The sequence below is a fragment of the Macrosteles quadrilineatus genome, unplaced genomic scaffold, assembly GCF_028750875.1.
Source record: "Macrosteles quadrilineatus isolate MER2022 unplaced genomic scaffold, UCM_ALF_1.0 Scaffold_20__1_contigs__length_2534061, whole genome shotgun sequence".
Lineage (NCBI taxonomy): Eukaryota > Metazoa > Arthropoda > Insecta > Hemiptera > Cicadellidae > Macrosteles > Macrosteles quadrilineatus.
The window spans coordinates 1,888,919-1,961,007 of NW_026542613.1; the positions used below are offsets into that span (position 1 = coordinate 1,888,919).

General features: G+C 33.8%; 1 protein-coding gene across 1 annotated transcript; it reads left to right on the forward strand.

Moving 5' to 3' along the window:
- Nucleotides 1-11,079: 11,079 nt before the first annotated feature.
- LOC129005389 (mucin-2-like) lies at nucleotides 11,080-50,382 on the forward strand. Its single transcript, XM_054434259.1, has 6 exons — nucleotides 11,080-11,093; nucleotides 11,584-12,030; nucleotides 12,112-13,182; nucleotides 13,312-14,143; nucleotides 48,625-49,535; nucleotides 49,569-50,382. Exons 1-6 carry the CDS (start codon nucleotides 11,080-11,082, stop codon nucleotides 50,380-50,382), a joined length of 4,089 nt encoding a protein of 1,362 aa, XP_054290234.1.
- Nucleotides 50,383-72,089: the final 21,707 nt, after the last annotated feature.

The window sequence follows — 72,089 nt, forward strand, 5'->3', positions numbered from 1 at the left end:
AAATTCTATATTTTTTACTTAAGTTACTTGGACTGTAGATTGTGTCAAGTATTAAAAAACAACCATTAAAACATGTATATCTATACAATAAAATCTTGTGTAATCTATAAAACATAAAAAAATTAAAACTTGTTTGGTTAAAGGGTTTTATTTGTAATATGAATGCAGTGACATATAGAATGTATGAAGTATCTTCTAAAATTTTTCTTAAATCCTTTTATTTTTAGAGATAAACTATTTGACATTATCCATTCTACAACATCGTTATATTTGGTAGTATGACTGCATTTTACTCTAAATATAGCCATCAGCAACGACCCCAAAATATCAACTCAAGATACCTGCAAAAAGAAATTGTGTTGTATTAGAAATCAACACAAAACAAACAAAATGTTGCTATACCCTCCCTCATAAGGAACGTTTTTCATTTCCATTGAAGAAAATAACCTTCACCTTGTTTTTGTAACTTTTAATTACATATACTGTACAAAAAAACATGTACAATGTGCAGTACGAATATCTTAGACGTAGATTAAACACAAGGCATTGTTACCTCAGAAATTATTCACTGTGATGTCAGAATAGATTATGTGTTGATGACTCTTGTTACGATTCTCTCTATTCCACGAAATACACCTTTGTAATATTCAATTCTAATGGAAGTAAAGTATATTGGTCGTTCTTAGAAATCTCGATAATATTGACTTGAAACTTGAATGTAGGCTGTAATTCCTCTTCAATCTTCCTTATTGTTGAGCAAATCGTAAATTAATTGAATGCAGCCTTAATTGCAAAAATATTTTATATGGAATTGCCCATAATGTAAACTTTTTAAATTAACATAATTTGTTTTAAAATTAAACTTCCATTTTTTAATTAATGAAAACACTAGTAAAATGGTCAAATTAGCATATTCGGGTGGCAAGAATAATTTAAATAAGAAAACATCCAACATCATAATTCTACAAATATTTGACAATTCGAGGTAACATATATATTAAAGGATTCGTTAAAATATTTCTGGTTACCAAATCAATTAAAAAGTAAACGAAACAGGAATTTGACGATCTTATTACTCATTTTGGTAACCAACAGCTAAGGGTGAAGTTTATTACTTTTGATAATCACCAACTTCTTGGAGCTAGATCCAGCGATAACAATCTGTAACTTATAGCGAGAACTTTTCAAAGTTTCAGAGAATGGAACACAGAGAGTTGTGGTATCCGTCTAAAAAAAAAAAAAAATAGGTTATAATAATAAAATATGTACTTTTTCAAAGGATTGTAAGAAAAAAAAACAACACCCTGTGTACTACTGAATTTTGTCTTCTTAAATTAGTTTATTTTTATAATTACAGAAATTAAATTACTATTGAGTTTAACTTTATAGAAAATAGACATATTGAAAAACAGTTAGTTATATTTTATACTATTTTATGCTCTCAAATTGGAATATTTTTGTGCGTTTTTCTATAATAATTATTCAATATGGACATTGGGAATATTTCCAATACCTCGCTACGATTTAACTTAATGCCAACCAAAAAAAAAAAATATCAGTAGGGCCTATACGTAAGGCTGTCTATGTGTCAATGAATATTAAAACTATTTTAACGTTGTTTGGAACTATTTAACCTATAATACAAATTATTTTTACAATTTTAAATGTATTATTGCAACATATATAAATAAAAAAATATTTAATACAATTTAATTTTATTCCAATAGTTACATTTCTATTCTATCGGAATTCCTTGTTGTATCCTCACAACATGATAGAATATAATTTTGAATACACGTGCTTAAGTAATATGTCAATAGTTGAGTTTAATGGATTAAATAAATTAAATTGAAACGTTATAAAAGATATTCTCAATATAATGCTCCTCCTTCAATATTTTAATCTTGTAATCTTGCAAAAAATATTTCGGGAATTTTGATCATCAAAGAATACATGTAAAAGCGAGCTCATATTTTGAAGGAGGAAATATTTGATAGCGATCTTTTGAAACTTCTTTAAGAATAAGGAATAAGAGATTCGTCGGGGAATTATCTGCTTAAAACGTGTAATATTGTATTTAAAAACTCTTTAAAACCTCTTGGAGAAGCTCTCAAGTATTTTAGTTTTACTATACATTGTATCATTATAAAATAACTCTTTACTATGCATTCACAATTTATCTACACATTACATTTTAGTCCTTACTTATTTTTTAAATATAGTATTACAAAAAATAATTCTTCATTATGACTTTTATGCTAATGTAATATTTTGTATGTGTGTATTTAAAAATTTCTAAACACAAAATTCGAGTTTTAGAAATAGCACAGCGCTTGTGATTGTGTTGATTCTGAAACTTATACAATCAGTGATATAAGAGTTGTTGTCAGTGAATATTTTATGTAATGTTTCATTTTGATATTAAGGTTGAGTAGGATTTAAGGCAAGACGAGGAATCCGTTATCCTCAAACCCACAATGTATGATCGGATTACCAAAACAGTAAAGTAACCATAAAAAATGTATACTTTATTTTTATGGATCGTCACCTGGCGATTTTTTTCCAGAGGAATGAATATTTTTATATAAACAACATTCGTGGAAAAATTTTACTCTTTTAAAAGTAAGATTGAAGACATCAAATGATACTTAATATTTGGTATGATTAGCAATTAAACTTAAGATTTTTGTTCTATTAAAAAAATATAAGGATCTTAAAAGATTTATTTCGAATAAGAAATCCATTTTATAATTCCGAATAGGATTTGGTAGCAATTAGTAGTCGGGACGTTGAGGGCAAAATAACTAAAAGTGGTTGATTTTCAGTCTGAGTGGTTCTCGGTTGGAATAATATTGTCGTGCCTCATTAAAACAAACCGACTGTTCTGAAAAACCGAGACGAGATTGCGAAGGATTTGACTCATGTCCAAATCGCCCAACATCTCTTGTTAGTTTGAAATGTTTAGTTTTATAGGTTAAGTTGGTTGTTTCGTCGTAATTATGCATGATATATCTACATTATATTACATATTATATTATTAGTGACCTTATATTTCAAAACGACTGCTGGATAATTGCGCTATCATTCAAAGTTCAAAATGTTAATTTTCCGAGTACAAAATCTTGACTCAATAATGCTTGCTTTTATGTAATTTTAAAATGTGTATTTTACAAAGGTCAACATGGTGTAGGTATTACAAATTCGTAATACACTCATATTCAAGTAAAAAATCAATATGTTTGGTATGAGAACGAAATGTTAAAAACCTAAATATTTCATAATATTCAATTGATGATATTCCAGATATGATTATGTATTGCTTTATGCCAGATGACATGGTCTATGATAACTAAATCTTTAAGCATTGTTTAAAATTAATTTTAATTATAAAAAACAACTAAAAGTGCATTGAAAGATCAGTAATAAGTAAAATATAAACAAAATATTACATTACATACAAAATTATTGTCTGGCAAAATCAAATAAAAATAAACGGTATCAGCATTCTGACACATACTTTCTCCCATAAGTTTGTCAACAACCTTTATCATGTGTAAGCGGTGAGAGTAAATATACGGAAATGGGATTTGTACAATTTTGTTCAGAATTTAAAGGACTATAACATACATAAAAAAAAATAAATCTGGTACATGAGTGCCCCTATGGAAGTCTAAAATTGCATTTCGGTTAGTGTTGTTTAATGCTATTATATTCATATAAACAACACTTTAACATACGACAAAATATATATTAAATAAATTAAATAAATAATTTGTGGGTTTAGAGTGACTAGTAAAAAGTATTACAACATTTATAATTATTGACGTAATATTCAAAATTATTTACAGAGAAATAATTACGTCGAACATGTGAAACGGAAATAAGAACCAGTTAAATAGAGCCTAATGAGAATTTCCGGTTGAACAGATTTCAACAGCTCGCCGTGGGGAGGTCAAAATCCTCGTTTTGTTAGAAAATTCATTTCAAACTTGACCAATCATGCGAGTGTGTACACAACCATCGTGTTTTGGGAAATGTTTGTAAATAGAAACTTTGCAACTTTTGATTTGTCACTTTTGTATGGTAGTAAAGCATACACAGAAAAACAATCACAGAAAATAGAAATCTACACAACATTGTACTCAACTGACCATAGTTAATGACTTTAGTTTTTTTATAATTAACGGCTTTATGTGATTGCGTAGTTAACTAGCATAGTTATTGACTACAGCTATACGGGCTGGATACTTATTTATTGAGATCAATAATGGGAAATTGTTATTTTACCAGGTATTCATACAAATTACAGAGGTTGTTCAATAAAGGTGGGGACATTTACGAAGTGATACCTTAGGTCAATCAAAAAGGTTACAACATATCCTATCACTTTTCGTTTAGCGTCTGTCTGCATGTATTTTAAAGAAATTACCTTAACGGTTGGTTGCTTCTTAAGATCGGCTTGAGCTACCATGTGATTGTATAGAAATGTTCATCTTATTAACTATCTTTGTGCAAAGTGAGAAAAAGTATCTTCAACTAATACAAAATGTCGACTTTTTTCAACATTTCATGCCAAATTTCGCGAAACACGTCATTAGTACAATGAAACTGCTAGATACACCAAACTTGTACATTTTATGCTCGTTTCAACGATGTCGTATTAGGGTTAGTTTGGATAAAGAACAACCGAAAGATTGATATCTTTCTCGCTACATAAAGTTCTCTCCACAGTTTCAACATGGTTTACAAATTTACAATGTCTCAAAAAATTATATACAATGTTATAGGCTATTCATATTTCAACTTATTAGAAGCGAGATTTCTTTGGTAAACGGTGAAATGTGAGACACAATTAAGAGGGACGAAATTAACAACTGTTGGCCACTTGAGGTTAACTTTGTTTAGAAGTTGTTTTCTCTAAGCGAAAGAACGTTTCTGTTCTTCAGTTCACAAATACGAGGGAAATCCTATTTCATTACAATTAAATTTGTATCGGAACTATATACAATGTTTCTGCTGGTTCAAATTGAGCCACGAGTAATTGCATCCTACTTGCATAACAACTTGCAAATGTAAACACCAACATGCACGAAAGTAAACAAGGCTGACTTGCATGCATTTTTTACTTGGTATCATTTGTTCTGACAAATATTACTTGTGCAAGTAACAACTTTCGCGTAAGTTCCACTTGCCTGTGTAAACACTTGACTTGCCGACCACTCCTACTTGTAAGTGAAGAGAGTGTTTAGTCGTGTGCCGGTGTGTCTGTACATTTGAGTGTAAGGTTAGTTTGTGTATTTGTTATATTTGTAGTGGTTATTGAGTTGTCATTCTTTCCCAAACTTTGTTTTCTTCTCTTTATTTTAAATAGTAATTCGTTTGCTTCTTCAAAAAGCTCATCCCGTAACACACTTACTGCATCTCTCGCTACAGCCCGAACGTCCTCTATAAAATCCTACATTCCGCATCACATTTAGAACTGCACTGACTGGAATTGAGGCAAGCTCCACACTTACGTAGGTGTGGTGCATGCAAGTACAGCTTTCATGACCATAAAACTTGCACAGTGTAAACCCATCTCAAACGGTTCACGAGAGCGACTTATCTAGCTGACTAGGCTGTGACTAGTCACAGGTAAAGTCACTAGGTAGCGGACCACAGGGTGAAATGGAACCGTTCACTCGAGCGACTTATCTAGCTGACTAGGCTGTGACTAGTCACAGGTAAAGTCGCTAGGTAGCGGACCACAGGGTCAAATGGAACCGTTCACTCGAGCGACTTATCTAGCGGACTAGGCTATGACTAGTCACAGGTAAAGTCACTAGGTAGCGGACCACAGGGTCAAATGGAACCGTTCACTCGAGCGACTTATCTAGCTGACTAGGCTGTGACTAGTCACAGGTAAAGTCACTAGGTAGCGGACCACAGGGTCGAATGGAGCTTTTCACTCGAGCGACTTATCTAGCTGACTAGGCTGTGACTAGTCACAGGTAAAGTCACTAGGTAGCGGACCACAGGGTCGAATGGAACCGTTCACTCGAGCGACTTATCTAGCTGACTAGGCTGTGACTAGTCACAGGTAAAGTCACTAGGTAGCGGACCACAGGGTCGAATGGAGCTGTTCACTCGAGCGACTTATCTAGCTGACTAGGCTGTAACTAGTCACAGGTAAAGTCACTAGGTAGCGGACCACAGGATCAAATGGAGCTGTTCACTCGAGCGACTTATCTAGCTGACTAGGCTGTAACTAGTCACAGGTAAAGTCACTAGGTAGCGGACCACAGGGTCGAATGGAGCTGTTCACTCGAGCGACTTATCTAGCTGACTAGGCTGTAACTAGTCACAGGTAAAGTCACTAGGTAGCGGACCACAGGGTCGAATGGAGCTTTTCACTCGAGCGACTTATCTAGCTGACTAGGCTGTGACTAGTCACAGGTAAAGTCACTAGGTAGCGGACCACAGGGTCGAATGGAGCTGTTCACTCGAGCGACTTATCTAGCTGACTAGGCTGTGACTAGTCACAGGTAAAGTCACTAGGTAGCGGACCACAGGGTCGAATGGAGCTGTTCACTCGAGCGACTTATCTAGCTGACTAGGCTGTAACTAGTCACAGGTAAAGTCACTAGGTAGCAGACCACAGGGTAAAATGGAGCCGTTCACAGGAGCGTACGTGGACGTCGATCGAGCTGCGTTCGAGCTTTGAGTCACGAACAATCGCCAGGATTATAATGTCCAAATATAGCTTGTTGTGTACTATCTAAATGTAACTTTCATCCGATTAATTTGAAAAATTCTTAATCCGGAAAATTTTCTGCAAAAATGCCACTAAATATACCAGACTGTCATGGATAAACCATTTAATGAATCTGCGTTGAATATTTTGATCTTATCTACATTTTCCCTGAACTTTAATTTTTTTTTTTCAAACATATAACCTGTTATTTCAAATCCATTAAAGTATATTCTATTTTCAATGAATATGTGAATATTTCAAAGGTTTTTTTACAATGCCAATTTCAAATCGGAACATTATATTTTCTATAATATAAGCTAATTTGAACCAACTAGCAACAAAAAGTTGTGATATACAATGAGACATTTACGTTTTTTTATTGTTTAGGTGTAGTGGTAGAACATTATGGCTATGGTAAATGTGCTATATTATAGAATACCGTAAATTAAAATAACCAAATTATCTTAAACTGTGTCCTCTCCCATTGCAAACGCAAAGCCAAGTACAGTATAACTGCAATAAGCATTTTATACTTATACGCCAACCCCGTACGAAGGACGGGTACTCTGCTAGTTTTCTATAATACAGTACTATAACACTACTTAACAAAAATATTATTCATAACTATGTTATAGCATATTTTGCATTTTAATATCAACTTTGTTACTTATGTTGTTTTTATTTACACATTCTAGATCTGAATAGTTATCAAAACTATGTATTTAACAATTAAATTCAAAACCATTATGTATTTGGTTTTAGGAAACATACTCCCATAGTATCAAAACTTGAATGGTCCTTAGCGAATATTATCTTTTAATCGTTGAATTTAAATTGATTCCTTCCCCTTAGTTCTTAAGCTAACACTAGCTATATTATGCTTAGTTAACAAGAACGTCTGCTATAATGTGAGAACATGCATTTTATTTGGAACTAATGTTTTGGACGTATTCACATTAATGGCTTTGTTCCAGAACATATATGATGAAACATCAGGATAAGCTTCTTACTTAAGAAGCCGACTTATTAACAAGAATTGATAATGTTGGCACATCTACTGTTTCTCAAAGATATGATTATCTGTGTATTTGAATGGTTAGAATGCCTGGCTTTAAATTTTTAGGTGGCTGATTCAATCCTAGGTAGACTTAAATGCATTTATTGTTTGTCTATCGAAATAAAATATGAACGTTAGAATGCACAAGAACAGAGTTTGAACCATCCCTTAACAAAACCTATTGAATTTTAACGGATTTAAAAACTTTCTAATTGTAATATTTTAATTTTGTAGGAATAGGCCTACCTAATTAATTATACATAAGAAACCGTTTCCCTTTGTGCCTTAAATTTTCAAAATTATAAATTCTTATCTTTACTGAGGAGTGGAACCAAATTTATTTCCTAAACTCATTTAAGAATTGGCTGGAAATAAAAAAAATATTTATATCATATTAGCAGGTGTTATGAAAAATAAAAATAGCTAATTACATCACACATCCTCTTTAGTAACCGAAACATAGCTTTAGGCCTACTTTACTTAACTTTACTTATCACCAGAAAATTACTTTATGTTGAGTTCCACAAGCACGTTTAATTACGATGGGTTGACAATAGATTGACTGAGGTACAAGGTAAGACAACAACTATTAGTCTGAAGTAGATGTTGTCTTGATTAGTTGTTGTTCCGCCTTTCTGAATACCAATCTACAACTCACAGTAAATAGAATTACGTTTCAACTTATAGAACACATGTTAAGTGATTAAGTAAATTTTCTCGTAGATTGGGGTTGTTTTTTACGAAATGAATTAAAATCAGTCACTCTGATTAGTTGAAATTAATTTAAACAATCCCCAAATGTATAAATACACAATCTTTATACTAAAAAAATAATCCCTTGGACTGAAGGTATGTAGGTATAACCTTGATTACACGATTGTCCCCTGACTTGAGGAGCCACATCATGAATAAAATATATTTGTTTATTGGCATTATAATATCATTTTGGTAAGTGTCGCTGGCTGGGGGGGGGGGGGGTTAAATACACACGACCTTTGTCCAGGAGGCTCACTAGTTTAATTCCGACCGATCACTTATGACTTAATACTATTTGGTAATACATCGTAGAAGTTCAGAACCACATCTTAAGCTGTATTAGTATACATACTGTATATAAAAATATAAATATATAGATCTCGAAATTATTAAAACGTTTGCTGTATTTGGAAACACCCATTACTAAAATTTAATCGAATTTTATCGTGTCATTCTGATAAACAGGACATCAATGTCTAACAATAATTTTTCTCAACTAATGCAATGTTAATATAAATAGCTCTACATTGCAATCAGTTTACTGTTGATAAATATAATTGATCCAATGGTCTTTTCCTTTTCAAATCTACTTTTTATTCATGAACACGGTCCAATGAAAGACTGAATCCCTAATTTTACTTAACACCGAAAGCAGTTTAAAAGCAATACAATATTTCTAGTTAGGTTAGTTACACAAAGGCAATTTTATGAGCTGCTCGATATGTTTTATGTTTGACCCTATTCGTTTATACACACGATGCGACACTGCCGCGGGTACCAACCTTTCATACTGAAATTTATGGCTTAACGCTTATATTACTTTCATACTTAAGCTACAACGTATAACGCAGTTATGTGATTTAAAGCATGTGAAGTGGTTTTGTAGTAAATAAGCAGATTTGAGTTTATATCTTGGGGTCGAAGGTATGCGTTTTAAACGTTTGTAGACCAAATTATTCCTCACTGCAATTTAAATTAAATTAATCTAATGTATTACATATTGATATCCAGGTTAGAATTTATTACGTAAAATTTTACAATAATCAGTTATTATAAGTTTACAATAATCAACCTCTGGTTTCCCTTTGCAGTGTGTTTTAAACACATTATGTCACTAAAAACAACTGTCCAATACAACAACAAACCTTCAAGGAATATTAGAAAAATCCACGAAAACATTTAGCCCATGACAAATGAAGGTACAGGAAAGTTAAACCAAAGCAAACTGTTAATGTTATAATTACCGGTGACGGTACTTAACATAACATACTTGGTTAATTTTAAAATTACTTCATATATATTTAATAGTTATGATAGAACAATGCAATATAAGTTACTTATAACTGCATTTATAGAAAATAGAACTATTGTATTAACAAAATTATATTTGTATCCATCAATCTACTTAACCAGGAGTTTTGAGTAACGAATTAAATTCTGTCGAGAATAAAGCTTTGTATCAAAGCTAACCTTACAAGGTTTGATTTGATGTTGGATTTTGTTTCTCTGTAACCTTGATGAGTTTAATATGTGCTTGAGAAGTCAGCCTTATGTGTCACACATATAACACATAATATTAATGTTGAACCTTTATTCCACGTGTCACTTTTGAAACTCAAATTTAAATTGAAAGTGGGGTGAAAACAGAATATGAAATTCTGTTACTACGTTAGGAGTCTGTTAGGAATAATTATTAGAAATATTCCTAATAATAGTGGAATAAGTCAATAAGGTTTTCATAAGGAGTGTATCAGATGTTATTCGTGTGAAATTTTGTATTAGGGCCAAAAGTTAAGATTGACCTCTTCTGATTATGATATAAAAGTCTGAAAATCTTATTATTGGCTTTTGACTTAACACTTTCAATCACGTTCCATAGAATGTTTAACTAAGTATAACTTAAAGCTATTCATGAATTTAAAACATTCATTTAAGTTGTATGGCTTTCAGTTGTAATCTTAGGTATAAAAACACCCTGAGGAGTAAACTTTCTAACTACAAAACGTTTTGCAAATAATCTACCAAATTGTTGCGAAAGATAAAATCTCGAAGTGTGGCATTACTTCAGAAGATATACCTGTACTTAAAGCCTTCCTCAAAATGTGAACATCAAAATTAAAACTAAATTATCACTATTTAAATTTTCAATTCTTACAGATTAGGCTTACAAAAGGTAACTATGAAACCGAAGTGGCTTTCATATAATAAAACACCAGAAAAAGACATTAGTGCATTCATATTAAACAAAACGGTTTCTTATTCTGTTAGGAATGCTAAGTGTTCTTTTGACTTCACATTACGTATTCTAAGAGGATCCGTTTCACATTCTGGTTGAGCTGTTTTAATGAATCGACAAAATTTTTCTTACGTTATGTATCTTATATGGCAATTTTAAATAGCCTAACCCTTTTGTCATTATTATTCTGATATTGCATGATTATAAATGTAGGCTATGTCTGAAAAAATTTAGTGAATGAAAACTGTTTGAAACGTATTACTTACACAGGCCTACTATGTAAATACCTTGACCGTTATGGACAATTTAAGGTACGAATAAAATATGTTGATTTATTAGCTTGACAATGCTTAGTTTGCAAAATACTTCAAAAATAAAACCAGCACTTGGCGCAGTTTACGTACATTATTTATTATTGAATAGCAATTCAGAGCGTCTTTAATGATTAATAGTCAGACCTCGTTCATATAAGCATGCAGACTATCAATGTTAAATGTAATATATCACCTGGTATGGATAGAAATTTAATATGGGAAGTAGTGGGTTTCAAAAGTATAACTACCGACTGACGCACACTCCCCCCCCCTCAGCATCCCCCCCAGTACCCTCCCCCTTAGAACCATCACCTCTAAGTACCCTCACCCCCAAGCCTTTTAGTACCCTCCCCCCTTAGTACCCACGCCCTTCAGTACCCTCACCCCTCAGTACCCACGCCCTTCAGTAATCTCACCCCTCAGTACCCTCACCCCTAAGTACAGACGCCCTTCAGTACCCTCGCCCTTCAGTAATCTCACCCCTCAGTACCCACGCCCTTCAGTACCCTAACCCCTCAGTACCCACGCCCTTCAGTAATCTCACCCCTCAGTACCCACGCCCTTCAGTACTCACGCCCTTCAGTACCCTCACCCCTCAGTACCCACGCCCTTCAGTACTCACGCCCTTCAGTACCCTCACCCCTCAGTACCCACGCCCTTCAGTACCCTCACCCCTCAGTACCCACGCCCTTCAGTACCCTCACCCCTCAGTACCCACGCCCTTCAGTACCCTCACCCCTCAGTACCCACGCCCTTCAGTACCCTCACCCCTCAGTACCCTCACCCCTCAGTACCCACGCCCTTCAGTAATCTCACCCCTCAGTACCCACGCCCTTCAGTACCCTCACCCCTCAGTACCCACACCCCTCAGTACCCACGCCCTTCAGTACCCTCACCCCTCAGTACCCACGCCCTTCAGTAATCTCACCCCTCAGTACCCTCACCCCTAAGTACAGACGCCCTTCAGTACCCTCGCCCTTCAGTAATCTCACCACTCAGTACCCACGCCCTTCAGTACCCTCACCCCTCAGTACCCACGCCCTTCAGTAATCTCACCCCTCAGTACCCACGCCCTTCAGTACTCACGCCCTTCAGTACCCTCACCCCTCAGTACCCACGCCCTTCAGTACTCACGCCCTTCAGTACCCTCACCCCTCAGTACCCACGCCCTTCAGTACCCTCACCCCTCAGTACCCACGCCCTTCAGTACCCTCACCCCTCAGTACCCACGCCCTTCAGTACCCTCACCCCTCAGTACCCTCACCCCTCAGTACCCACGCCCTTCAGTACCCTCACCCCTCAGTACCCTCACCCCTCAGTACCCACGCCCTTCAGTAATCTCACCCCTCAGTACCCACGCCCTTCAGTACCCTCACCCCTCAGTAATCTCACCCCTCAGTACCCACGCCCTTCAGTACCCTCACCCCTCAGTACCCACACCCCTCAGTACCCACGCCCTTCAGTACCCTCACCCCTCAGTACCCTCACCCCTCAGTACCCACGCCCTTCAGTACCCTCACCCCTCAGTACCCACGCCCTTCAGTACCCTCACCCCTCAGTACCCTCACCCCTCAGTACCCACGCCCTTCAGTAATCTCACCCCTCAGTACCCACGCCCTTCAGTACCCTCACCCCTCAGTACCCACGCCCTTCAGTACCCTCACCCCTCAGTACCCACGCCCTTCAGTAATCTCACCCCTCAGTACCCACGCCCTTCAGTACCCTCACCCCTCAGTACCCTCACCCCTCAGTACCCACGCCCTTCAGTAATCTCACCCCTCAGTACCCACGCCCTTCAGTACCCTCACCCCTCAGTACCCACGCCCTTCAGTACCCTCACCCCTCAGTACCCACGCCCTTCAGTAATCTCACCCCTCAGTACCCACGCCCTTCAGTACTCACGCCCTTCAGTACCCTCACCCCTCAGTACCCACGCCCTTCAGTACTCACGCCCTTCAGTACCCTCACCCCTCAGTACCCACGCCCTTCAGTACCCTCACCCCTCAGTACCCACGCCCTTCAGTACCCTCACCCCTCAGTACCCTCACCCCTCAGTACCCTCACCCCTCAGTACCCACGCCCTTCAGTAATCTCACCCCTCAGTACCCACGCCCTTCAGTACCCTCACCCCTCAGTACCCACGCCCTTCAGTACCCTCACCCCTCAGTACCCACGCCCTTCAGTAATCTCACCCCTCAGTACCCACGCCCTTCAGTACTCACGCCCTTCAGTACCCTCACCCCTCAGTACCCACGCCCTTCAGTACCCTCACCCCTCAGTACCCTCACCCCTCAGTACCCTCACCCTTCAGTACCCTCACCCTTCAGTACCCACGCCCTTCAGTACCCTCACCCCTCAGTACCCTCACCCTTCAGTACCCTCACCCTTCAGTACCCACGCCCTTCAGTACCCTCACCCCTCAGTACCCTCACCCCTCAGTACCCACGCCCTTCAGTACCCTCACCCTTCAGTACCCTCACCCTTCAGTACCCTCACCCTTCAGTACCCACGCCCTTCAGTACCCTCACCCCTCAGTACCCTCACCCCTCAGTACCCACGCCCTTCAGTACCCTCACCCCTCAGTACCCTCACCCTTCAGTACCCTCACCCTTCAGTACCCACGCCCTTCAGTACCCTCACCCCTCAGTACCCTCACCCCTCAGTACCCACGCCCTTCAGTACCCTCACCCTTCAGTACCCTCACCCTTCAGTACCCCACGCCCTTCAGTACCCTCACCCCTCAGTACCCTCACCCTTCAGTACCCTCACCCTTCAGTACCCACGCCCTTCAGTACCCTCACCCCTCAGTACCCTCACCCCTCAGTACCCACGCCCTTCAGTACCCTCACCCCTCAGTACCCTCACCCCTCAGTACCCTCACCCTTCAGTACCCTCACCCCTCAGTACCCACGCCCTTCAGTACCCTCACCCCTCAGTACCCTCACCCCTCAGTACCCACGCCCTTCAGTAATCTCACCCCTCGGTACCCTCACCCCTCAGTACCCTCACCCTTCAGTACCCACGCCCTTCAGTACCATCACCCCTCAGTACCCACGCCTTTCAGTAATCTCACCCCTCAGTACCCTCACCCTTTTCAGGGTTGTTGTCTGCCTTTTCCCCCACTTTTGTCTATATTTTATCATATTATTCTACAGATCATCATAGGTTCACGAGATTATTGTTATACATGTTTTCAATCATTGGAAAAATCTTGGATCGTGTAATACAATACAAAATTAAACAAGTGTAGAAGGGCACATTGCCCATTTGAGCAGTGTCCATATTTTTCTAAATTAATAGAAGTTTACAGCAACTGGAAAAAACATTTTACAATAATTATGTAGAAATATGTGCATGATTTAGAAAGGCATTAAGCTGTAAAACTGCAATTTACTACAGACTTTTCAGAGAGGTTACTTCGATGTTGTTAATTCAGCTTAGTGAAAACATAATATAGATAAGTATACAAATAAGAATTTGAACTCTTAGAGAGCCCTTGAATGAATGTTATTAGAATAACGAAATGGGTTGTGCATGTTTACTAACGCTACTCAGCAACAAAAAACAAAAACCATTTAATTTATCTCTAAAAATATATTCTTAAAGTGCACTGAGCAGCAGCCTCGAAAATACTAAGTCACTTACCCATATAGTTACAAAATGATCAAACTCACATTGTGTCATTTATAATTCGGCTTATATTTCTCCAGCAGATTATTTATCTGCAGAAGAAGTTTATTGTGCTCTTATCGTGTGTAATAACACCCAAACACAGAAACCTGGCCTAAAAGGTACCTATCTTGACAAATTATTTGAAGTGGTCTATATTACGGACCGTGGCTCACTGGGTTGTTAACGTGATTTAAAATAACACGACATTTTGGCTGTAAAAAAAGGCACAAAGAGTAAATACTATTTAAGCAGCTACTGCCATGACAGAAAGGTCATATTCTTTTTAAACTAGATCACATCATCCTTTATAAGATACGTTGTTTAACAATACATGTAAACGTCAATATTTACGTAACAGCCAATTTACAGTATTTATTGCTTTTTGGAAATGCCGCATTGTTACGTAATTTGAATTATTTGTTGCCAATGAAGCCGCACAACCATATAAACGAGGAGGTCCCTTTAAACAGTAAAAGCCAACTTCACTTCAAGTATATTCCACTACACCTAACTTTCCGTAGATGAAAAATGAGCGTAAGCCTTGCCAGTGACCGTCGATTTCGACGGGTTTCACCTAGTACATATAAATCAAATTAAAGCATAACACATCCATACCAGCAAACATAAGTAAACTACGACAATCGTAGAACTAAAATTAATACTAATGTGGGACTGAATTACACGTTGCACTCAGTAACTCTTCGTTTAAGTAATTGAGATGGAGACTATTCCTTATATAAGAACACTCTTCTAATTGCTTCCATATTCGTTTAAAAACGTTAAAACTGTTAGTAAAACTAGGGAAAAGCACTTAAGATATTACAGTTGAGGATTTAAATGAACGCACTCACTGATTGTTTAACTTAGCGGAGATTCATTTTTATATAGCTCCTACTTCTCTTTAATCCTATAAACTTTAATCAAGCATTACATAATTTTAAATTTTTATTTTATTGTTAAAAATGCCATCATATTTACTTATTGTTTAATGAAAAACAGATTGTAAATAGAACTATGTAAAAAAAAAAATTGTTTCAAGCAGTATTTTAAACTTTAATGTTTTAACAGTTAAACTCTCGTTTGGTTCAATTCAATTTAATTAGATTAATTTATTTATGGCTTAAACTAATTTATACATTTGAGATCTTTCACAGAAATTAAATTATGCATTAATAAATATAAAATTACATTAAGCTTGAGTTTGCTTATAAAAAAATAAACTCTGATAAGAAATAAGGAGTGATTTTAAATTCTCGTCATCTACTACGGGTTTGTTCCAGCTTGAACTGTGAGAGACTAAGCACACAGAATATAAAATGCACGCAAGAAGCCCCAATGGTAAATACTGGCTAAACAATGACCAAACAAATCCCTTTAGAAATGCTTACGCAGTATGAGATTGAGTTTTCTCTCAGGAATCTATAACTGATTAGTTTTCAAAATCAAAGGTGTTACTTGTTTAAAAACGACTAATTATTGCTTTTTACGTCACGTTAAAACTTCCTCCGACTTGATAGACTCGAGTGACTAAATAATAGGTCGAAAAGAACAGCTTGTGTATGATAGAGAGTTTCAGTGTGTTTGTCACCAGTGCTGTTACTCATTTTATCACTATCAATAATATATTGTGCATTATACGTTTAAATCAAGTTATCAAAATCGTTGGAGCATAACTGATTTGATTGTCAACTTAACCTCCTCTTTCATTGCCCTCCTTGAAATATGGGGGTGAACATAGATGCCCTAATCACTCATAACCCTTTTATCCTATAAAGCACATTGTATACACAAACCAAATACAACCTAGAATTTAAACCATAGGGGTTTATATAATCCGTATATAAGCAATTTTCTGCTGTGCTGACCACACTAGGTTAGGTTAGAATAGCAACATTTTAAATGAAAGTGTATTTTTTTAATGCACAAAATAATAAACTAGTATAACCTGGTGTGGTTGATATAACATAAACACGTGGTCGGAATACCAGAAGATTGCCTAGCTAATTGTTAAAATGATATTAGTATGAACGAAAATCAAAACTCCTAACCTAAACAACATTTGGTATCATTGTAGGATTTCAACCCGAAATATATAAGCTGTTTAATAAAATGATTTTCTAGGGTACTGAGCAATATTATGAGGCTAAACCTAGTAAAATAATTAGTCTTAGATAAGTCACAGCATAACTTAAAAAAATTATAAAATTGTCTTAGATTGCAAAACATTAGACTGTTCGTACACGGTAGGTTGGGTTTCCGTTGAACGACCAGGTTTAGGACCCTAGACCGCATCCATTACAAAACCTGGAGAGATATTTGTCACTGGTAAGCCCAGGTAGTTTAACCTACGGTCTCTTACACCTATGCTTCGAACTATCTTCTTTGTATAAAAGTATAAAAAGATACATAAATTTTTGTTAACGAAAATCCTCTTTAATACGTTTGATATTGGTCAATTACATTTTAAATTTTATTAGCAGTGTCTTCTAATGAGTTTTTGATTGTTGAAGAATTTCCTCAATAATTGTCAACGATGCTTTCAACCCTTATATAAAGGAATTACCAGTCTCTGGGGAATGAGATAACTTACAATTGTGTCTCTTGAGGCAAAATAGTGTATACTTCATCCTTACTTATATTTATAAGACTGAAATTATTTTAATTTTACTTTTAAACACATACATGATTTGTAGTTTCCTAACAAAAATTTACACCAGACCTTACTCAATATTAATTTCTAAACTAATAAGTTTTCTTTACCTATATAGATTGACCTGGTAAAATCAATATTAACAATGACAACACTCTTTGCTTTAAATTGATTGAACTTTTTCTCTTAGCTTTTAAAATGTTGTCAAAGATTTTTTAATCAGTTTAAGTGATACTTTTTAGCAAATTTATATAAACATTATTCATTGCAGGTTAGGTTAAACTATCTGAATCTAAATTACAAAACAAATTATAGGCCTAATACAAAATTTTTTATACATCAAAAATCCATGTTGTATTTGAGATAAGTTAAATTTTCAGTTATCATAAGATATGAAGATTCAAGAATGCTTTCTGAATGCTCTCAACAAGAAGCAGTTAAACATTTTGAGATTCCGTTACGCTTAACAAGGAATTTTAATAAAATCCTCATCAAATACTCGTCTTTCTTTTCGTTAGCTTGGAGGCAGCAACATGTTTGGAAGAACACTCTTTTATATAATTGCAAAAAACTCAATCATAGATATTGTAAACAATACACTATTAACTTTAGTACGCAGCTTAAACGTTTAACTTAGTTTAAAATTAATAAATCCATATGATCAGCAAACTCTTTTAAAATAATTTTCACAACATGTTTAAAAAAATATTATTGTTTGAAAATATTTGACATATTATTTTGAAAACTGCAATCCACTTCGATAAAACTACTTACAAATTAGCGTTTGTGATTATGCTTAGTAAAAATGATTTTAAAACTTAGAATATTAAGAAAAAAAGCTACATAAAAACTACAAACAATTATATTCTTTAACATAAAATACCTAATATTAAACAATAGATCCAACATATCACGAAATTATAACTAATTTAAAACGATTGTTCATGCTATAACCTTTTTAATAAAATTATCAAACAACACAGTCCTTTCAGACTCTGTTTTACCTTTAAAAAAAATATATATATAACAAAATGTTATACAACAGAATTGTTATAGGATCCAATCAAAAGAAAGCCTCCGTAATAGTGACTGCCGAGCTCAGGACAGAATATTGGTATTAATGGCCTAAAGCTGAAGCTACATTTGGTCACGTTTGTATTTTGTTTTGGACTTAGGGTCACCAAAATCGTTAATGTTTTTTACGCCTCAGTCTTCATATATAAATAAATGATTACTTAAGATTTAGAACATATGCGTACATAAAACTGTTAATATACAACAATGTACAATGTTAAACATTAAAAACATTGATACTCTCAAAGGAGTGGAAATGTGTTAAGATTCTTGAGAAAACTTAAATAATCTTATAATAATAATCTGTTATGTTAAGTTGGTAAAATCTTAGTATGTTCGCAATGAAACATTAAAATATTTATTGAGTGAATATAAACGCTTCTACATTTACTTAAGAGAGAAATAATCCTTAATAAGTAGTTTTAAGTCATATAAAATGGTCTTCCACTTTGATATTAAGACTCTCTTTAATATCTTAGATTATATAACATGATATTACGTTAAGAACATGATATCTAAAGCAATAAAAGACATTGAATTAGTTTCTACAACGAATGCAATCTTAATAAATCCTCTTCCACAGCATTATTTTATTTTATTTTGTTGACACAACTTTTAAAATGATTATTTCCTATTAACATATTTTATTATAATGAAACTTAACACCTGTATCAAATTAAATATTTTTTAAAGGCAATTTAAATAATACAACTTTCAATCAACTGTTTATTTAAATAGTGCACACAAGTGTAAAAGTAAACTTATTGAAAACTTGAAAGCGATGCTTTTATCCTAATAGATTTCAACACGCAAAACCAAATCTCTTTTAGAATCCACTAATTAATGTTTTTGTGGACAGAATTCATTTTCAGACCACTTAGATGCTCAGATTAAAATGTCATTGTTAGGGGAAACAATCCATTGCAAGCCTTAAAGAAGATTTATTTTTGTATACATTTTCTTAATTCAGAATATACACTTATTTTATTATATATATATATATATATATATATATATATATATATATATTAGTAAATAAGTACAACTGAGCACCCTGAATATTATATTTTATAAAAAGAAGTGACATGTTTCGGACATTCAGGGTGCTCAGTTGTACTTATTTACTAAAATATTTAATATATCAGCAGTCCTATTAGTGAACACATAAATTAAAATATATATATATATATAGTATCATGTGCTAAAGTAAAAAAAATAAGAATATAAAAACTAAATAATATTTATAATGGGAATCGATTAATCAAATCAAAAAGATGGAAGATTACTTAGAATTTTTAAGCGAGATAAAAACCTAATAGTTCATCTCCAAGACCAAAACCTAGTAGGTTATCCTACAAAATAACAATTTAAAAAACAATTATCCTTTTAACAAAGATCAAAACCATACAGTTTTTTCAAAGAGGGGGGGGTTGTATCTGTGTTTGTCAACCTATGTACTTAATATGCACAACGGGAGAAGCTTGACTATAATTTACCTAAAATGGACGGCGTTACATCAAAGCTAAGCTCTGTAATACCGTTGTCTTTGTCGTGCTCTTGCATTTCCATTAGCATTAGGTCAAAGTAAGATGTACCCGGTGTACCTTTAATCCGGAAGCCAGTTAAGATTTAAACATAATATTATTTCAAATATTTATATATTATATATCTCTGTGTTAATTAGGATAAGAATCTTTGTTTGGACATTTATTCAATGTGTTTAGTCTATAAAAACTACAGAAGAATGCTTTTATACCAATAAAACCTGACTTGTCATATTGTAGAGGTACTTGTACAATAATTCACCATTTCAATAAATCCATACATTTATTTGTATTTAAATTGTTTGCATCCATTATTTAAATTGAATTTGGAATTTAATTAGAGTTACTGATTTGTTTACAACTGGTGTGATTATACTTATGAAAAGAAACCTAGATACAAATTCTATATTGGTAACAATTTCAGTGGGTTTATAACTACATTCTTAACATTCGCTTGGTAACATTTATTGAACTATACAAAATTATGGGAGTGTTTAAATTTAGGTTGTTTTACTATAATTAGAGTCACATTAAAGCTCTAAATTAAAGCAAAACATTGTATGTGTATGTTTAAATAATATTTTACTTCATAGTTTCGTATTCACATACTAAAAATATATAAGGGATTAAAAAATAAAGATGCTGTAAATAAATGCAGCTTCAGATAAGAAACAGTGTTAAAGAAGCCTTAAAAATGAAAAAGATCATTGTTCAAGAAACCTTTGTTTCCTGAAATTATATTCCTCTTTTCATAAAATTCCTGGCTATTTTTTTTTTTTTTTTTTTTGCTGGAAAGATAATTTCGAGCTGTTCTTGAGGTATTGCGTTCTGAATCTTTCATTTATTAGTTCACCGCATAAGAAGAGATCCTTAAACTTAATTAATTACTGCGTCTTTAAGACTCACACACTTCCCTTTAGTAGAGGATTTTTTTTTACCAGATATAGAATTTGATATAGAGCTTTTTTTTAGAAGGACACTGAAATAAGCGGTATTTTATAATAAACATAATTAAAAGTAAATGATTGAATTCTTCTATTTAACTTAATATTTTTGTATATGATGGTGATGTTTTGTAATAAATCTACCATAATAGCCTGAAGATGGACGTTTTTATAAACCAATTTACTTTATTGGTATCCAACAACAGCGAACGACATTAACCCAGGAAATGTTTACAAAGAAAACACACTTAAGTAATTGAATGGAATGGAGCTCAGTTGGTAGAACGAGTAGTTATTTTGTTAAAATGTCCCTTTTAAATCAATAAAACTATATTTGTAAATCAATAAATGACCTTTACGACGATCATAGTTTTTATGGTTGAAAATTAATGAATTTACACTGAAAGAATCAATTGATTCTAATTGATTGAATGCTTGTGTGAAGTTTCTGAACTTGATAGTGCAACTTTAACTTTGTAGGTGAACCTTTAATGAGTTTAAGTTATTTTGGCAACTATGTGTAGCATCATCTGTGCTCCTAGTCTCAAGTTATAATGTGTTATTATGTTTTGTGAAAAATACCTGTTACCTTGATTGATTCAATTTTATATGCAGGTGTCTTTAAATTGTATTTTAAAAGAGAATAATGCAAATCTATATTTCCATGCAGTGTATCAGGTTCTATTAAAGAATAATTCAATCTTAAATGTTTTATCTTGAAAATTAGTACGCCTATCAAAAGCCTGACCTTTATAACCTGACCAAATTACACATAAACTATCTTTATATTTAATTGAAAATATTGTAAAGAAATTTATTTAAAACGTAATATGATCGAGGTTAGATTAGGGTGGAGACGTAGATTAATTATATTGGCAATTTTTAGATTAGTATAGTAAATTACTGATTGTACGCACGTTAACCCTTTTCTATTTTACTACCTGCAGTATTATTTTGACGAAGTGGTCATATTTTCAAGGACGGTACATGGTGAGACTATTTACGTTACAGAACATAGAACTACTAATATTTTTATTCTAATATCTCGACCAAGTCAACTTCTATACTGGGGATTGATATATAATTTTTATATTTCTATAAACCTTTCTTGAACTTCCAATTTGAGACAACAATCACATTAAAATATATTTTTTAAATTTTCTAAAATATAATTGTTCAAAAAGAAATATCCGTGATATTTTTTGAAAACGTCTATTGTAATTTAAACGAATAATTACACAACTCTTGAACAATAAATATATAATTAGTCTCATCTCTGATAGCCACAAAATACTTTAAAGACGGGTTATTGCATATGTATTTATACACCGGCTAACTCAATAAAAACGTATGACTATTCAGTGAACTATTGCGCCCCAAAAAATGTTTCTGTGAAAATTGTTTTCTCTATCAGAACATCACTTAGTCGATTGTACCCAAGTGTTATTGTTTACACAAATGCAATACTAACCTCGTCTATCGATTTTAGTATTTTCAGTTGAACAAATATGCACTCTATACGCTCAATAGACAGCGTAATCTGGGAATTTTCCTAGGCAAAATAATGTTTTCCTAGCTTCAGGGAAATTATTCATTCTCTCCGTTGCATGATGTTTACAGTAAATGACAATAACATGAAAAGTTTTTAATAAACTTGCTCTCTTAGAAAAATCGTACTATTCTAATATATTTGTAGTCGTTAGACGAACACTGTAATGTGTATGTATATAGAAAAACAAAATATTTAAAATCTGGCAAAATCATTCATTTACAATAAAATTACTGGTACAGTATTATTCCTAGTGAAATGTACATTAGACCATTTAACGCTGAAACACTTGCCAACGACGCTATAACATTAACGGGTTGCATTAAACTGTTGTAATAGGTACACAGTAGAAGGTGAAGCTATAAATAACACTATTCCAATACCCTAATTTATTGTTACAAGCGTGGGCCTGCATCATAAATTGAGTAAAAGTAAGGCGGTTCAAAAGCCACACTGTAAATTATTATGAACTTACTAAAGGCTTGTGTTTGGCTTGTATTCATTTGAAGCATATGTCTAACTATTGTAGCTGCTAATTATAATTTCATTAAACCTTTTAAAATAAGTAACGATAAAAATTCTCAAGATTGGAGTAGGTTTTATACATGTCAAGCCAACTGTCTTCTCTTCTTGTAGAAATGATAAATATTAACCACAAAATTACGAAAAGTTTATGAATAAGGAGATTATCTAGGTTGTATTTCATTGTTTGACATTTTAACTAGTAATTTACCTAAAAATGAAGAAAGTGTTGATTTTAAGGTAAAGTTTTCAAAAAAGAGGGCGAATCATATGTAACTTTGAGAGGGCACGGAACGATTTCTGTTTCAATCAGTGTCTGAAAGCAAATACCCGAAGTAAACCTTACCTTCTCACACTAACACGTAGGTTACATCACTCTAAACTTTTTTTTTGTAAAAAAAAATTAAATGGTTACTTTATCTTCTAGATTGCTTCTAATTTAAGCGTGTTTATGTTCTAATTTTAACAAGCAAAATCATCGGACGTTAAGTCGATTAGAGGAATTACTTGAAATTACAAATTTCGTTATAAAGCCTAGGCATATATGACATACAAATTAATTGTCTGGGTAGCCGGGTGTTTATAGTGCTCGCCTTCAAATCTGAAGGTCGCTGGTTCGATTCCGAGCTAGATCGTTTTCCAGAACCAGATTCCCTGTGCTATTGGGAAATGAACTTATGATCCTATTTAGAAAAAATGTCCTGTCGACGTTTGGATAGTAACAAGACCAGGATTTGGACCGTTCCCATTCAAAACGTAAAAATGCCATCGGCATATAACCACACAAAATAAAATTATAAACAAATCTGGTAAAAAAAACTCTTGAACACAGAAATCGTTTTGATTTTTGTGTATTTTTTTTCTCATAACATATTAAGCTTTGATACATCAAATGAATAAAAATGACTTCAACTCCGAACATCCCTCAGTACAAAAACACCTTTACAAAGTAACCTACGTCAAATCATAATTTGCTATTGAGAGCCCAATTAATGACACTATCTAACAGATCAACGATACATAATTAGATAATAGGAAAAAGGCTAGGGCACGGACGGTTACGTATGATATCATAAAATAAGTGTTCTACATGCATTGTCATACAAGCTAAGATTAAACTGGGTATGTTTCTATCTTGCATATAAACAAAATACTTGGATATAATAAAGTATGTAAGGTGTAAAGTATTTTGTTCATATAGTGTTATTGAATAACATTTTCTCTATTGAAGCAACAGGTTTTGTATTGAATTTATTATCTTTTTAATAATTCCACCACTTTAATCATTGTAATGTGTTCGAAAAGTCTATGGATACTAAATAATCATTATAAAATGTCTTAAGTGTACACTGATGTATCTGACTTGATGCGAAGTATTGGTTTATTGATCGTATACAAATTGCTTGTTATACATTTGAGAACGAAGCAGATACCTGTAATATAACGGCCGACTTTGAAAAGATCCAATAATATGCATAATACTGTGGAAATCATGAGATATAAGTAATACCCCCGCCGCAGCAAACCTGCCGTCTAAGCGAATTTCCATTTGGCCGAATTGATTTTCAATTGATCTATTTAAATAACATTAGGTTTAACGAGTACCTAGGTTTGCTGCTACAAGGAAACTAATAAAGTAGTGTGTTTTTAGTAAAATATTGATAGCTTACTATAAAATAAATAAATTTGCCAAGTTTGATCAAAATATATCCATAAACAAGCAAACTACAACATTTTACAATATTCTCCATAAGAATAACATGGTAATTTTAAATTTACCATTTTTTAGTTTTCTCCGTAACCAATAACCGTACAAAAACACTTTGATATACTGAATTGTTTGTTTTTTTAAGCTCTTTAAGAAGGTTTAGAGAAAAATTGGGAAATTTTGTGTTTTGAGGGTAAAAAGTGAGAAAAACCAATTTTTACCCCATAAAACCCCCCATAAAACCTTGTTCCCATGGTCCGATCATGTTGGATCGCGAACTCATTCAAGTTTATCCCACCTTACACCTTCAAACCAAATTTCATCAAAATCGGATAAAAATTACTCAAGTTATCGTGTTCACGGACATATATAAAAATTTGAACGAATGGTGTTTTTGGCCTCTGGGGACATTAAAATGAAAAAGTAAATCGGTACCGGGCCTAAGTCTTACCATGAGACCTACGGTAATAGCTACTTCCCTATAGGGAAATTCGCTAAAATTTACCAATTTTCCTAGTAGTCGAGTAGTTAATATTTTTGTGGTACATTAGCTTACACCTCGCCACTTTTATGCACTACTCATCGTTGTTTCTTTTTTATCCGGTTTGTTTAGTCAGAATATACGTTGCAGGAGACTTTGACACTAATACAATGCGGGAATTTATAGCTTGGTGCTTTTATTATTCGATCACCCCTATGACGTTGTGCTCTAATGTAACCCCAAGTGTAATATAGAACGTTATATCCCGGAAATCATTAATAAAAATAAAAATGTTAAAAATATTAATATTTGGCAACGAGAAAATATATTGTCCAAAACTTGGATCTGTTAAAAGTTTCCCACTCGAAGCAAAACATTTAGGAAAAGAAAAAATCAAACAGCTATACAGTAATATACAATTTCGCTTTCCTAAAAGATGCAAAGATAATTTCGTTCAAACCACGGCTTACACTTAAAATCTATTAGTTCTGCTTTAGCCTTGATAACCTTAATATGAGTATTGTTGTATTAGTGGGCTTGTATCACCAAGTTCATAGTCGATTGTCAATGAATCTTTTGTAGGGCTTATGTCGGATAAGGGTGGGTTATGTTGTAGGGGCTTATAAGGATCTTTAAACAGTGTAAAAGCATACGAATCCCGTTTCATCGTTACTGTCTTTAGTCCGTTTCTTATGTAAACTGCAACTTGGTTTGACTATTTAACAATGATCAAAAATAAATTAAAATTCAAAAACTACAAGATAATTAAAGACGTCAGGGTTGTGTTGCTAACTTAGTAATCAACTTTGTGTCTCTGACTTCAGTATGGGAGGGACGGGTTCAATTCCCGGCGAATCCAACAAACTTTAATAGGTTTGGATCGCTTTCCCTTAAAATCGTTTGTTCTCACGTTGAGTTTAATCAAAAATACCATGTGGTGTAGGAAAAAAGGGAAAAATGTGTCGATATAAAATGTTAGCCAACTGTATTTACCTACACTGGTGTTTTGACGATGAAGAAACAATAGTTAAATTATATTTAGCAGCATGGATGCTAATAAAAAGCTCCATCTTTTATTTCAGGGTTTTAAAATTATTACCCACAAAAGTAGTTAAATATAGCGGTAAGACCGGAAGTACCAACAGCGGGATATTAATATCCGTAACAGCTGACTTTCCCTCATACTGTGGGGGTTTTACGGCAAATACATTTTACTACATCGATAAAACTTTTTTTAGAATATTTGGCATTTATATTTTAATATTCAGGAATATTTATTTAATTATTCAAGGGAAATCGTCAGTTCCAAACATTAAATTTATGTTACACCTCGCTCAAACATATTTCATCTTATTCTTTTAAAAGGAATAATCATTTTTCTATGTCACTGTATGCAGATCTGACCAATTTTAAATCTTATAGACCATTAGCCCTTCCAATTGCAGCAAACCTAAGTACTCGTTAAACTAAACAGGGAATAAAAGTCCAACCAGGCAAATGCAAATTCGCTTAGTCTGCAGGTTTGCTACGGCAGAGGTAATTGTTATGTTACATTACGTTATTATTCATTAAAATACCTCTTTAGAATTTAAATCTACAAAACACCGTACACTCGTTTTGTAAGGTTATTAACATCCAGGTTTTGGTTCGACCTCCCAAAGGGAACTCGATGTTACTGTAACAAACAAAACGATGCATCAATATCTAAACTTTGTAGACAACTTAAATCATCAGGCTAGCAGTTGAACGACCTTTAAACATGCAATGTTAAGTATAACGTTTTCTTATAACATTTGAGTTAAGAAATACTAACCATAAAAGCTATTTCTCGCGAATATAACTCCAAAGTCATATTTTTTGGCATTATTTGAAACAATTCTTTTAAATCAATACTCGATTACACTATATTTCACTAGTAATAATAGTCTCCATACCCTAGTTATTATTACTATTATTGTATGGTTAATGCTGTATAGTAATGATGAAAATTATAGTTAAATAAAAAATATATATATATATATAACGATTGTGTATGTTGAATTTGTTTACAAAGGACTCGATATGTGTAAAGTTAGAAGGTTAAAAAAGCAAGTTAAAGTATCTGGGATCTTTGGGGTCTTGCGTTAAAGTTGGAGTTTTTAATTAAATCGTAGACCCAGGAGTTAAGTGTTAAAGTGTTTTCAGAGTTGCCTTTGGGAGAATCCTTGTCGAACTTATCTTGATTATACAAGAATTTACCTGTGATACGAAGTTAAGAATTAAAAAATCTAGACTCAATGTTGTAATCACTGTTTTTGATAGTTATATAAAACTATTAATCATTATAACTTGTAATAATTGTCATCCAATATTCCTTCACTATGAGTAAAATTATTCTAAACATTTTGAAATAACTTAAATGAGCGTAAAATTAATCAACAATATAATATATGGTTTTAGAGGAACATATTATTAAGGAGAAGGAAAATGAGACTTTTCCTCAATCGTGAATCTTATTCAAGATTATCTTGGATTTCTGATCAGATTTAAATCACCTCCATGCATCTACCTTGAGGTTTTTCTTAAAAACTACCCACAATAAACTTTAAGATTGAAAGTATAATGATTGATGAAACGTGTTTTTTTTTTAATCTTTAAAATGTAGAACGCTGTCTTTCAGGAAATTGTCAACGCAAAATGAGCCCCGGATAAGTTCATTTAAACTTTTATCAGAGTACCTAAGATTCAAACCAAGCTTCTAAGAATGTCTTTCTCACTGAACCGATATTTAGAAGGTGGGAGTTCTGCTTGATACGCAAAACGTATTCACTTTGAAGTGTAAATAAAAGTGTCCATAAATTTACGACTTTTTTTAAATATTACTGTATACATTGTAATTGCAAAACAGACTAGGACTACCCCTAGAACCTTACACCAGCCACACTTAAATTTACTAACGAAGTGCTCAGAAGGAGCCGGTGAAACCCAGGGGTCCATACTAAAGCCAGTCTATGGTTTTGACTAATTAATTAACATAATTTAATTGAAGGTTCAGAGCTCTAGAAGCGCTCAGGAAATCCTGAAGACGCTCAGATGGAGCTATATCATCATCACCTTTTTAAAAGTGTTTTGAGAATTTTACATAGCTTTTATAACGACTCCGTAGGTCTGATAACTTTACCCTGGCCAAGTGGGGAAACACTACATTTTCTACAGTTCAAATTATTTAGTGAAAGACTATGAGAAAAGAATGTACGTGCGATCATTTACTGGGAGGAGGGGATATCAAATTGCTACATTCTTTAGGGTCCTGCTTAGGACGTCCGAACGAAGAATTTACCGTGATACGGATAAATTCGTCTATTGGCCTAAGCCATCATGGCCGTAGTCCGTCAAAACATTAGTGTCGGAATTATGTCGGTGTCAGTGTTTAATATTTGTAAATCTGTGTTGATAGTCCAATATAAATATGATCTGAAAAGTTAGGAATGCTAGAAACAATAAAATATCATGTGAATGTGTGTTTATACCTTATTTTATTTGAGTCTGGGCCTAGGTTTCGTTGCACACAGTTGAAACTAACACATAGACCTCAGGTGTAGGCTATTGTAAATGTAAATGGGCAAGTCATGGTGTTTGTTTACTCTTGGGACGTTTTTACCACCCTTGATATCTGTTATCTCAGAAATCTTAAGTTTGTCTACAATTATCTAAGCACAAGAAACATTTTCTTTTTTTTAGAGTAGACCAGTATTCGTGTCTAATTATTCGCTGACTCATCACTAGTCAAAAGATTTTAACAAGCTGAATTTGACCTCTACTACAATTTATTCAATACCTAGATCAATACAAGCTATTCACAAATATGGACAAATACAATGTAAAATCCAATTGCTTTTGACAAACTGAATCTAATATTTACAAAACAACAACCCTCATCTCTGAATCCACAAACGTGTTTGCTTTGCAAAAATGTCATGCATATAGTTGATTAACTACTTATTTTACTATTGACGTGCATTTAAAGAGACATGTCTATCACTCTCAATTAAAACCCATTTGCTATTCTATTGGCCTATAACCATAAGATACATTTTATACAGTTTATAATAATGTATAATAAATATGACAAATATTTTAAATAATATTATATTATATATTCGATTTATGATATTATACAAATAATGAATGTCACATTACTGGAAACACGTCGTGTTTTCGTGTTGTTAATCTTCCTGTTAAGAAAACAACAGGAAACTATTATTGTTTTTAGGAATTGTCGTAAAATTACAAGAAAGTAAAGCAAAACTTCCTCTTGATGTAAAAATGTTACAGGAAATGACAATCCTGGGATACGCTTAGGAATGTAAGAATCCTGGTCTTTGTTGCTTAACTTTGTGACACCACAGAACTGTAATTTTAGTTTAAAATTCTTTTTATTACTAAAAACAAATTTTCAATTCATACATTTTTAGAAACTGCCAAAAAGTAAAACATAAAACTACTACTCATGTGCAGAATACAAAATGTAACTATAAAATCTGTATCATCTTGTTTCCTGTTTTTCATTTTGCATAAGACTTAATTTATTTTATGGAAATCAAACAGATATTACCTTTTTAAGAGTTTTAAACTATTGAATTGTTAACTTTATGTATTCGCAATGGGTATCAATTATCAATTATTTAAGATGGGGACGCCACTCTGTGCGTATTTTAACCCAAATATGAGTGAAGGATGAGTGTAGGATGAGTGAAGGATGAGTGAAGGATAAGTGGCGCGATCTTGTAGTCTTGTTAGTGACTAAGGCCGACATGTTCCTTAGACACAGCTGTTAATTAATAGCCCATACAGCTAATGGCAAATAAGGGACCTACAGTTTATTGTGGAATCCGAACCATTGTTTTTCCTCGTAATTAACGAATTGGTCTAATTATTAGGATAGTTTTGCGGATAGTCATAGTACTCACTCGTGCGGACGTTAATCCACACCAGGGAGCATCGCATCCACAATGCATCCCTATAAATATCCACAATTCGTGACCTCCTAGTAGCTGGATTACAGGACGACGCCACCCATCCCAGTCTTAAAATCACAAGTCGAATCAGTATCAGAACATCATTTGCAAGATCACTCTACTCAATGTGTACAATAAATGGATCATTGTGGAAACCGCAAAGTGTTATTGTCGCTCTTAAACTACCAATGCGAGAAATCATTTATTTCTCGCGTGCTTTACCTAAAGCAGTGAGTCACGGAAAAATCATTTCTCAGTCTTCTTTGTCGATTTATTCTGAATCGGTCTCGAGTTTCTTTATAATCGAAAACATTTATCTTCAACCAACATCAAATTCTATATTTCCTTTTCCAATTCCCATTTGATTATTATCCAATAACTCACAACCTAGGTTAAGTAGGTTTTGACGTGATTGTATTGAAGATATGGTTCAATGGAAGTATGCATGTGTTAAATGTGTAGGTATTTGTTCGTCAAATGTATAAACATGAATTTGAACAGTAGCCTAACGTAATAGTCCGTAAGATTAAGTAAGCGAATAATGGGCTACATAAAGTTCAACTAGAAAAAGGATGTTTTGTATAATTAATAATAGTCAACATTAGGTAAACTTACCAATTGGTAAGTATGCACATATTATTGTACACTTCCCATAATTTGTAATTTACCAAAATGCTGAATTTATATTGAGTGTTAAAGCAGTTATTTATGACTTTTGCAAAGAAATACCAAAAACGCAGATGTATTCGTCAACCCAACCATTAATTAAATACTTCATTACTTCAAGTATGAACTGACTTGTTATGAATATTATTGTCGAGTTTTTAATGAATTATAAAAAAAATGCAATATTGACTAACCAATTCATATCAAATTTGTATTTAATTACCTATAAAGGTCTTGTAAATATGAAACTGTGACGGAATTTAAGACATTTTGCAGGTAGTTTACTATTTAACATTGAATTTCTTAAAGTAGATGATTTTAAAGAATGGACAGAAGAATCGGTCTGATGGAATAAACCCGTTTGCACAATTCTCAAGGTATTGATAATTTTTCTGAGAAAAATTATTATGAAAGGAAGTTTGCGGTACCGGAAAGAGACAACTTTGTGCGTTGAAGACTTCAAGTCTTAAACTTTGATTCTTTGCTTCCTACTTCAACAGATTTTAAGATGCTCAAATATTATATTCACTTCGAAGAGATCATTATTTTCACGAGTAGATATCTTGTTAAATATTGAAAGAAATATATAAAATATTTTTACAGACTAGAAAACCAGTCAATGTTGTTTTAAACATAAAAGTAAACAACTCAGTTATTTAAGTTGGTAAAACAATGGAACTGAAATAAACTTACACAATTCACAAACAAACAAAACAAAACAAACTTTACTTTACTCGTTTGATATCGAAATTAAAAAGATTTATTAACACGTTTTCATCAAAACGTAAATCAATGACGTAATCTGTGTTTGCGAACCAATGAAAATACACGTTATTGTTTTTCACCTGATTTGTTTGTTGTTAAATGATGTTCCAATTTCCCTATTGATTGTAACCAAACAACTGAACTCTAACGTATGGTTTTAATCTTTAGCCTTTTTCACTGTAGATTAGTTAAACATGTTTTATTATTTTTGTCGTTGTACCAATTTTAAATACATTTATTACATTCCTATTTGTTAGATAAATAACAAATACAATAATTGTGTAAGCATTAATTACTATATAAACATACACACCTCACTAATATATTATAATTTCATTAACTCTTGCAAGTAATTTAATTCTTATGGACCTAATTTTATTGGAAATCTATAGTAGTGAAATGATTTCATTCCTGTTTATAGACGATTAGGGATTTTGTATGTTTCTGTTTTTGTCGATGGAAAAACTATAAAAATTTTCACTTAATTATAAACACACAAAAAACTTTTATCAGTACCTAATCCAACTCATTAAACTATCTAACCATCCAACGACTTGAAAAATCCAACTAAACAACCATTAAAATATCTAACCAAGTATCACATCCGTCAATCCTATTTATTCTTTTTTATACTTTTAATTAAGTTACTTATTGTCTGCAGTTCTAGAGAGGAATTTTGAACAGTTACGGTTTTCTTTTAAACTTTCCTACTAATGTAAATTAATTTTAGGAACTACTAACACCATCTACAACACAGTAATTTTACAATACACCTAACTCTAAAGTTGACTACAGGAAAAAAGTAAATCTCTAAATAGGCCTACACCTTCTAAAGACAATTTACAATCTGAACCAAGATAACGAAGTCTTAACTAATTATTGCTCACCATTTCTCTTTGATGAATGTGATTAGGTTTTAAAACTAATTTTTTTTTAATTCAAACGTTTACATTATTTGTTTTTCAACTTGGAATAAATAAGCACAAAGGCTATAGTGGCCCTATGTGGGGAAAAATTAATTTAAGTTTTCCTTCAGTTTCAATTATTGTAAACCGTGGTTATTTATTGAAGATCAAGATTTGTCTATAGAGGTTGTTGTTAATATTCTACCTATAACTAGGTGTACAATGCAGTTGTCTGCTTGCAATATTGAGCGGAGCCAGCATATTCAATATCAATGATTTTTTTGCATTTTAAATAGAATGCCTATTTGCAGAGGTATCCAAAGTCAATCATAAGTCAGGATTAAGTGAATGAATCGTCTACTTGCAGGAACCGTATTCTATGTTTCATCTGGTTCTCATAAATTAAATGTCTACTTGCAGTATCCAATGCCAATGATATATTTGGTTCGCATAAATGGAATGCCTATTTACAGATTCTAAAGTCAATAGTACGTATGGTTCACGTAGACGGATTGTTTACTTGTAGTATCCAAACCCAATGGTACATGTAAATGAATAGTCTACTTGCAGTATCCTCAATAAATCAATGGTCCATTTATTTTGTTCACATAAATAAAATGCCTAATTGCAGTATCCGAAGTCACTGCACGGTAGGCCTAAGCACGGTAGGCTTAGGCCTACTTCTGCTTCACTTATATGGGATGTCTATGTGCAGTATTCAAAGTCAATGATACGTCGGGTTCAAGTCAACGAATTGTGTTATATTTGGTTCACATTAGTGGAATTCCTATTTGTAGACTGCAAATAGGAATTGAACATGTTCCAATCAGATAGATATTCAAAGTCTACATTAATTGCACGTCTTGCTCACATAAAATGCTGTAAGTTATTTACAGATTCCAAACGCAATATGGTGCATCAGCCTAATTCCGGCAACCCTTATTATTGGTTTAAGTCCTGTGGTCCGAATATTACCATTTCAGATTTATACCTCCCCATATGGTTGGTTACATGACTGTGCCAAATTTCCTGCAGATCGCTTAAGCCTGTCAGGTGGAGCCTGACCTGTATTTGTAAAACAAAGGCAGTGAGTGTAGTATAAGAGCTTCGCTTCACTCCGCTCAATAATTTCGATACTGCAAATGAATCATGGTAGGCCTAAGCAATACCTGTATTATTAAAAGGCAATAACGATTATTATTATATTATTATTAACCATTGTATGTAGAATTTGCTTTTCTTTATTTTTTTTCAATGTCTTCTTTCTTCATTATTAAAAAAAGAATCATTTATTTGTACAGAAGACTTATTTGCATTGAACATTCATAAAACTCACCAATTCAATTACCTCAATAACTGTTTACCAGTATTATTGTTGTGAGGGATTGGGGTTAGCCTCACTTAGTATAGGCCTATAACTTAGGTCTAGTTTTATTTTAGCAGTTAAAAGTAAGAAATTGTCGTCAACCACTTTCAAAATTTCCCTATTGTGCAATAAAATTTATCAATACAACTATTTTATTGTCTAAGTTACACCATTTAGTCTTAAACCTTACCTGTAAACCACGTGGTTGTGATTTTATTTCGTTAAACGATTTTGTATTTTTAGCTACAAGAACATTTTTTACAAAGTTTCTTGCAAATCAAGGGCGGTGTGATTTTTGTTGGTATAATTATGTTGTAGTGTTTTTTTAATGACCTCGTTTTATCTTCTCCTTCTCCAAGCAACATAAACTTAGGCCTAATTAGTTAACTATTCATTGTTGTTAAAAAGAACAGAACCATTTTACAATTAAATATAAACGGCATGGAGTTTAATCACTCAATATAGAACTGATTGTTAATCATTTCGTATTACATACAATATACTATAATATGCTCTTTAGTATTATCCAATTTTTTCTTTTGTACTGTATTTATCATGTGGTAGATTTGTTGACTAATGTTGAGGCTCTTGTTTACTTTTTAGTGTTTACTCGCAAATAATGACATGGCAACCAATTAACCCATAAGGCCCATGTTAAATTTCCAAAAGTTTGCATTCATGTAGGGAAAAGTCCTATGGTCCGATTTGTACCGTTTCAGATTTATACCTTCCCATGGTTGGTTACTATGACTGTGTTAAATTTCATGCAGATCGCTTCAGCCGTTCAGGAGGAGTATTTGTAATAAAAAAGCAGGAGTGTAGTATAAGAGCTTCGCTCGCTTCGCTCGCTCCGCTCAATAAATTTACTAAATATTTATATGTTATCACATTTCTGTCATGAATACTAGAGAATACCTAGATACCTTTTAGGGAATTTATATTAGGGAATAAGCTATTACCGTAGGTCTCATGGTAAGTTGTGGACCAAGGACCGATTTATTTTTTCGTTTTGAGGTCCCCAGGAGCAAAAAACACCTTCCATTCAAATTCATATATATATGTGAGTGTGTGTGTCCGTTAGCACGATAACTCAAGCAAAAATAGTCGGATTTTAATGAAATTTGGTAGAAACGTGTAAACTTACATTTATTTGGACGATTTCGCGAACCAGCATGATCCGGCCATGGGAACGGGAGTTTATAGGGGGTTTTTATAGGGTAAAAAAGGGGGTTTCCCATTTTTTGACCCTAAAAATATAAAAATTTGATTTTTCTTTCAAAATATTTTTGTTGAGCTTAAAAAAAAAAAAAATTAGTATATTGACGGGCTGTTGTATGTCTAACAACACATGTTACGGAGCAAATGAAAAAGTAGTGTACATTTAAAATTCCATGTTATTCTTATGGAGAAAATGACAACTGTTGTAGTTTACTTGTTTAAATTTTGGCAAATCATTTATTTCATCCTATGCTATTAAAGTTTGGTCAAAAAACACTTTTTACTTTCCCCATAGCAGCAAACCTAAGCACTCTTTAAATCTAATGTTATTTGAATTCGGTATAAATATGTCTTATTTATGGAAATATTTTGTAAAAATTTAATCAAACAAGTTGAAATTCACTTACTCTGCAGGTTTGCTGCGGTGGGGGTATTTACTCTTATATGCTATACACAATAAGATATTGATTTTTGTAGAATACCGAGTAATACCTAATATTAGGCTTAACCCAACACATCGACACAAATATGACCCCGCTTAAGGGTATAATAGGGTTAGTAATATGTGGGCTGTCGTGATTAGTGTACTTTGTGTTCATATAGGGCGTTTACTGAACATAGTTCACAACTGGTGTGATTAAAATCAGCAAACTATCGGAATACAACCACAACAAGTTCAATAAAAACTTGTCGAAATGGTAAAATTGTGGATAAAAATAATCAGTGATTAAATAACATTAACAACTCTTTCCATGATAACTCTATGACCATTATAGAAACTAATACAACAGGAGGAGACAAAAGGCACCAAACTAGATTTCCTTACCCTTACAGTTAGAGAGAATAACATACAAAAACGAGATTTAAAAAAATATCCATCCTTGCTTGGACAAAATAAGTGCACTTAAGATTATAATCTTTGGAATCCTCATTGAGTTTTAGATGAAATAGTACAGAGTGGTTGGGATAAAACGTCTGTAAACCCCCTATTTCTTATTCCCTCTATTCAATTTGTGATTTTTGAGAAAAATTCTTTATTTTTTACTTAAGTTACTTGGACTGTAGATTGTGTCAAGTATTAAAAAACAACCATTAAAACATGTATATCTATACAATAAAATCTTGTGTAATCTATAAAACATAAAAAAATTAAAACTTGTTTGGTTAAAGGGTTTTATTTGTAATATGAATGCAGTGACATATAGAATGTATGAAGTATCTTCTAAAATTTTTCTTAAATCCTTTTATTTTTAGAGATAAACTATTTGACATTATCCATTCTACAACATCGTTATATTTGGTAGTATGACTGCATTTTTACTCTAAATATAGCCATCAGCAACGACCCCAAAATATCAACTCAAGATACCTGCAAAAAGAAATTGTGTTGTAGAAATCAACACAAAGCAAACAAAATGCTAATGCTATACCCTCACTCATAATGAACGTTTTTCATTTCCATGGAAGAAAATAACTACCTTCACCTTGTTTTTGTAAATTTAAATTAAATTACTGTACAAAAGTCATGTACATCGTGCAGTACGAATATCTTAGATGTAGATTAAACACAAGGCATTGTTACCTTCAGAAATTATTCACTGTGATGTCAGAATAGATTATGTGTTGATGACTCTTGTTATGAAACGATTCTCTCTATATTCCTCGACATACACCGTTGTAATATTCAATTCAAATGGAAGTAGAGTATATTGGTCGTTCTTAGAAGTCTTGATAATATTGACTTGAAACTTGAATGTAGGCTGTAATTCCTCTTCAATCTTCCTTATTGTTGAGCATATCGTAAATTAATTGAATGGAGCCTTAATTGCAAAAATATTTAATTTGGAATTGCCCATAATGTAAAACTTTTTAAACTAATATAATTTGTTTTAAAATTAAACTAACATTTTTTAATTAATGAAAACACTGGGTAAAATGGTCAAATTAGCATATTCGGGTGGCAAGAATCATTTTAATACATCCAACATCATAATTCTACAAATATTTGACAATTCGAGGGAACATATATATTAAAGGATTCGTTAAAATATTTCTGGTTACCAAATCACTTAAAAAGTAAACGTGACAGGAATTTTACGATATTATTACTCATAAGCCATAGCAATTTTAAACTACGAAATTCGTAAATTGTATATTTAAAATTCTTATATACACAGATAATTTAAATAAATAAATTCGTTTTTAAAATTTTTGTAACCAACAGCCTAAAGTTGAAGTTTATTACTTTTGATAGTCACCAACTTCTTGTAGCTAGATCCAGCGATAACAATCTGTAACTTATAGCGAGAACTTTTCAAAGTTTCATCAATAAAAAGAATGGAACACAGAGAGTTGTGGTATCCATCTAAAAAAAAAAAACAAAAAATAGGTTACAATAATAAAATAAGTACTTTGTCAAAGGATTTTAAAAAAGAACGCCCTTGTGTACTACTGAATTTTGTCTTCCAAAATTAGCATATTTTAATAGCTACAGAATCTATATTATTATTTAATTTAAACCTCTTTGAAAATACAGTATATACATATTCAAACACTCTTAGTTAAAACCATTTATCCTATTTTATGCTCTCAAATTGGCATATTTGAGAGCAATTTTCTATAATAATTATTTAATAAGGACTTTGAGTAATATTTCCAATAACTCCACCGATTTAATTTAAAGCTGACCACAAAGTAAATTATCAGTATACGTAGGGCTGTCTAGTGTAAATGTGTCAATGAACATTATTTGTATAGAAAAATCATTTGAACGTTATTTGGCATTATTTAACCAATAATACAAACTATTTTTAAAATTTTTAATGTATTATTGCAAAAATATTTTATTTAGTGAGAAAGAAATTACACTCTTTTCGGGAAACAATAAATACAAACAAATATTGTTAATACGATTTAATTGAATTCGAACAGTTCCATTTCTATTCTATCGGAATTTCTTGTTGTATCCTCACAACATGATAGAATATAATTTTGAATACACGTGCTTAAGTAATATGTTAATAGTTGAGATTAATGGAATAAATTAAATTGAAACGTTATCAAATACATTCTCAATATAATGTTCCTCCTTTAATATTTTCATCTTGTAATCTTGCAAAAGATATTTTGGGAAGTTTTGATCATCAAAGAATGCATGTAAAAGCGAGTTCATATTTGGAAGAGGAAATATTTAATAGCGATCTTTTGAAACTTCTTTAAGAATAAGGACTAAGAGATTCGTCGGGGAATTATCTGCTTAAAACGTGTAATTTTGCATTAAACAACTCTTTTAAAGATCTTGGAGAAGATCTCAAGTATTTTAGTTTTACTATACATTGTATCACGATAAAATAACTCTTTAATATGCATTCACAATTTATCTACACATTACATTTTAGTCCTTACTTATTTTTTAATATAGTATAAAAAAAATAATTCTTCATTATGACTTTCTATCCTTATGTAATATTTTGTATATGTGTATTTAAAAATTTCTAAACAAAAAACTCGATTTCTAGAAATAACACAGCACATGTAATATTTCTGAAACTTATACAATCAGTGATATGAGAGTTGAATATTTTATATAATGTTTCATTTTTATATTAAGGTTGAGTAGGATTTAAGGCAAGACGAGGAATCCGTTATCCTCAAACCCACAACGTAAGATCGGAATAACAAACCAGTTAAGTAACCATACATCATGTCTAACTTATTTTTATGGATCGTCACCTGGCGATTTTTTCCCCGAGGAATACATATTTTTATATAAACAACATTCGTGGAACAACTATACTCTTTTAAATGTTAAGTTTGAAGAAATCGAATGATACTTAATATTTAGTATGATTAACAATTTAACATACGATTTTTGTTCTATTAAAAAAAATATAAGAATCTTAAAAGGTTTATTTCAAATAAGAAATCTATTTTATAATTCTGAATAGGATTTGGTAGCAATTAGTAGTCGGGACGTTGAGGCCAAAATAACCAAAAGTGGTTGATTTTCAGTCTGAGTGGTTCTCGGTTGGAATAATATTGTCGTGCCTCATTAAAACAAACCGACTGTTCTGAAAAACCGAGACGAGATTGCGAAGGATTTGACTCATGTCCAAATCACCCAACATCTCTTGTTAGTTTGAAATGTTTAGTTTTATATGTTAAGTTGTTTGTTTCGTCGTAATAATGCATGATATATCTACATTATATTACATATTATATTATTTGTGACCTTATATTTCAGAACAACTGCTGGATAATTGCACTATCATTTAAGTTCACAATTTTAATGTTCCGAGTATAAAATCTTGACTCAATAATGCGTGTTTTTATGTAATTTTAAAATTGTATTTTACAAAGGTCAACATGGTGTAGGTATTACAAATTCGTATACACTCATAGTCAAGTAAAAAATCAATATGTTTGGTATGAGAACGAAATGTTTATATAAAAAAACCTAAGTATTTTATAATATTCAATTGATGATATTCCAGATATGATAATGTAATGCTTTATGCCAGATGACATGGTCTATGTTAACTAAACCTTTAAGCATCGTTTTAAATTAATTTTAATGATAAGTAACAGTTAAAAGTGCATTGAAAGATTAGTAATAAGTAAAAAATAAACAAAATATTACATTACAAAATTGTTGTCTGGCAAAATAAAATCAAAATAAACGGTATCAGCATTCTGACACATACTTTCCCCCATAAGTTTGTCAACAACCTTTATCATGTGTAAGCGGTGAGAGTAATATACGGAAATGGGATTTGTACAATTTTGTTGAGAAATTAAAGGACTTTAACATACAACATTTTTAATAAAAAAAATCTGGTACATGAGTGCTCCTATGGAAGTTTAAAATCGCATTTCGGTTAGTGCCGTTTAATGCTATTTTATCCATATAAACAACACTTTAACATACAACAAAATGTATATTAAATAGTTTAAATAAATAACTTGTAGGCTTAGAGTGACTAGTAAAAAGTATTACGACATTTAAAATTTTTGACGTACTATCCAAAATTATTTACAGAGAAATAATTACGGCGAACATGTGAAACGGAAATAAGAACCAGTTAAATAGAGCCTAATGAGAATTTCCGGTTGAACAGATTTCAACAACTCACCGTGGGGAGGTCAAAATCCTCGTTTTGTTAGAAAATTCATTTCAAACTTGACCAATCATGCGAGTGTGTACACAACGTCCGTGTTTTGGGAAATTTTTATTAATAGAAACTTTGCAACTTTTGTTTGTCACTTTTGTACATTAGTAAAACATCCACAGCAAATAGAAATCTGCAAAAAATTACACTCAACTGACCATACTTATTGACCATAGTTTTTGTAAAGTTAATGACTTTAGGTGATTGCGTAGTTAACTAGCAACTAGATACTGACTACAGCTATACGAGTTCAATATGCATTTATTTAGATCAAATTATTATTTTACCAGGTATTCATACAAACTACACAGGTTGTTCAATAAAGGTGGGGACATTTACGAAGTGATACCTTAGGTCAATCAAAAAGGTTACAACATATCCTATCTCTTTTCGTTTATCGTCTGTCTGTCTGCATGTATTTTGTTTAAAGAAATTACCTTAACGGTTGGTTGCTTCTTAAGATCGGCTTGAGCTACAGTGAGATTATATAGAAATGTTTATCTTATCAACAATCTTTGTGCAAAATGAGAAAAAAATCTTCAACCGTTACAAAATGTCAGCTATTTTCAGTATTTCATGCAAAATTTCACGAAACACGTCAATAGTACAATGAAATTGCTAGATACACCAAACTTGTACATTTTATGCCTTTAACGATGTCTTATTAAGGTTTGTTTGGATAAAGAATAACTGAGAAAATGATTTCTTTCTCGCTCTACCTACAGTTTTCTCCATAGTTTTAACATCGTTTACAAATTTAAAATGTCTCAAAAAACTATGTAAAATATTATATGTTAGCTATTCATATTTCAACTTATTAGAAGCGAGATTTCTTTGGTAAAAAGTGAAATTTAAGACACAATTAAGAGGTATGAAAGTAACAACTGTTGGCCACTTGAGGTTAACTTTGTTTAGAAGTTGTTTTCTCTTAGCGAAAGAACGTTTCTGATGTTCATTCCACACGTATGAGGGAAATCCTAATTCATTACAATTAAATTTGTATCGGAACTATATAAATTTTTTAATTGTCTGCTGGTTCAAATTGAGCCATGAGTAATTGGATCCTACTTGCATAACAACTTGCAAATGTAAACACTAACATGCACCAAAGTAAACAATGCTGACTTGCATGCATTACTTGCACCGGTAATATTTGTTCTGACAAATATTACTTGCACAAATACTGTAACAACTTTCGCGTTAGTTCCACTTGCCTGTGTAAACAGGTGACTTGCAGACCACTCCTTCTTGTAAGCAAGTGAAGATAGTGTTTAGTCGTGTGCCGGTGTGTCTGTACATTTGAGTTTAAGGTTAGTTTGTGTATTTGTTATAGTTTTAGTGGTTATTGAGTTGTCATGGCTGATACAATTGACTATACACCTTGTATAGTCAATGCTGATACCCTTCTTGAACCCATTTTCTTTCCCAACATGACCTTGGTTTTCTTCTCTTTATGTTAAATAGTAATTCGTTTGCTTCTTCAAAAAGCTCATCCCGTAATACACTTACTGCATCTCTCGCTACAGCCCGAACGTCCTCTATAAAATCCTACATTCCGCATAACATGTAGAACTGCACTGACTGGTGTTAAAGGGAAGTGCACTTGCTAACGTAGGTGTAGTGCATGCAAGTAGCTTGCATGACCATGCAAGTAAAACTTGCACAAGCGCTACATGCTAGTGTAAACCCATCTTAAACGGTTCACACGAGCCACTTATCTAGCTGACTAGGCTGTGACTAGTCACAGGTAAAGTGACTAGGTAGCGGACCACAGGGTCAAATGGAGCCGTTCACAGGAGGGTACGGGGACGTCGATCGAGCTGCGTTCGAGCTTGGTATCGCAAACCATCGCCAGGATTATACTGTCCAAATATAACTTGTTATGTACTATCTAAATCTAACTTTCATCCGATTAATTTAAAAACATTCTGAAGCTCAATCTGGAAAATTGTCTGCAAAAATGCCACTAAACTTATACCAGACTGTCATGGATAGCCTAATGAATCTGCGTTGAATATTTTGATCTTATCTACATATTTCCTGACGTATTTTAATTTTTTGATCATTTCAAATTTGTTTAAAACATATAACCTGTTATTTCAAATCCATTAAAATATATTCTATTTTCAATGAATAAGTGAATATTTCAAAGGTTTTTTACAATGCCAATTTAAAAACGGAACATTTTGTTTTCTATAACACTACCTAACAAAAAGATTATTCTTAACTATGTTATAGCATATTTTGCATTATTATATTAACATTGATACTTATGTTGTTTTTATTTACACTTTCTAGATCTAAATAGTTATCAAAACTGTGTATTTAACAATTAAACTCATAACCATTATGTATTTGGTTTTAAGAATCATACTTCATGGTGTCGAAACTTGAATGATCCTTAGCGCATATTATCTTTCAATCATCTTATATATTTAAAAAATTTGGTTTTTCTTTTCCGAGTTCGTTTGGCTCTTCTACCCGACCGATTTTCATGATTGAGGTCTCAAATTGAAGGTATGCACGCTCAGATTTGCCATCAAGCATCGGCATATATTTATCTATAATCCTACTCGGCTTATGCGTAAAAGAAATTTGTTCCCCATGTTATTCTTATGGGAGTTAAATTTGGTTTATCTTTGCCGAGTTCGATTGGCTCTTCTACCCGACCGATTTTCATGATTGAGGTCTCAAATTGAAGGTATGCACGCACAGATTTGCCATCAAGCATCGGAATATAGTTATCTATAATCCTACTCGGCTTATACGTAAAAGAAATTTGCTCCCCATGTTATTCTTATGGGTGTTAAATTTGGTTTATCTTTGCCGAGTTCGATTGGCTCTTCTACCCGACCGATTTTCATGATTGAGGTCTCAAATTGAAGGTATGCACGCACAGATTTGCCATCAAGCATCGGCATAAATGTATCTATAATCCCACGCGGATTATACGTAAACGAAATTTGTTCCCCATGTATTTCTTATGGGAGTTAAATTTGGGGTTTCTTTGCCGAGTTCGTTTGGCTCTTCTACCCGACCGATTTTCATGATTGAGGTCTCGAATTGAAGGTATGCACGTACAGATTTGCCATCAAGCATCGGCATAAATGTATCTATAATTCCACGCGATTTCTACGTAAACGAAATTTGCTCCCCATGTATTTCTTATGGGAGTTAAATTTTGTTTCTCTTTGCCGAGTTCGTTTGGCTCATTTACCCGACCGATTTTCATGATTGAGGTCTCGAATTGAAGGTATGCACGCACAGATTTTCCATCAAGCATCGGCAAATATTTATCTATAACCCCACTTGGTTTATACGTAAAAAAAATTTCCTCTCCATGTATTTCTTATAGAAGTTAAATTTTGTTTCTCTTTTCCGAGTTCGTTTGGCTCTTCTAACCGACCGATTTTCAAGATTGAGGTCTCAAATTGAGGGTATGTACGCACAGATGTCCCATCAAGCATTGGAATATATGTAGCTACAGTCCAAACCCGGATCATACGTAAAATAAATTTGCTCTATTGGTAGTTAAATTTAGTTTTTCATTTCCCAGTTCGTTTGGCTCTTCTACTCGACCAATTTTCATGGTTGAATTTTCAAATTGAAGTTATGCATGTCCAGATTTCACAACAAGCATCGGTTTAAGATACAATATACAAAATACAAAAAATGCTCTAATGTGTGTCAACCGGCTACTGAAAGATATAATGGATAACGATGTGCCATTTGGTGGGAAAATCATTATCTTAGGTGGAGATTTCCGGCAAGTGTTGCCGGTTGTGCCTCATTCATCTAGAGCCTCTACTGTTCAGAATTCAATTAAGTTTTCATACCTATGGCCACTATTCAAAATTTTTAAATTAACAAAAAATATGAGGGCTAAAACTAATGAGTTAGATTTTGCTAACTTTTTGCTCGAAATTGGCAATGGGGAATACCCAACAATTGATGACAAATCTGTGGACTTACCCCCACCACTTAACTCTGATTCAGACATAGTTTCAGAAATTTATGGAAAAACCCTACATTAGCACCAAAGAATGAGCATTGTGAGGAAATCAATAAAAGAGTTTTAGACCTCATCCCAGGCTCAAGCAAAACGTATATAAGTGTGAATAAACTAATTACAGATGATGACAGTGAACTATTGCAATTCCCTATTGAATTCTTCAACAGCCTTGAGATGACTGGTTTGCCTTCTCACAAATTAGTCTTAAAGGAAGGTGCCATTGTGATGTTATTAAGAAATTTAAACTATACAGCAGGTCTTCTAAACGGAACAAGACTTATTGTCAAGAAAATGTATGAAAACAGTTTAGACTTAGAAATCATAACTGGCACAAATATTGGACAACGTGCACTATTACCCCGCATTGATCTCTCTCCATCAGATTCTACAGTACCATTTTCTTTCAAACGAAGACAATTCCCCATAAAGGTTGCGTTCTGCATGACCATCAACAAGGCGCAGGGCCAAACGATTGATCGAGTTGGTGCGGACTTGCCTGAACCAGTATTTAGTCACGGTCAGTTGTACGTCGCCTTATCGAGAGGGAAATCTTTCGATACTGTAAAAGTAGAAACTAAATCAAAAAGTGGACGAACAGCAAACATTGTTTGGAAGGAAGTATTATAAAAGTCGTAATATTAATAAAGATTACCAGATGGAGGGAACTACTCCTGAGAATATGCGTACATGCAATTCTACCGATAGAGATGTCTATTTTACAAGAAATATTGTTGTTAATAAAACATTCTTAATAAAGCCTCATTCACGCTGTGTTACATATGAGTTAACAAAAGTACGTGCTTTCTCTGTATGTGCTTTTAGGAAGTGTGTGGATATTGTTCTGGATTAATTGATTTTCAAAACGGAAAAAATACATCGGGACGATTTTCTCTGTGTTATATGGAATGTGTTATACTTTAATTTGGTCATAAGGCGAAATTAATCCAGCAGCCCTATAAGAGTTTAATTAAAGTTGTACCGCCCTTATTAAGTTTAGTATTTTATTTTTTATTATTAATTTAAATGCTGCGGTGCAGCACGGGTCATCTAGTTGTACTTAAATTGATTCCTTCCCCTTAGTTATTGAGCTAACACAATATTTTGCTTAGATAACAAGAACGTCTGCTATAATGTGAGAACATGCATTTTATTTGGAACTAATGTTTTGGACGTATTCACATTAATGGCTTAGTTCCAGAACATATATGACGAAACATCAGGATAATCTTCTTACTTAATAAGCCGACTTATTAACAAGAATTGATAATGTTGGCACATCTACTGTTTCTCAAAGATATGATTCTCTGGGTATTTGAATAGTTATAATGCCATGCTTTAAATTTTTAGGTGGCTGATTCAATTCTAGGTAGACTTAAATGCATTTATCGTTTGTATATTGAAATAAAATATGAACGTTAGAATGCACACGAAGAGAGCTTGAACCATCCCTTAACAAAACCTTTCAAATTTTAACGGATTTAAAAACTTTATATTTACAATATTTTAGTTTTGTAGAAATACCTAATTAATAATACATAAGAAACCGTTTCTCTTTGTGCCTTAAATTTTCAAAATTATAAATTCTTATCTATACTATCTAGTAGTAATCTATTTCCTAGACACATTTAGGAATAAACTGGAAATAAAAAACAATTTCATTCATATCACAATATTAGGTGTTATGAAAAATAAAAATAACTAAAATAAATAACACGTCCTCTTTAGTAACCGAAACATAACTTTGGACCTACTTCACTACTACTTTACTTACTACTAGGAAATTACATGATGTTGAGTTCCACAAGCACGTTTAATTAAGATGGGTTGACAATAGATTGACTGAGGTACAAGGTAAGACAACAGCTGTTAGACTGAAGTAGATGTTGTCTTGATTAGTTGTTGCTCCGCCTTTCTGAATACCAATCTACAACTCACAGTAAATAGAATTACGTTTCAACTTATAGAACACATGTTAAGTGATTAAGTAAATTTTCTCGTAGATTGAGGTTTTTTTTTACGAAATTAATTAAAAACAGTCGCTCTGATTAGTTTAAATTAATTTAAACAAATCCCGAAATATATAAATACACAATCTTTATATTAAAAAAATAATCCCTTGGACTGAAGGTATGTAGGTATAACCTTGATTACACAATTGTCCCGTGACTTGAGGAGCCACATAATGAATAAAATATATTTGTTTATTGGTTATAATATCATTTTGGTAAGTTTTGCTGGCTCGGGGGGGGGGGTCAATACACACGACCTTTGTCCAGAAGGCTCACTAGTTCAACTCCGACCGATCAATTATGGCTTAATACTATTTGGTAATACAACGTAGAAGTTCGGACCACATCTTAGGCTTTATTAGTATACATACTGTATATAAAATATAAATATATAGATCACGAAATTATTGAAACGTTTCCTGTATTTGGAAACACCCATTGCTAAAATTTAATAGAATTTTATCTTATCATTCTGATAAACAGGACATCAACGGCTATTCCTTTTCAAACCAATTTTTTATTGATGAGCACGGTCCAATGAAAGACTGGAACCACAATTTCACTTAACACCGAAACCAGTTAAAAAGCTATAGCCTACAATATTTCTAGTTAGGTTAGCTACACAAAGCCAATTTTATGAGCTGCTCGATATGTTTTATGTTTGACCCTATTCGTTTATACACACGATGCGACACTGCCGCGGGTACCAACCTTTCATACAGAAATTTATGGCTTAACGCTTTTACTACTTTCATACTTAAGCTACAACATATAACGCCGTTGATTTAAAGCACCGTTGAGAAGTGGTTTTGTAGTAAATAAGCAGATTTGAGTTTATATCTTGGGGTCGAAGATATGCGTTAAGGTTTTAAACGTTTGAAGACCAAATTATTTCTCACTGCAATTTATATTAAATTAATCTAATTGACATATTGATATCTAGGCTAGAATTTATTACGTTAAATTTTACAATAATCAGTTATTGCTAGTTTACAACAATCAAACTCTGGTTTCCATTTGCAAAGTAAGTGTTTTAAACACATTGTGTAACTAAAAACAACTGTCCAATACAACAAACCTTCAAGGAATATTAGAAAAATTCACGAAAACATTTAGCCCATAACAAATGAAGGTACAGGAAAGTTAAACCAAAGCAAACTACCGGTGACGGTGCTAAACACAAGAAACCGATCCCTATTAAAATAAAATTACTGTAATTATCACTTATGAAATAGAGGCAAACCTACTTTCAAAAGTACTTCATATTTATTTAACAGTTATGATAGAACAATGCAATATAAGTTACTTATAACTGCATTTATAGAAAATAGAACTATTGTATTAACAAAATTATATTTGTATCCACCAATCTACTTAACCAGGAGTTTTGAGTAACGAATTAAATTCTGTTGAGAATAAAGCTTTGTGTCAAAGCTAACCACACAAGGTTTGATTTGATGTTGGATTTTGTTTCTTTGTAACCTTGATGAGTTAAACATGTGCTTGAGAAGTCAGCACACATGTGTATTACATATAACATATAATATTCATGTTGAACCTTTGTTACACGTGTCACTTTTGAAACTGAAATTTATATTGAAAGTGGGGTGAAAACAGAATATGAAATTCTGTTACTGTGTTAGGAGTATTAGGAATATGAGGAATAATATTCTTAATAATAGTGGAATAAGTCAATAAGGTTATCATAAAGAGTGTATCAGATGATTTTTGTGTGAAATTTTGTATTAAGGCCAAAAGTTTAGACTTATCTCTCCTAATTATGATATAAAAGTCTGAAAATCTTATAATTGGCTTTTGACTTATCACTTTCAATCACGTTTCATAGAATGTATAACTAAGTATCACTTAAAGCTATTCATGGATTTAAAACATTCTTTTAAGTTGTATGATTTTCAGTTGTAATCATAAGTATAAAAAGACCCTGAAACGTTATAAGTACAAACAGTTTGCAAATAATCTATCAAATTGTTGCGAAAGATAAAATTTCGAAGTGTGGCATTACTTCAAAAGACATACCTGTACTTAAACCTTTCAGCAATTTGAACATCCAATTTAAAACTAAATTATCCCTATTTAAATTTTCAACTCTTACAAACTAGGCTTACAAAATGTAGCTAAGATAACCGAAGTGTCTGTCATATAATAAAACACCAGACGAGGACATTGGTGCATTCATACAAAACAAAACGGTTTCTTATTCTGTTAGGAATGGGTTTCAAAAGTATAACTACCAACTGACGCACACTCCCCCCCTCAGCATCCCCCCAGTACCCTCCCCCTCAATACCGTCACCCCTAAGTACCCTCCCCCACGCCTTTCAGTACCCTCCCCCCTCAGTACCCTCACCCCTCAGTACCCACGCCCTTCAGTACCCACGCCCTTCAGTTACCTCACCCCTCAGTGCCCACGCCCTTCAGTAATCTCACCCCTCAGTACCCTCACCCCTCAGTGCCCACGCCCTTCAGTACCATCACCCCTCAGTACCCACGCCCTTCAGTACCCTCACCCCTCAGTACCCATGCCCTTCAGTACCCTCACCCCTCAGTACCCACGCCCTTCAGTACCCTCGCCTTTCAGTAACCTCACCCCTAAGTACCCTCACCCCTCAGTACCCTCACCCCTCAGTACCCACGCCCTTCAGTACCATCACCCCTCAGTACCCACGCCCTTCAGTACCCTCACCCCTCAGTACCCACGCCCTTCAGTACCCTCGCCCTTCAGTACCCACGCCCTTCAGTACCCTCACCCCTCAGTACCCACGCCCTTCAGTACCCTCACCCCTCAGTACCCACGCCCTTCAGTACCCTCGCCCTTTAGTACCCACGCCCTTCAGTACCCTCGCCCTTCAGTACCCACGCCCTTCAGTACCCTCACCCCTCAGTACCCTCGCCCTTCAGTAACCTCACCCCTAAGTACCCTCACCCCTCAGTACCCTCACCCCTCAGTACCCTCACCCCTCAGTACCCACGCCCTTCAGTACCCTCGCCCTTCAGTACCCACGCCCCTCAGTAACCTCACCCCTCAGTACCCTCACCCCTCAGTACCCTCACCCCTCAGTACCCACGCCCTTCAGTACCATCACCCCTCAGTACCCACGCCCTTCAGTACCCTAACCCCTCAGTACCCTCACCCCTCAGTACCCTCGCCCCTCAGTACCCTCACCCCTCAGTAACCTCACCCCTCAGTACCCTCACCCCTCAGTACCCTCACCCCTCAGTACCCTCACCCCTCAGTAACCTCACCCCTCAGTACCCTCACCCCTCAGTACCCTCACCCCTCAGTACCCTCACCCCTCAGTACCCACGCCCTTCAGTACCCTCACCCCTCAGTACCCTCACCCCTCAGTACCCTCACCCCTCAGTACCCACGCCCTTCAGTACCCTCACCCCTCAGTACCCACGCCCTTCAGTACCCTCACCCTTCAGTACCCTCACCCCTCAGTACCCTCACCCCTCAGTACCCACGCCCTTCAGTACCCTCACCCCTCAGTACCCTCGCCCCTCAGTACCCTCACCCCTCAGTAACCTCACCCCTAAGTACCCTCACCCCTCAGTACCCTCACCCCTCAGTACCCTCACCCCTCAGTACCCACGCCCTTCAGTACCCTCGCCCTTCAGTACCCACGCCCCTCAGTAACCTCACCCCTCAGTACCCTCACCCCTCAGTACCCTCACCCCTCAGTACCCACGCCCTTCAGTACCATCACCCCTCAGTACCCACGCCCTTCAGTACCCTAACCCCTCAGTACCCTCACCCCTCAGTACCCTCGCCCCTCAGTACCCTCACCCCTCAGTACCCTCACCCCTCAGTACCCTCACCCCTCAGTACCCTCACCCCCAGTACCCACGCCCTTCAGTACCCTCACCCCTCAGTACCCACGCCCTTCAGTACCCTCACCCCTCAGTACCCACGCCCTTCAGTACCCACGCCCTTCAGTACCCTCACCCCTCAGTACCCACGCCCTTCAGTACCCTCGCCCTTCAGTAACCTCACCCCTAAGTACCCTCACCCCTAAGTACCCTCACCCCTCAGTACCCTCACCCCTCAGTACCCACGCCCTTCAGTACCATCACCCCTCAGTACCCACGCCCTTCAGTACCCTAACCCCTCAGGGTAACTTTTATAAAACCCATTGATTTGTTTGTATATATAATTTTACTTATTTGTATAGTAAAAATAACTTGTCACTTCCGTAACTTACAAAATATAAATGCCGTGCTCTATAATTAAACATATTAAATGTGAAGTATCAAAAAATATTTATTTATTTGACATCTAAAGAATATGAGAATGTCAAGAACCATTCCGAATAGGCTGAGTTAAACAAATGCCTGTTTAACATTTATTAAAGATTTCATCTAGTTTAATATTCTGAACATTTCTGCCATGTGCGTCCTCCCTCAGTGCTTTAGACTTCTCATGTTAACATACAAAGCATCGCCTACCATTGCTTTTACAAATATTACACAAGTAATGTATGTTTTAGCATATTAAGTAAACATTTTACCTGCTTCAAAACGACTTTCGAGCAGTTTACACAACATAGTATTATATTTACTTATATATTATTCTATCTTTGTGACTTTTACACAGTTATTTGGAGAGTGTTGTTTTCGTGGCAAAAGCATTATGGTTTCGTAAAAATTTGATTATAAAATATATTATTACTTACGCCATACTAGTTGGTAAATATTGTACTGTAAACTCTTTTAAACCACTATGATACTATTTTCAACAAAATTAAAAGTCTAATGACGAGTTAAAGTAGTAAATGTTGTTTGTTATAAAACTGAAAAATTCCTAAACTAAACATTGAAAGGAGTCTTACTAAAAAAGGTTTATACTATACAATATATTATTTATTGGATATACAGAATTTATAAAGCTATATAGTAAGAGTAATCGTCGACCAAATAGAAACCAATTGAACATACAAATTCGCTTCAATAACATATCACTGAAGTAATTTAAACAGCTCTTTTTAAAACTTATCCCCATTTAAGCCTTATGTGTATTAAATGCCCAAGTTCTCAAAGCGGGCGGTTGTGGTCTGGGCCTTAACAAGGATTGTGCATTAGAAGGTGTCAGAAAGCTGAAAAGATATCTTTTACAAAGTCTTCTAAGAATGCAATAATACAATTTTCCATAGAAATACCTTGAAAAGTGTCTTATAGTGTTAAGTATTATATTGATCCTAAAATATTTGTATCGTTGTATAGCCTTTAACAACATAATCAGAAACTTATTTTCAACAGTTAATTATTTATGAATATATTTTTTTGGCTCTCGAATTATTACAACTGTTATTGGTTTCAGTAAAATTAATGAACTAAGATTTCCCATCAGACCTGTCAACTAAAACAGAAAGTATAAAGTAAATGTTATAAGTTTTTATAAAATATGTTTCTGTTAGGTTGAATTTCTATTTTTACTAAGACAATTCAATGAACTAACAAGATGCCTTAGTAATTGATTGACAGTACATAAAACATGTTCAAGAAGTGTAACGAAATTTATTTTATCCGTTAAAAACTCTCAAGTTGATTTGGTGATATCTTTAGGTTTCCCCTACTGAAATACAAACAGAAGGCGAATATATTCATAAGGAAACGTGGGGCGTTTTTTATTGGGAGGACTTGAATATTTGAATTTCCTTCGTAACAAAATTTATATTCCTTCTTGGCGTTATATTCTTAAAATATAAAGTCTAAAATAATAAGGCCGAAAATGTTTTTCAAGATGTACTACCCATTTTTATTCTAAACCTCAGAGTATTCAATTTCTAATAGGTTATGTAAAACTTGCATTTTATAATAATACCATAATGAAATGGATAGCACAATTTAGAGATAAAAAGCATGAAGACATAAATATTCTTACAATTTGAATCAAAATAAAATAATTTGGCACTTGTTGTAGAAAACTCATAGGGCAATTTTATTAGATTAAATACAACTGATATAAAAAAATATAGATTGCATGGCTTCAGTAATTTGTTTTTGAGGCAATTAGTTTGAGGTGGAGGTCACAATATATGTACATGTTAAACATTGAGGAAAACTTAAGTAAAATAAATATCTTCAAGTTTATCAACACAAACACAGACGTAATTTCCAAATCCATCACAGCTTTCGCTGCTTAAATCTAATCTAGTTTCATCAACATCAACATTTACAACACATTCTGTGACGTTGTCTCTCAGAAATTAGCTGAAATTATACAGGGTTATTCTAAATGATGTACCCATTTTTAATGCTTTATAATTTTTATACTACTAAACTTACCGCTATAAAATACACATCAAATGAAAAAGCAACTCAAAGAGTTTATGCCTTCCAAAGACACATCATTTAACAGTATCGATCCAACAGAACTGTAGATTTAATTGTACAAAGTTAAAAAGTAATCTCCAACTTTTTTTACCACTAGAAATTTGGAGGTTACTTGACGTTTTTGCAAATCACTTTTAAATGGTGAGGAAATCAACCAATGTGGAAGGTATTATTCCGAAAGAGGGAATAAAATTTCCTACAATCTACTATCATGCATTTTTTGAAAATACTCAAGAAAGGTACCAAAAATTGCCTCAAAATGAAAAGAAAAATAATTGAAAATCCCCGTCTTCAATTGTAGACAATAAACATAGCAAACATTAAATTTCACACTTTTTTATTTTAAGCCAAATTTAGGCTACATTTTTTGAGGATTTTCAAGATATGCGTAATAGTAGATTGTAGGAAATTTTATTCTCTTTCGGAATATTACCTTCCACTTTGGTCGATTTCCTCACCATTTAAAAGTTATTTGCAAAAACGTCAAGTAACCTCCAAATTTCTAGTGGTAAAAAAAGTTGGAGATTACTTTTTAACTTTGTACAATTAAATCTACAGTTCTGTTGGATCGATATTGTTAAATGATGTGTCTTTGGAAGGCATAAACTCTTTGAGTTGCTTTTTCGTTTGATGTGTATTTTATAGCGGTAAGTTTAATAGTATAAAAATTACAAAGCATTAAAAATGGGTCCATCATTTAGAATAACCCTGTATTTCTCAGATATAAGATAATGTGAAGGAAATACATGTAACGATTATTTTTCAGAATTGATCGTACAGTAGTTCTATTTCATTATAATCACTTTGTTTATTTACACTATATTGCATTATATTACATTTGACAGTATATTGTATAATGTGTCAATACATATGTCAGTACATGTTCAAGTCAATGTAGTACATTTGAACATGTCAATGTCTATGTATAATGTGTCAATTATAGTAGTGAGGGGGGGGGAATGGATTAATCAGTTTCATACTACTCAGATAGTATGTGTCATATTTTTGTGTCATTCTTCGCTTTGATTTCATTAAACTATAATTATTTGACGATACCCATTGCAACATTGTCAACGAATACAGTCTTGTAATATTTAAATGAAATAACGGCACTACTTGAACAAATTATTACTGGTTCATGTATTACTTATTCAATATTTTTATTGAGGATCCTTGCGGTAGAACCTTTGGCCATTCACAGAAAATAGTGGAATCCGAACCACATTTTTCCTTGTAATTAACGAATTGGTCTAATTATCAGGATAGTACTGCGGATATTCGTAGTACTTACTAGTGCGGACGTTAATCCACACCAGGGAGCATCGCATCCACAGTGCATGCCTATAAATATCCACCACAATTCGAGACCTCCTAGTAGCTTGATTACAGGACGACGCCACTCGTCCCAGTCGTTAAAATTTTACGTAGTTAAAGGGAGATTACGCTGATGCGAATACTAATTTCCGCCACACATGCAAACTTTTTAACAAAAACAGTTATGGGATGACTGTTGTTAGCTATAATATCTTTGATATAACATCAACTATCTCATTAACAAATATCGGGGTGGAAAGTATAATTTTGGACACTCATTCTGTGACTGACTAAAACAAATATGTTCTTTTTTAATAACACCTGGTCCATTTTAGATGGGATGTCTATCTACTTCATTACGGTATACAAATGTCTATAGTATAAAGTAACAGAACAAGAAACCTCATAACAATATACTAACAACTGTCACAAATAAATATTGAAATCAGACTTAAATTATTGCGATGACAAAGATATCAACGAGGTTTTAGTAAGTAAAATAAACCAGCAAGATTTACCGAACTGTTTGTGGCTACAGTTTTATTTATGATTCAGCAGCCCTTACTAATGTAAGTTTAAACTCGTGACTGGTTGTTTTTGCACGTAAACAACTCAACTGACTTCTTAATTTGTATTGTTTTCGATATATAATGTCTGGAATTATTTTTATGCTGAATTAATCGTGTAAAAGTGATATTTACTGTCGAACTTAACAATTTAAATTTACGTTTGTGTATATATTTTACTTAAATTTGTTCTCAATTTTTGAACATGTAACATTGTAACCTCCACCTCAAACTAATTGTCACCAAAACGAATAACTGACTCCATGCAATCTATATTTTAATATCAGTTATATTTAACTTAAAGAAATAGCCCTATAATGGATTAACGGTATTGTGTTTGTTTTAAGATTAGTTATTGTACTTACTTCAACTTTATACTACTAAACTATAATTATTCAAATGCAACTCATCGCCCTTATTTATCATTACTTTTTAATAGAAAAAAATATTTTATTGTGTCATTTTTCAAGGACTTGCCAATTAACGGGACGTGTTAGGTTTTAGGTATACAATTATCGGAAAATGTTTAATCTTTTAGATGTCATTTCTATTCGCCGAATCTTAAAAGTAATTTATAGTCGACTTTTTCAAAACTGTATTCATCTACGTGACAAAGCCTTTTAAGTATAGCATGTTTTTTAAACAAATACACAACATAACAAGCCGTTAGTCTATAAAACCCTTGATGTTAGGGAAAGGCGCAAGGTTAGAGGGACATTAATTACGTTCAATGAACTCTTCTCATGCGGAATACTATCAAAATTAAATATTCACCGTGTTGCAGCAGAAAAAAATCTCCTTTCGTAACTCTCTTGTGGCTTACAATGTGAGGGGTGTATGGCTTTTAATTAAATCTTTATATAATTCCAACCCTCTGATTTATAAGCAATATAGCTTAAAATTTTGTAAAGTTTTAAGGTATGTAGTATAATGCGGTAAATATAATGTGCTATACACTTAATGGTATGTTACCTATGTTCAAATTGTGGTTTTGTTTTATTTTCACTCTATCGTATATTGGAATGTATTTTATTTTACAATCTCATACGGAGGGTTGGAATGTGGTATGCATGAGGGTTAATCTATTAAAAATTGTAGTAGGTATTCGTATATTTGAGTTTAATCTGCTTATAAAATCGTAACCTGTTGATGTTTTGTAGTATCCAGCGGAATGCTTAAAACAGCACAATATTTTATTTACAATGTACATAATGTGTGATGAATGGTTTTTAATAAATGGGCCACAACTGGTGTAAGTGTTCATCAGATTTGACTCCGATTCCATTTGTTGTACCAATAAACAAATCTCAACACCAGAACATCCCTATTTTACACGGTCAACTCATTAATGTGCAATATCCAGTTTGTATACAGTTTTAAAACTTTTCTTTGAATTTTCTCAACTTAATAACCCAAAAAATCTGAAACATTTACAAAAAATAATGAAATAATTTTAAAACATTATTGCTCTATATGAATTTATAAACAAAATTATAGGAAATTTTGGTCAAATTAATGTGATGTTTTGCGTTAGAGTGACTAAAAATCCCCTTAAGGGGTAAAAGTCTTTTAGGAGCTTGTGCTTAAAATACCCAACCATCATCCAACTAGGTTTTAGAGGGATAACACAACCTTTTTATTGTTTATTTTAAAATTTTTATCGTTTACTCTTGTAATATAAAATAACTAAAACGCAATTCCGAGCAGTTGAAACTTAAAATAGCCATTTATGCAGCAAAACAATATTCATGTCTACATCACGGTTCATTTAAGGCAAGAGTATACTTAAGTATCTGTGATGTTTTCGAAGTTTTTTAATTAAATATTAAGCCTACAGCGTTAACGGGTCAAGTGGATTTAGAATTTTCTTTTGGGAAACTTTCATTTAGGAGTTTTCATTTTCCTCTATGAATTTCAGTCAAAACATGTAAGAGAATATTTCTGGAAAACGTAGTCAAATATTAATATCAAAAGTAGGTTGTTTTTGTTTATTAGGTCATTTAACAACGCGTTTAATTTGCTATGTTAAGGAGAGAGAATAACATACTAGCAATACAGGAAAGCAGCTGAAAATGTTTAATTAGAATAACTCAACAAATATCTGGCTAAAGTGGAGAAGACTTCGAAATATGAGAATCCTGTCTTTGTAGCCAACGACGAGCTTCAGCTTTGTACTTCAACGACGAAATGGCCTGTTGATAAACAAATGTATTAGATAACAAAAAGCTATATAAAATTATAAGAATTACGTGCATGTAATACAATTTTACGTGTTTACTAGGTTACAAATACGTAATGCATTAAGAAGAGAATTGCCATTATTTTAGCCAGTACAGTTGACGAGCTTCGAATGAATTTTATAAATCATGTCCGAAAAGTTACGTTTTACATCCCGATTCTAATGTATAAATAATAACGTCTTTCTTTAGCCAGCGCACATCAGATATATTCTGTTTTACATGTAACATTTATACAATTCAGTACAGGAGCAAGCTCGTAGAATTCTCTACAATATATGTAAAAAAATTTCTATTGTATTTTTACTCAATGTTCTTATTTAATTTCATTTTAAGCCTATTTTAGATTTTCAAACTTTCCTCCACAACTAATATTAGTCTTAAAACCTCTCTGGGCTAGAATTATAAGTGAAATGTTACTTATTTCCTTGTCTGAGGTTATTATTATGGTGGTATAAAACCCAAATGTATACTGGAATGGCCTAACTGAAGTCAATCATCAAATGTATCGATGCCTAGGTTGGGTCATAATTGGGAATAAATCAAAAGGTGGCCGGTTCGATCCTGAGAAAAGTCAGTAGCTTTTGATGGTTTATTGGACCCGGCTGTTCCTGATCATTGGGCTTTAAATAAATCATCCTGACTAATGAAACAGCTGATCTTAGTCAGTAACAAAGCTACACGGATCATCACACACCATTCTACACTCATCCCTCACTCATATTTGGGTTAAAATACGCACCTAGGTGACGTTCACTTACAAACTGTTAATAATATAATATTATTGAAAACAGGTAGCTTATTAATGGTTAATTAAGTGTTCGTCGTGTGGTTTGATCACCAAGCGTACATTCTATATATCTTTATTTATAAATACTACCAACTAGAGCTTTATAATCATATACATTACGTTATTGTTAATCTCTGTTCATACCTGATCAATAACCAGTGGATTTAAAACAATAATATTAAACAATTAGCTAATCGAAAAAAGTGTAATGTTACTTTTTCTCAATTACACTTTTGTAAGAGTTTATTTTTGTAGTTAGTGATCATTGTGTATAAATCGAAAACACGATCAATTTTCTTTAAGTTGTTTTCCTTCTCCGGTTTCTAATTTCCCCCAGGACAGTATAAAGACTTTCAAGGAAACTGGTGCATGTTTTAGGTCTTAGTGATGGAGGTTAGATTACTAATTTGATTTGTATTGTCACTTGAACCTTTATATTTCCCACGGGTACTAAGAGACACAATTACTATGGGGTTGGTGTGCATTGGTAATGATATGGGTTACTATACTCAGTATACCAGAGGGAGGGCCATTCATTGTGATCAGACCTAATGTAGACAAATGACAAGGTCCATTGTTTAGCCTTTAGCCTTACGTTCACTTACACTTAGTTACATTACTTAAACAGTAATGCAAACAATTTATAAATAACTGTTTCGTTCAAGTGTAGTTTTATGAATTACTTTTTTGTAAAGTAATGAAATTATATTTTTTTCTTTTATTTTAGGTGCAAGAAAATATTTCGTCTATCAACAATTTTTCAAGTTTATTTTTCTAATTAAAAAAATTGTACTTGTTTAATTTCAATGAATTATAGAACAGTGAAGCTGTATCTACTCTTTATTCAACCTCCAATTCTCTTTATAACTTTAATTTTCTTCTACAAACATCCAATTAAAATTAAATACGTTTATTTAGCAATTTTAGCTGTCATATTGTGGTACTTATTTATTTTTTTGTACACGGCAATAACCATTTTACATTTGGGTTTTACATTAAGAGAAGCTAAAATCAAATATATTCAAAGAAAGATTAAGTAGAATGCAAAGAACACAAGTTTATATAATTTAAAGCTAGCTACTTATTGATTTAGCAGATGAATTATAGTGTGTTTATTTGTTATTATATATACATGTATTTGTTTAATGGATATGATTTTAAAATTGCTTTTATTGAGGTTTCTGACATTTTATCCCACCGAAAATCTTATTATAATATAGTTTAAGACGACTTTAAAACCGTAAGAAACAAGCAAACTTAACAATTTTATTTGCATCTCGTCTTGCTTGCTATCACATTTGTATTTATAAAAATTTAGTAAAGTTCGTTCAATCCTAAAGCAAAAAACTGGATTTTCATGACGTCATTATGATCAACTTATTCACAGAACAAAAATTCTTCTTCTTTTAGAGTCCTGATTGGGTTTTATGTGGATAAAAATAACAAACATACTTTTTCCGTGTTCTTTTCAGAAGTAAACGAAGATTTGAAAAGTTGTTTGTAGCAGACATTTCGTGTTTAATGAATCTCGCGTGATTATGAGCCGAATCAAAGCAGTCTCAACTCTGCTTTTTGTAGCTTTTCATTGCTTTTACGCTAATAACTCAGTAACTGTACTTTTCTTAGTTTATGGCCTTTAGTTCTATGAAACAATATTTGTATTGTATAGTTCCATTAACCTACTTTCTACTTTCGTTACTAATTGAGTGTATATGGATATGGAATACTGTAAACATATTTACACAATTCAATATCACACAACTCATATACTTTGCAGAACTAGAACCATAGCTTTATTGGAAGCTAAATTATTTGTAAGACGTGTTATCTTTGAATTAATAACTTGTCAAAAAGAATAGTATTAATTTTTCGTTTAAATATTACATTTTTCCAAATAGCCTAATACAAACATATTTAAATGTGTAAAAACAAAATATTGTATACGTAGGGTGAAACAGGTTTTGATTTTCTATAGGCATGAAGGTTTTAAATAAAAATTAAATATGTAAAAATACTTATTTATTACAATTTGCAGTGGTTGAAAAGACATTGTCTCTGCGTCTTAACTTAAAAAAACAAGACAAACCACTATATTTTAGACTTTTACCAACAGTATTTCCTAAAGTGATGAACAAATGGGTGATTCGTATTTGGATAAAACTACATTCATTCAACGTTTACTGAACTTTTTAATAATTAAAATCACAAATGCACACCCAGTAACCCTAGCAGAACGAATCGTTTCTCCCTCTTTATTTTCAGCGTTTAAAAGATAACTATAACGAGAGCATTAAGATATGAATATTTATACACAAAACTGTTTCTTATTCCCTCAGTTATGTGACGCCGTATTAAGTATTCCAAAATGACCCATTTCACGATCTGTTTGATACTTTGTAGCAGCCAGGAGATTAAATGTTTTCTTGAAAACAAATATGCAACTTAGAAAAGTTATATTTACCATTGCAAGTACTTTTGTAGTGTCATAAAAAATAACATATGCGTTTGATTGATTTCGGTCAAAATACACATGAGTATCAATTCATCATATTATTACACTAATTTTCTATTTAATATAGTCCACTTAACTTAAATAATTTTGAAAGAAATATTATTTTTATACCGTTTTATTTTTGGCGCTGTGTTTGTTTTACGATTGTTGAGTTTGAGTACAGAAAATACATTTCTGTTAGGTTTTTTTATTCAAACGGGTTGAGTATGTTCTTTATGCATTTTAATTACTAAATTTCTGTAAACCTAAGCATTTTGATATTAGACAAATAAAAATGCTAGAAGGCAAAATGATAGTCCTGTTTCAAAACTAAACATAACAATGGAAGGGTTACACGAACAAACCTTTTATAAATGAACTTGGGTTACAGCATTTTTTACTTTTATAGACTTAAATGTTCATGTACATATCGTAGGAAAGGCCACACCAACTGATTATAACAGCCTAGCACCTCGTTAATTACATATGTTATACTAATTCTTGGACAACTAATCACAGATGATCTGGACATCTGGTAACTACAGAGTTATACAATTAACTACAAACTTGACTGGTGATCTGAAGTTAGCAAGTTTGTTGGCGACATCTGTACCATACTGAACTTTCAATGAATAATTGTTGACTTCTGCTTGGAACTAACTGCATAATGTAAATCTTGTATGTCTTGTATTAAAATGAAGATAAGTAATTAGCAAATTTAAAATCATTTTTTTCATTTTGAGAGTCGATCAGTGGTGTAAACTTGTTTTGATCAATAAGTATGACTATTTGGTTAAATTATGTTACGTATATAGGATGTGGTTTAAACTTTGAATGATAAATTAAACGATTAAACAATTAAAAGTTTGCATAGCTGTTCGGTAAAAATCCCTAGTAGGACAAAAATGTAAAGTTAAATGTTTTGTAAATTTGTATTATAGGTTTATTATTCTATTAATTACTTTGTTAATATCTTGGACCAAATTTTATACATCCTACTTTCACATTGCATTCCAATCTTTTCTTAGTACATTTAATTATAATTTTGGTGTTTACCAGGGTTATAAAGAGGTCAATAATACAGTCAAGTAGTGCTCTCTGATTTACAGACCTGTTTGTAGCCAAGAGTTAATTTATAGCGTCTGCAGCCCTTAGTAATGGAACTTTAAAATCTTTACTGAGCGTCTTTGCAAATTTACCACCTCAATAAGAAAATCCTTCCTGTAAATGATTTGAACGATGTATAATTATATAATGACTAATCATTATGTCAGTGGTCAAAAATCATTACCAATTTATTTACTTTAATTTCATGAAGAAATTGTTCGAACTAAAGCGATAATGGTTAATAATATTGATGATATTGTATACATGATGATGACATTGGAAAAAAAATGGATTCGTTCCTCTCAAATTCTAAGAAACTCCCTCCCTAAAAAAGTGAAGTTTTATCTGAAAAAAAGAACTGCTCAAGAGCCTCTTGCAACATGTTAGGATCAACGGTAGTAAATCAAATCAACTAAACTTCTTCGACCTGAACAAATTAAGTTTGCTTTTATAAGTGTACAGCTCTTACTTAGTCTTTACTCCCATTAGAACAACTCTATGATATATGGATGATTCCAATTAGTATATACCGGGTGATTCAAAAAGGACTTCACAACTTTGAAAATTCATATAAATTTTATTAAACAAGGTATAGAGCTGGTTTTGGTGTTGTTTTAATGGAAAACACTTCAAGTTTGTTTTTACCTTAAACTAAAGATGTTCTATGTGATTTGTTCTTCCGTGTTTCTTTCTATGTGTTCTTTCGTTGGATTTGGGGAAAATAATTAATTTAGGTATGAAAAAATGGTGAAAACCGTTAAAAATTTGAGAGAAATTTACAAAACTTTGAAAGTAGGGCGTTTTTTTGACGGTGAATGAGTGCGATTTTCGAAAAACGCATATAAGTGTCTTGTAGGAAATTTAATTCCAAACCTTAATTTTTCCTCACATCTTGTCTAGCTCTTACCATTTTCGAGCTATAGCCGTTTGAAAAAAAACGTGTTTTGTCGTTTTCAGAGGTCCGCCATTTTGGATTTTTAGGGGGTTAAAATTAGAAAATTGGACTTTTTGGTATGTTATGGGTGGTTTGGGACCAAAATCTACAAGTGTGCGAAATTTCAACTCCCTAGCACATCTAGAAGTGGGTAAATATTTGTATCCCCAGTCAGTTACACATGTTCGTACCTCCTTTGCCAGCCACTCTACCTGATCTTAGAGCAAGGATTTACGCTGCTGTTGAGCAAGTTACACCTGAAATGCTAGTGCGAGTCTGGGAAGAAATCGACTATCGATGGGATGTCTGTAGGATAACCAACGGAAGTCACATAGAACATCTTTAGTTTAAGGTAAAAAACTTGAAGTGTTTTCCTTTAAAACAACGCCAAAACCAGCTCTGTACCTTTTTTAATAAGATTTATATGAATTTTCAAAGTTGTAAAGTTTTTTTTGAATCACCCGGTATAACCAGAAATTCCAAAAATATGTTTCAACATAAAAATTATTAATTTTAAAATGCCTTTATTGTTTTATTCTGTTTTAACTGTTGACACAATTTAATAATCTAACAAATGCAATCAACTGCAATGCTGCACTCACTTTATGCTTCTTCATTTATAGTTTCTAAGTAATAAACCTTGTAATTGCTTAAAACTACAAAACTTGCTTTATTACTCACTTACTTTGAGCTTTGTGAACTAAATGTAACACAATCTTTGAAACTGTAAATATATTTTGCACAGTGGAGTTTTTATGTGTGTACATGTTGTATGTTTTCATTCGTAACTTTATGTGTGAATTTCATGTTTATTTTAAAATTTATATAATTTAAAACATGTCTTGCTGCTTTGTTTGCGCAGAGTACTGGACCACTAGTTAATGTTACAGCAACCTCTTTATAAAATCCTCATATTTATGAGTTTGTTTTTTTAGATTTTTAAGAAAGAACACGATACATTTTCATAAAGAAGGGACTCACAATTTTACATCACAGTTGATCCATTCCGGATGGAGTACTTAAAAGTATTCTACATTTCAAAAACTATTACAACTTGCAAATATAATTTAGAAAACTATACGACTACAAAGCGACTAATTTAGTCTCATCATCTATGAGAATGGTAGATCACGTCTCGCCAAATGCAATCAGACAATCGTGTGGTATAAATGTATCAAAGCCAAATCAACTACATCGTGATCAATGTTGATGATATTGTTACATTGTTACATTAGTTATGTATGATTCATGCATGATTGATCATGTATGTTGTCAGTGAAATGCATGGATTGGGTTTTGAATGATTACGCAAAGGTCGTTTTAATATGTTGTTAAAATATTTTACTTAAAATTGTTGTGTTTACATTAGTTTAAAGTCAACCATTTACCTAGGAGGCTGAAATTTGGTACACTGATTCTTTAGGCATTAAATAGGAAAACTAAGCTGTTTTTATTCTGATCGGACTCTCGGGCTCCGCCCCAGTGGCTCTGGAGTTTCCCATGTTAACCTTATGAGTACTCATATTTGAATAGAATTAACGAATCTTGACAGCTGTTTCAATTAAACAAGTTGGTTCTGTTTTATGATGTTCAATAGCATTAAAGTTACAAGGATTACCAACAGGGTGCAGCACTATTATTTCTTTTGCATTTATGACAACAGCTAATTTGCAACCAAAAGGTGAGTGAGCGTAGCGAACGAACTTCAACCTGGAGGCGAGTTAGCGCCAACGAGCTCCAACCTAAAAGTGAGTGAGCGTAGCGAACGAACTCCAACCAGGACGTGATTGAGCCATGCGAACGAGCTCACTTATAAAGTGAAACGGGGCAAAGCCCGCGAGTACAGCTTAATACTACAAAACTTAAAACGCTAGTAATTAAATAAATTTTCAAAAATTTAAATCCAAAACCAAATGGGAATCTTGAAAACTTTTTGAATTAAAATCGAATAGGCCTATGATTAATCGCGAGTGGAATAGTCTGTAACCGTAAATTAAATCAAATGTGCCTTCCTGCAGATTCAAAACTGGAGCTTTCTGCTTGTTTCAAATTGTACTGTACATGAGTTTTAGTAACCGAGAAAAGGCCTTGAATCAGTTTTCAGGATCCGGGGACCCGTATAACGGACACATTGTTGGTAATTAAATATAATAAAATAAAATTTCACATATTTAACGTGTTTCATTATTCCACTCACCCTACAAAATGTTCACCTGAATTAGAACTGTTAATCATACAATCAGAATGAATAGATTCAATTAATCACCCACTTCCCCGGGGAATCCGAGCAAACAAAGATGGTACACTTCACCGATGAGTTTAAAAGATTCTTCACAAATCACACCCACATTAGTAACATGGACGAATTGGGTGTTAAATACTGTCGACCAATTTAACACATCGGAATTAATTAGGGAGAAATGTAATTATACTGTTACAACACTGCGTTTTAAATATTCTTGAACATGCGTACCAAAATTAAATTGTAGCGTGGTCTCATTTGGACGAATTATGTAAGTTAATGGAATTGTTGTTAATTTAATTACAGTGGGAGCTTAATTGAATACCTAAAATTACTCGGTTAATTTTGTGATACAACTTCAAATAATATTATATTAAACTAGCAGTTATACCCGTGCCTTACAACGGTGTCAGTATGCAAAAGAGACAATGTTGGCTCTTTGAAAATGCCTTAAAATCAGCATTACATGTTAATGTTTGGTTAAAAGGGTTAATACGTCTACCAGAGTACCTCACGTTTTTTTCACACTTCTTACAGGGTGATAGTTTAAAAATTAAGAACACTATAGTACAGTAATATTGGGGGGTAAACTTCGATATGGTGGACTGTATAAAAAATGAGGGATGTGAGATATATTATGTTAAGATCAGCTTTAGAGACACACTGTGAGCACAAAATAATAAACTTTTAAATAGGAAGAAATGTGATTTGGTACCTTCCTTTTTACTGAAGTGATGTCTAGTAGACCGTTGACGCACTTGATGTTTGCTGGCCAGCTTTCGCGTACGCGACCGGTAGTTGCACCAAGAACAGTTTGAATACAGTTTTTAACTATTCAGTTCACTTTTTTGTTAGGTGTGTCACAAATAAATACATAAGATAAACATACGATAATATAAGTTCAATTTATATGCCACAAATAGAGTAGGGGAATATTATAATACAAAACTAGGGAAAATGGCGAGAACATGATGCCGGGTTGAAGAGTACATGGGGAATGGGGGGAATTGCCAGACATCACGTGACAGGGCAAGGGTCAGAACAAAATATGAATGAAGTCTGGATTCACCTAGGTTGCGTAGATGCTTGAATACGGAACATGCCGCCCGCCTTGAACCATACATGGTTCAACAGATTCATAAATTGATTCATTGACTCATAAATGGGCACAAGTAATACAATGTAGATATATATACACAATAGATAATGATGACACACCTAATTATAAGATATGATAAATATGATAATTATAAATATAAATAAACATGAAATAGGACATTGAATAGAAATATTTTGTGATTAGGGGAGCGGGTACACCTTGGTAGCAGGGCGACAGAAGATTCCTCTCGAAGTCTTGATGGAGACAACTCGAACGATGCCATCTGCTCCAGGTGATGTCTTCACAATGCGACCAAGAGGCCAGAGAAGTGGTGGTGTTTTTGGGTCATGGATAATGACTAAATCGCCTACTTCAAGATTCTTGTTTGGCTTTATCCACTTTTTCCTTTGTTGAAGCTGGTGCAAATACTCTTGGTGCCACCTTCTCCAGAAGCGTTGATGTAGAGCCTGAACTGTTTGCCAATGCTTTAGTCGATTGTCAGGAATATCGGATACATTTACTTCAGGTACTGCAACAAGAGATGTCCCGATGAGAAAATGACCTGGGGTGAGTGCTGTGATGTCAGATGGATCTGCTGATAGAGCTGTTAGTGGACGAGAGTTCAATACTGCTTCCACCTGCGTGACAAGGGTTATCAGCTCCATTAGTGTTAGAATTTGATCTCCAATTACTCTCTTGAGATGGTACTTTGAGCTCTTTATGGCACTCTCCCAAAGGCCTCCTTGGTGAGGCGCGGCTGGTGGTTGGAAATGAAAATTAATTGAATGATCGAGGGCGAAGTTAGTGAGAGCATCTTGAGTATTCCTTTCATCAATGAAATTCTGGAAGGTCTTATTCAGTTGCTTGGAGGCACCGACATAGTTCGTTCCACAATCAGAGTATAGGTGAGCACAAAGTCCACGACGAGAAACAAATCTTTTAAGAGCAGCAATGAATGAGTCCACTGAGAGATCAGTTACAACTTCCAAGTGCACCGCTTTTGTGGTAAAGCAAACAAATAGGCAGAGGTATGACTTAAGCTTTTGAGAATTCCTAGTGGTGTGTACTTTCACTTCAAAGTGACCGCTATAATCCATGCCAGTATGATAGAATGGTCTTACAGGCCGTAGTCGAGTTTCGGGTAAGTCTCCCATAAGTGGAGGTTGATTTGTAGGTTTCAACTTAAAACATCTTTGACATTTAAAGATTACAGATCTGATTACACTACGAGCAGATAATATCCATACTTCTTGAGTGAGGATCGATTGCAGCAACTGAGGGCCTGCGTGTAAATATTTGAGATGATAGTGCATGACCAACAGTTTTACAACATTATGAGATTTAGGTAACAGGATTGGGTATTTGGCATCTTGAGTAAGGTTTGAATGTTTCAACCTACCGCCTACTCTTACCAAACCGTTATCGTCAATGTAAGGTGATAACCGAGCCAGTCTTAAGCTGCACTGAGTGCCCTTTTTCAGAGCTGTGATGTCATCCTTGAAAGATGAAATTTGAATGAGTTTGAAGAGATTCATTTTAGCAGAAGAGATCTCTTTATAACTAAGTTGTCCAGCTAGTCGGGCGTTCCCACAAATATTATGGATGAATCGTAGAACATAAGCAGTGACATTTACAAGTTTTCTAAAGCATGAGAATTTTTCAAGTAAATCAAATCTGTAATTTTCTAACTTTTCAACGTTAACTAGGACATTCAAGGGATCTGGTTTGACTTCAACAGTGTCTTGATCAGTGATTAAACTGAATTCGGGCTTTGGCCAAAGATCTGATGACAAGTATAACCATTCAGGTCCCTTCCACCACAATTGGTGGCTTAAGAGTTGAGATGGGGAGAGTCCTCGGGTTGCACAATCTGCTGGGTTGTCTAGGGACTTGACGTAATGCCATGATTCAGGAGAGATTAATTCTTGTAGTTCTGAGACACGGTTGGCCACATAAACTTTTAAGCGATAGGGGTGAGTGCGTATCCATGTAAGAACAATGGTAGAGTCACACCATGCATACATCGAGTCAATCTTAATGTGGGACGAAAGAAGATTTGAACAGTATTGCAGGAGCTTTCCAAGTAGGTGAGCACCGCACAGTTCGAGACGAGGCAGAGATACTCTTTTTAGTGGGGCGACTTTAGATTTGGCCATTATCAGATTAATTTTAACATCATTCGATAAGTTGATCACACGGAGGTAGACTACTGCAGCATATCCTTTCTCCGAAGCATCGCTGAAACCATGAAGTTCTGCAAGCTTATGAGTTGAGGTAAAGATGTAACGTGGGATCCTTAGGTTTTGGATCACGGGTAGTTCTTCTAAAAAGGAAATCCATTTTGTTCTTATCTCATCTTGAATTGGATCATCCCATTTTAGACCTGTGGTCCAAAGATATTGAATGAGTGTTTTAGCCCAAAATATTACAGGTGTGAGAAATCCTGGGAGATCATAGAGTTTAGCGATTGTTGAGAGAATCATTCTCTTGGTTAGCAAGTGGCCTACTTCAACATTCTTTACTTTATATGAGAGCATGTCTGTCTCTGGGGTCCATCTTAAACCCAATACACTGTAGAAGGCCTCACTACCATCAGTCAACTCCACTGGTGATTCTTTGTGTTCGACTGGAATCTGATCCAAGAGTTGGGGTGCATTACTGATCCACTTACGGAGTTCAAAACCGCCTTTAGACAGCAATGTTTTCAGTTCATTTTGAGCTGACATAGCTTTATCAAGATCTTCAGCTCCAGCTATAATATCATCATAGAAGATAGACTTGGTCAAGATATCAGAAGCTTGTGGGTATGGTTGACCTTCGTCCAAAACTAGCTGGTGCAAGGTTTTGATTGCAATAAAAGGGGAACAATTAAGCCCATATGTAACTGTATTGAGTTTGTACGTTTGGAGTGGATCATCTGGACTAGCACGCCAGTATATCATTTGATAACTTTTGTCCTTATCAGAAACCAAGATCTGACGATACATTTGACGTATGTCACAGGTGAATACAATTTTATGACATCTAAAATACAATAAAACATCACTGATATCATTTTGAAGTTTGGGACCAGGCATGAGAATGTCGTTCAATGATATGCCATTAGTAGTTTTAGCGCTGCCGTCAAAAACAACACGTATTTTTGAATTCGGGGGATTCTCCTTGAAGACACCGTGGTGAGGCAAATAATAGTATTCAGAGGTGGGAGGTTCTTTACAAATAGTCATATGACCTGATTCAATGTAGTCATCCATAAATTCAGAATAGAGCCTTTGTAACTCGGGTTGATTAGAGAATTTCCTTTCCATCGAGCTAAGTCTCAATTGTGCTTTGGTACAAGATTCACCAAGAGGGGAATGATTTGGTTTCTTGGGCAGCTCGATTATGTAACGACCTGAGTCATCACGTCTATGGGTGTTTTCAAAATGTTGTAAACAGAGGGTATCTTCCTCAGTCTGAGCCTTGATCCGTATTGGGGGTTCTTCTAGCGTCCAGAATTTTTGAAGTGAATTATGAAGGTCCAAATCATGAGTTGTCAAGAGTGAGATGGGAAATGTGTTTGATGAGTTTCCTGCTACAGAGGCTACAGGAGCGAGGCCCATCACAACAAAACCAAAAATGGTTCCAAGAGCTTGAGGTAAATTTTGTCCTAATCTATGCTGTTCGCCTGTGAGGGTTAGGGCAAATAAGTCTGCACCGATAAGTAAATCTATCTCTCCAGGCTGATCGAAACAGGGATCGGCTAGGATAAAATGTTTCAAAGATTCCTTAACCTGGTGTGAAACTGGTATCTGAGGCAGGGGTGATGTGATACTACTCAAAACCATACAAGGATGGTTTTTAGCCAAAGGATTTCCATTGATCGCAGACATGTTGACATGTACGATACCTCTAGAATTAATAACTGCACCAGAGATTCCTTTTATTTCATCATGGAGTCGAGTACGTGGGGCGTTGATGAGTTGAATAGCTTTCTCTGATATAAGGGTAAGTTGGGCAGCGGAGTCGAGTACAGCACGGAGTACAGTATGTTGACCATGTTGTGAAGAGACATGAACTAAACATGTACCAAGAAGGATTGTGGTTTTAGTTGGATTGAGTTGACTAGACAATCCTACAAAAGCGTTAACGTTTGTAGAAGCAGTAGGATTAATAGTTGTTGTATTCTTTGAAGATGAATTAGGTGTGTAGGTCTTATTTTGAGGAGACAGCTTAGTTTGATAGCTTGACTGTGCCTGAAGTGAACTACGTGTGGGCTCATGCAATAGAGTATGGTGATGTTTGGAACAAATCTGACACACTTTACTTGAGGGGCAGTTGAGTGTGTTATGAAGATAACCGAGGCAGTTTGTACAAATCCTATTCTTGCGAATAAACTCAGATCTTTCACTCACACTTCTAGCTAGGAAAGCTTGACACTTGTATATGTTGTGATCTGCAGCTTGACAAAATCTACAAGAGTTGGTTGTGGCGACAAGAGCAGTTTTTGTATGGTTGGTGAAATGTGGCTTACTTTCACGCGTAAACTTATTAGGCCTAGTTATGTTTGTAGGACACTTTAGGCCAGTGGAATACTTTGAGGTAGATGGTGAACTGAGACAAATACTAGCACCTTCTAAACGTTTGAATTCCATTTCAAGAAAGGTCATTAAATCATTAACAAGAGGGATCTCGTTGTTTAAGGCGCGAGAGTCTTCAAAAGATTTTCTAATATCAGCTGGGATCTTCTTTAAAAGTGTTAAGACTAACAGGGTGTTTTCAGTTGTAATGTCATGATTTAAGTTTTTCAAGGCTTGAGTATTTTCCTTATATACAGTGAGAAATGATTGTAAGCTCTTAAGCGAACCACTAGTAATGGGCGACAAATCCAGAATTTTTGTAACAAGCTGAGTGACAATACGTCTCTTGTTTTCATAGCGATCCTTGAGAAGTCGAAGGGCTACCACATAGTTTTCAGGAGTAATATTAAGACTCTTAACCAAGTCTAAGGGCTCACCACTCAGGGCACTAAGCAAATACTGAAACTTATTCACTGGGGAGACAGAATTATTCGCATTGACAGAGGCTTCAAAAATATTATAGAAACTAACCCACTCTTCATAGTTACCACTAAATTTAGGCAACTCAAATTTAGGCAGGCGCAGAGAAGCTGGAGGTGGAGTAGGTGTTACAACAGGTTCAACTGGCAAAAGAACTTTAATGTCACTTATAAGGGCTACATACAAGTCAGAAAGTTCATCATGCATTGAAAATGATTCCTCCTCATCACAATCAGAAGCAGGGTCATCAGTCACAACTCTATTAAATAAAGTTTTAAAGTCAGTAAATAGATCTCTGACCTCCTCATTATAATTGTGTAAACGCTGTATATTAGCAGGAGTCAATTCTTGACCTTCAGTTCGAGGAAGTTGGTTTGACAAATATTTATTTATTTTCTGAAACCTGTTTTTAACAAGTTTTGCTTTTCTTTGTAGGGTAGTGAATCTCATCATGAACAAACAAATTAAATAACACACAACAAGAATAGATGAGTTTTCATAAAATAGCCCAATATCTTAAATTAATAATGATCTCATAAATCTAGGCCTACTGAAGTGCATAAATCAATTTGCAATTCAACTTCAATAGTAAAGTGAAGTCAATTATCAATTTGTTATTATCACCAATAATCTCTGTTGACAATAATATTTACAATAATGAATAAAGAGAGTATAGCAATAACAATAATTACCAGTTTTCTCCAGTTCAGGACCCTTATCAATTAGTATTTGATTAAATAAATAATGTCTTCATTTTTCAACAACATAAACAAACTTGCAGGTTATGTTGATATGTTTCAATTCAATATCGGGTTATATTTAAACAAACAGCTGATGTAGATGAACAGAGTTTTGATGAGTTGAGTTTTCAGTTTAATAGCAGACAGGTGATTGGTTCGTCCTAAGTTCCACCGTTTCACTAATCTTGCAGGTTATTGGTTGCCATGTAGCGCAGAGCGATCTGTTGACGAAGTTGAGAACTACCAACTACCAAGGTGTATCGCAAAGGACAGAACGTTGTTGCAAAATGGCGGACAATGGGATAGAATATTTCAGGGAAATAACTACTAACTAACTTTGCAGTTTTATTTATAAACCCAAATAATAAGACTGAATTGATTGTGAGACCTTATTATTTAAAAGGATTTTATGGATGAGATGTGAATAAATATTCAATCCTACAAATTTTCTACGCTTGATTTATTTCAAGACAAACTAGGTAGGCCTAACTTGACGTGATTTAGGTGGCAGTGACAAAATTGAACATGAAAATAATTGTCTGGTATGAAACAGGAATGGACATTAAAATTGTTCGTAATAATGTTTCACAAGACAAAATATTACCAGTTAGGGATGTGACACTGATCATAAACATTCATTTGAGAAATAAATTATTGTACTGTAGCAATTATATTTTAATTGGCAAATGTAGTCCGGGTCGACAGGACCAGCGAATGGGGGGTAAACTTCGATATGGTGGACTGTATAAAAAATGAGGGATGTGAGATATATTATGTTAAGATCAGCTTTAGAGACACACTGTGAGCACAAAATAATAAACTTTTAAATAG

Coding starts and splice junctions, on each gene's coding strand:
- LOC129005389 (XM_054434259.1), top strand. Junction 12,031..12,111: donor TTCAGTAATCTCACCCCTCA/GTACCCTCACCC, acceptor CACGCCCTTCAG/TACCCTCACCCCTCAGTACC. Junction 13,183..13,311: donor CTCAGTACCCACGCCCTTCA/GTAATCTCACCC, acceptor CACGCCCTTCAG/TACTCACGCCCTTCAGTACC.